The sequence below is a fragment of the Gossypium arboreum genome, chromosome 9 (assembly GCF_025698485.1).
Source record: "Gossypium arboreum isolate Shixiya-1 chromosome 9, ASM2569848v2, whole genome shotgun sequence".
In the NCBI taxonomy this organism is placed as follows: Eukaryota; Viridiplantae; Streptophyta; class Magnoliopsida; order Malvales; family Malvaceae; genus Gossypium; species Gossypium arboreum.
This window is the reverse complement of record NC_069078.1, coordinates 65,110,207-65,182,295: the sequence shown is the minus strand read 5'-3', so window position 1 is coordinate 65,182,295 and position 72,089 is coordinate 65,110,207. Positions and strand designations below refer to the sequence as shown.

The following is a 72,089-nucleotide window of genomic DNA, read 5'->3' as shown; positions in this document are numbered from 1 at the left end:
CTCAAAGTATCATTATCCCATCAGATGTTCCTATTTATCCTCCAGGTGGCTTATATCCGAATCCAGATCCTGTTCTTCCTTCTAGATCAGTTCCACCTATATTGGGTGCTGCACATGTGTCAGATCTTCAGGGATATGGTGATACAGGGAGTACCTGGCCCGTGTACTCATCTGCTCTTCCCCTTGTTTCGGGGTTTTCTGGTGCCTCCCGATCTGAAGAGTTGATAGTCAGAGTACTCTGCCCATTTGACAAGATTGGGCGTGTCATTGGAAGGGCAGGGAGTACTATCAAAAGTATAAGGCAGGCAAGTGGTGCTCGTATCGACGTTGATGATACAAAGGCTGATCGCGATGACTGTATTATAACTGTAATAGCTACAGAGGTATGCCCTTGATTCAATTTCTCTGGTCTGGATTCCTGCATAATTTTATCTGCAATTCATCAACTAGGTAGATATACTTGGTTTTCTCATGTGTTTAATGTGGCTTGACTTGACAGTCACCTGATGATTTAAAATCCATGGCTGTTGAAGCTGTTCTATTGCTGCAAGGGAAGATTAATGATGAAGATCATGAAACTGTAACTATGAGGCTCCTCGTTCCATCTAAAGTTATTGGTTGTATTATTGGAAAAGGTGGTTCTATTATAAATGAAATTCGGAAGAGAACTAAAGCTGATGTACGTATATCAAAAAAGGATAAGCCGAAGTGCGCTGATGCCAATGATGAGCTTGTTGAGGTTTGTTCTCTTCCTTTCTCTCTGAAGACATGTGATGTTTTTGTTTTCTTTCTATTGGAACAGGTTTCTATGCTAACTCTGTGTCTTTAGGTTGCTGGAGAAGTTAGTAGTGTTAGAGATGCACTTATACAGATTGTTCTAAGGCTCCGAGATGATGTTTTGAAAGAAAAAGATGGTGGTCATAACCCTTCTGTAGGTGCTGATGCTCTCTACTCGGGTGGTGCAAGTCTTTCAGTATCATCTCTCTTGTCTTCTGTTCCTCCAGTTGCTACTTTGGCTTTTGATCAAAGGGCTGAAAGTGGAAGTGACCTTGGTGTTCTTTCTTCAAGCAGCCTCTATGGATATGGAACCCTGCCAGTACGTAATTACGGAGATGTTGTTACTGCTACCATCATAACTATGGTTTTTTATCCTTATTTTTCATGCCCTGGTCAATGTTGGTGTCATCTTTATGCATCATACTTATAAATGTGATTCATTCCTGCAGTAAGCTGCTATAAAATTTTGTTTTATCAACCATTAATTTTCCCCCTAAAACAACTTTACTAGTTTAAAATATGGTCATTGAATTTGATCTGCTGAAGTTTTTTAAATAATTTTTGATTGATTTACCACTCAATCTAAGCATTTGAGCTATGTTGTTAAGACTTCTTTTATTGGGTCAGGGTGGTGAGTGGGGTGTTGAGTGTTATTTAATAGTTAGGGATAAATTACTATTTTCATTTTACCAACGAAAATTTGTTTCTCCGTCTCATTTGCATGCTTTGTCTCAGCTTCTCTTCCATTTATTGAATATGTGGTAGCTTTGAGCTGGGATGCAATTCCAGGGCAGTTTTTAATGGTTATTTGTCGTTAGTTATTGCCTATCTGTTTATGATACATTACTTCCTGTTTTCTTTGATTTCATGTTCCTTTTTTATTTTTTTATGCGATTTAGAATTTGTTTGTGCTTGTCTTGATTTTAGTTTCTTTCCTTAACATTTCTGTTTTCGTCTCTAATAGATGGGGGAAAACGGCTATGGGTCCATGCCCTCATATTCATCGAAGCTCTATGGAGGGTAGGTATATCATGCTTGTATGATATCATGCTTTAAGTCTTTCTTCCGACATTAATACCTTCAATTTGAATCTGTTTCTTCCATTTATGGATTTCATACAGCTTGCCTGCATCTTCAACTCTTGAAATATTGATCCCTTCAAATGCAGTCGGTAAAGTGATGGGCAAAGGAGGGCTCAATTTAGCCAACATAAGAAAGGTTGGTTTATTAGTTTATTGATGATTTTGCTGTAGAATAAGCCTAAAATTGAGATGAATGAAGATAAAAAATTGAATATTGACGACATGGTTTTTGGCTCTTTTCCGCCCCTTTTATAGCTATTGTTTTAACTATGATGCCTTAGGTAGTAAGTTGGGAGAATATTTTGTATCGTTTACTGAATTATTTTTATTAGTGCGAAAGGTGATTGAATGACATTCTCACACAGTCTTACTGTCTTTCAGTTATCCGGGGCAATGATTGAAATTTCTGAATCCAAATCCTCTCGAGGGGAACGTGTAGCTCTTATAACTGGCACTCCACAGCAGAAGCGTGAAGCTGAAAACTTGATTCAAGCATTTATAATGGCTACTTGAATCTTAAAGATCTTGGTAGTTGAAGGTGAATAGTTTAGAATCTTGGAATTTTCTTCCTCAGATGTTTCCTCAGTCATTCCCTTAGTTTTGCTTTTTGGAGATGACTTCCTATTCTAGTTTTCTTCAACCAAACTCCCTGTATTTCGTCCATAAGAATGCCTTTCAAGATCTTTCCGGAAGACTTGCTGCTGGTTTAGCATTCATGGGAGTTCGGTTCCCTCCTCGTTGCTTAAACTATTATTCTCCATCTGTGATATCTTAGCAACTTCTTAGGATCTTTCATTCCTTGGGAACTGTTACATCAGATCTTTTCTTAGTATGGCGTCCTTATTTCCATTACTTTTATACTCTGCGTTTAATGTTTACTCCTAGAAATAACAAATTCATAGTATGTTTGTTTATTATATGTCTACCTATCCCTCTCTTTCTCTCTGCTGCTCATATCGTCCTATTGATGGTACAATGTGATACTTCGATGAATATTCCCCCATCATCTTTTTCCGTGGTCTGTTTCTAGTGCTATATCAAAAGAAAAAGGGAAATGATCTACCGTAAATAAATAGCATATTGACTCTTCTGTGAAGAATGTTCTCGGTTTCTTTCTTTCTATTCATAATGTTGTGCCATGTTCCTGCTTCGTGAATCAGTCAATGCAAAAACTGAATACTGTGTTCTATCTCATACTAAAATTTTCGGAGCTTCTCTTGATACCTCAATTATCATTCATTGCTGCAAATTTTGCATCATGTCTGATGGAATTCTGCATAACTTCTACATCTTGGACTGTTTTCTGCTTGATAATGATTGCATGTAACTCATTCACTCTACTCTTTTGCTTCCCTGGATCTTGATTTGCCAAGTGAACTGAAATAATATCATTATCTTACTATTGGCTTACGATTTTCTGATCTTGAATGATCCCCAGTTGCGCAACTTTTCCTTGCAAACAGGAAATGCATGTTTCTTAAGGCACCTTCCTTTAGAAATCAAAAATCAGTTGAGCTTGTTGGCAAATTCCATTTATCATGTTGTCAGATGCCTATATTAATGGTTGCATAGCTCATGAACATCATTAATGATGCTTGCATCCTTCACAATGGCATCATTTCCTAGAATGGCATGCATACATCATCTCCACCATATTTACTCTTCTGGCTTTTGATATGAATGTTTTTTAATTGTTGAATTTTTTCTTTAGACATCACATTTCCCTTTCCATGGCATTTTCCTTTGCAGTGGCTTTCGATCTTTCTTTTGATATCGTTTACCTCTGATCAGTGCCCTCCTGCACCCCTTCCTTGCCATTGATAACATAGTGAAGCTGCTTTGTATAGGTTGCTCCCACTAGTCATTTTCTTGAAGTATCCGTCTCCATCACTCATATCCAACACTTATTCAAGATAAGGGTACAAGGATATAACCCTCCAAAGACATGGAAAAACATAGAAAAAAGTAATCACACCTGTTTCTGACATTTACACCAAAGTCTGAGTAACATAGCTTTTTGTTCTTAGACAATGAAACTATGAGGTGCATTGCTGTTCTTATTTCAGTAGTTTCAGCATTCCAGTGCTTTACACCGGCAACCTAGTCCCATTTCTTGAGTCTCATCCAGCAGCAGAATGAAACCTTTGGGGGCTTCTAGTGGCTGCCAACCAGTTTGTTATGTTGAAACTCTTAGCTGTTAGTACCATATCTCAAATGATTCTATGATGTTAGCATGCTATTGTATCTTTTGCTGCATAATTGTCTGCTATATTCCGGAACTTGGTTCTTTTCTTCTATATGATCTCCTACCTATGTTGCTCCGACTCTTTTTCTTTAAGTGCCTATATTTGACACTCGGGTATGGGGATATGACCTCTTAGGATTCTCCCAAGTACATGTAAAAGCTTAGAAAATTTTGACTATACTCGCGTAAGAGACATACTTATGACCTATTCACACCCCAGTCCAAGTAAAATAGTCTCCTATGGCAGCTTTTGTGTAGGAATAATCACTTATTCTTCTTTAGCTATCTTATATTTAGAATGAAAATCAAATATAATCGAGTACTGTTTTGTTGTGACTTTCTTTGGGTTGATCATTTGTTTTAGTGAGAACATATTCATTATGAACCCAGAATTTAGTTCAGTTGATTCATGCAGCTACCCCCTAAAGCGGTTGTATTTGACGGTGTCTGAAGTTAAAACCTCTTGTGTGCAACCTTTTCCTCTAGCCCTTGAGTGATATGGACTACTTTTTCGTGTATAATTGACTCATGTTTAAAGTGAGAATCTTAGGAGGTCTAGGGTTGACACCATTCTTGACCAAAAGGGCTGAGGGTATAGTTTCCGGTATCTATTTCAGGCATGTTTATAAACATGGCAAGATACATTTGTGGTACTTTTTACAGGTGACATTTGGAACCTCAGCTAGAATTTGTATGATTTGAATTAAAACTTTTTTTTTTTTTTAATGTTTTCCTGGACAATGTAAAAACTTGTGACGGACGTGCTGTGTTTGGTCTTCAATTTATTAAATATGCAGAGTATACATATAATGTTCTAATATTTTAATGTCTTCTAAATAAAAATATTTAAAAGAAATAATTTTGGATTTATTCGAAAAATTGAAATTCAATCCAATCGTTTTCAAATTATACACATCTTTTGTGTCGTTGTTTGGTTGAAATTTTTTATTTAAAAATATAGAAGTACTAAAATTTAAATATATGAAATGTATAGGATCTGTAACATATTTTAACCATTTTATTATTACATTAGCTTGTAATTTTATTTTATTATATTTTGGTGCCGCGCCCGCCCCTGTCAATTACATGCTTAAATGTTGCTTGTAATTTTGGCTTTAGAAATGCTTTATCTGGCAATAGCGACATATAATGAATTTTAAAACCTAAATCTTAAAATTAATGTTGACAATTATTTCTGTGATAGTATCTTTTTAGTTAAGTTCTTCATGAATCCAGTTGAATTATTATTTTTATTTCAAGAGAATCAATTAATTATTAATATATATTTAAGTATTCGATTGAATTGTTGTTTGAGCTTTAATTTAATCAGGGTAAAGTTAGAATTTATTTGGGGATTAAATTAATTTTTTATTTTACAATAGTAATTTCACAATTTTAAGCTTATATTTTTATAATTTCAAAAGATTAATTTTTATTATTTTGAGGGGACCAATGTGTAATTTTACCATTAATAATTTAAAATTTTATAAATTATAGAGGGGTCTAAATAGAACATTTTTTATTTTATGGGGATTGAGGCTCCTATCAGCTCCCAGATTCACTACTGAATTTAATTGGTAGTGTTGCTATTACAACAACTTTGAAGACATGGGTTAAGAGCTTTTTTTCTTTTGATTTAAGAATTGGAAAGTTATAAGTAAAAGTAAGCATTATACTAAAAATTTATTTGATGAATTAAGTTGATATAACTAATTAATTCAATATTAACTTGGTCCAGAAAAATATTAAAAAGAATAAAATTTAATAAATTAAGGTAATTTGTGTTTTATACATTAAAAATCTTAAAAGAATCTATATTGTGGGCCTTCAACATAAAACATCCAACTTTCTAAAATTTCAATTAGAACTTTGTTATTGTTCTTGTTATTTTATATAAATTTTCTATATAAAATTTATTTTTAACCGATATTATAGGTAATTACATTCAATTTTCTAAGTAAGTTGGTATAATAAATCAACCAAAAATTAATTTAACTAAAATTGATTAAAAATATCATTTTATTCAAAAATTAATAATTATTATTGTGAGTATTTTACTGTAAAAAACAATTGAATCATAGGACATTAAAATCTTCAACCTCTATCTTATGATTAAAATAAAGTTTTATTTGAGTCCTATATGATGGTCTGATGGTTAAGAGTGTTCACCGTCCTAGAACACCATCATAAGTGTGGCTTGGATTCAAGTAGTATTAATCTCGTTTGTTGTTCAATTTTGCCTGTTATTATATAAACTTTTTATAAATATATTTTTACATAATTTTTCTCTCATAGTGTATCATTCATCAATCAATTCTAATTCAATGATAAAATTTTAAAACCCATTATTTTTATAAAGCAACAAATATTATTTTGAAAGTATTTCTTGTATTTTATATAAAATCTAGAAAACAAATAAATGATGAGATTTGAACTCAAGACATCAAAATTTTCTTTATTTTAATTGTAACATTCAATTAAAGTAATGTTAGGTTTACATAAATTTTTTTATAAATTTATAATTTTATAGACTATTTATAAATATATTTTTACGTAAATTTCTTCGCTCTACCATAATTTAGTTATTCATAAAATAGATAAATAATACTAGAAATCCTATCACACGCATGTGCATGTGGAAAAATCATTGACTTAACACACGAATATATTTTTAAAAATAGCATATAATAAAAAAATGAAATGTATTGTTTGAAACTAATTAACCATAATTACACATGAAATTAACAACATAAATACATTAGATTAACAATACTAAATGCACTACAGTTACTTATCATGACATTGTCATCAATTGTGAATTAGTGTCAAGTTCACTTGTGAGACCAACTCAATTAACAACATTGTTAATATATACAGATGATGGGATAATAAATTGTACATATTAAAATAAAATGTATAAAATATATTTGTGAAAAATAAAATAGAATAAAATAAATAAAAATAAAGAACACATAAATTTTACGTGGAAACCCTTTCGGGAAAAAAACCACGGGCAGAGGAGAAGAAAATTCACTATGTCGAAAAATTTTTACTCAAATACAAGAGGAATAGACTATGTCTATTTATAGGCTTGCAAAGCCATATTCTAGTAGGATTGAAACACCTTATCCTAATCAATATAAAATAGATGGAGTTTAATAAGGTTTAAAAACCTTATTCTAAAATAAAATAAAAGAAGTTTAGTTCTATATGGATTTTACTTTTATTTTATTTTCCATCGTATTTTATTTAAATAAGAATTTGGGTCACTTAATTCTAACAATCTCCACCTTGACACAAATTCTCAATGAACAAGTTCTTCATCGCGAACTTTCAATAAACAAGTTCTTCACCTCTTCCAAAAACCCCTTAAGGGTTTAACTTCAACAATGAACACCAACCAAGTCTAAGCAATGCTCAAACTTGGTTATAGGAAGTGACTTAGTCATCATATCTGCAGGATTTTCATGAGTGCTAATTTTGCTCACAACAATATCACCACGAGCAATAATATCACGAACAAAATGATACCGAATATCAATGTGTTTTGTTCTCTCATGAAACATTTGATCTTTTGTAAGAAAGATGGCACTGACCGTCACACAAAATATCGTGCTGATTTGAAGGTCTTCATTGAGTTCACTAAATAGTCCTTCAACCAAATAGCTTCTTTACAAGCCTCAAGAATCGCCATGTACTCACTTTCAGTGGTAGACAAAGCGATCGTAGTTTGCAAAGTGGCTTTCCAACTAATTGCACAACCTCCGATTGTAAAGACGTAACTCGTGAGAGATCTTCTTCTATCAAGGTCTCCAAAGAAAATCAGCATCAACATACCCTATAACTCCATCTTTAGTTCTTCCAAACTGTAAGCAAACATTAGTAGTGCCTCGTAAGTATCTTAAAATCCATCGAATCGCTTTCCGGTGTTCTTTACCAGATTCGCCATGTATCCGCTAATCGCACCGATCGCATATGATAAATCGGACGTGAACAAACCATAGCATACATGAGAGATCCTATCTGACTGGAGTATGGAACATGTGACATGTACTCAATCTCATTATCGATTGAGGAGATAAGGCCGATGAAAGTCTGAAATGGTCGCTAAAGGAGTACTAACAGCTTAGCACTCTGCATATTGAACTCGCAAAGAACTTTCTCAATGTACCCTTCCGACTTAGGTACAATTTACTTGCTTTTCTATCTCTCGAGAATCTCCATACCAAGTATCTTCTTTGCTGGTCCTAAATCTTTCATCTCAAATTCTTCACTTAGTTGGGCTTTAACCTTTCTTATCTCTTTTTATCTTTTGTCGCTATCAACATGTCATCAACATAAAGAAGTAGATACACAAAAGAACCATCACTGCTTTTTCTTAAAGTAGACACAACTGTCAAAACTACTTCTTTTGAAATCATGAGAAGTCATAAAGGAATCAAACCTCTTGTACCACTTGTCTTGGTGACTGTTTCAAACCGTAAAGGGACTTTTTCAAAGAAGCAAACATAGTCCTCTTTTTCGAGACTATAAAACCCTCCGTTGTTGCATGTAAATATCTTCCTCAAGTTCTCCATGCAAAATGCGTTTTACATCTAACCGCTCAAGCTCCAAATCATGCATGGCCACAATACCAAGCAAAGCTCGAATCGAACTATGCTTAACAACCGGAGAGAACACATCTGTGAAGTCCACTCGAATTTGATCAGAACCCTTTGCAACAAGCCTTGCTTTATATCCGGTTCTTCAACTCCTGAGTCCTTCTTTCTTTTTAAACACCCATTTACAACGAATGCCTTTTTACCTTTAGGAAGTTTTACAAGATCCCATGTTCTGCTTTTTGTGGAGTGATTCCATCTCCTCTTGCATAGCAAACATCCACTTTTCTCGAGTCTTCACAACTAATCGCCTCGAATAATTAAATGGCTCTTGATTCGCATCTATATCTTCACCACATTTAAAGCATAAGCAACTAGATCAACCTCGGCATACTTCTTTGGAGGTTTAATTTCTCTTCTTGTCCTGTTTTTGGCGATAGAGTATTGCGGTGAAGAAGCAACTCTATTCTCAATTTTGTATCGGCTTGAGGAGTTGATTCTGTATTAACTGATGCTCCACCGCTTTTGGTTTTCTTTATTGGAAGAGTCTTTAAGAGATAAGTTAGGTAGCATAGCGCTTCATCAAAAACAACATCTCTGCTAATCACAACTTTTCTATTTTCGTGACACCATAACTTATAGCCTTTTACACCACTTTATGACCAAGAAAACGCATTTAATGGATCTCGGTTCCAATTTTCCATTATCAACATGAGCATACGCAGACACCCAAAAATCTTTAAATCGTAATAATTAGCGGGATTACCGCACCATACCTCTTGTGGAGTCTTTTTCTCAATGGCAACGGATGGAGATCGGTTGATCAAAAACATGCAGAGAGGTCGCTCGCCAAAATGACTTCGTAAGTTGGCATTTGACAACATACATCGAACCTTCTCCATGATCGCTTCGTTCATTCGCTCGCAACGCCGCTTTTGTCAGGAGTATGACGAATCGTCAAGTGTCTCATGATCCTTCGACTTGCACAATCTATTAAACTCATCGTAATGTAACTCTAAGCCATTGTCTGCATGCGGAGGTATTTTATCTGCTTTTCCGTCTGCTTTTCAATCATAATTTTCCAAGACTTAAATGTGGAAAACACATCGCTTTTCGCTTGTGAAGAACGCCCAAACTTTTCTCGAAAAATCATCAATAAAGGTTAGCATATAATTAGCTCCACCTCTCAAGGCACTCGACGGCCCCACGAGATCGAATGGATATACTCCAACGTTTCCTTCGTGTTATGGATTCCTCTAGTGAATCGAACTCTCTTTTGCTTCCCAAAACACAAGCTCACAGAAATTCGGTTTGCAAATTCCTTGCCCATTAAGAAGTCCTCTTTGCTTAATTCGCCATGCCATTCTCACTCATATGCCCTAGGCGATATGCCAAAGTTTAGTAATATCATCATCGACAAGGAAGAGGAAGCGACAATTGATCACCAAGAATAAGAGAACCTCAGAAACATATAACTTGGCAATCTTTCTTTGCCCTTTCATCACAACAAGGGACCCTTTGAAATCTTTAAAACCCCACTTTCACCGTGTATCTGCACTTTTGAATCAAGAGTACTCAACGAAATTAAATTTCTTTTCAATTCGAACATGCCGCACGTCACTAAGTGTTCGACAACTCCATCAAACATCTTAACTTTAATTGTTCCAACACCGCGATTTTACATGAAGCATTATTTCCCATCAAAACAACACCTTCAGACATCGTTTCATAAGTTGTAAACCAATCCCGATTGGGACTCATGTGGAAGGTGCAAACTGAATCAAGTATCCACTCGCTTACTTTAGAATCATTGATGAAGCAACTAGAAGTTCACCATCGCGTAGTCTTCTACAACATCACTTCACCGAATTTTCTCGGTGTTTTCCTTTTGATTCGCAGCCTCCCTTTTAATCTTATTTTGTAGCTTATAGCATTCAGATTTAATGTGCCCTTTCTTCTTGCGAAGTTGCAAGTTTTACCTCTGCTTGAAGATTTCGATCTACCCTTAGATTTACCACGAGGATTCCGTTCGTGTTCTACCACGATCATCATCAACATTCCGGTCTTGTCTCCCACGAACAATGAGACCCTCTCCCGAGAGTTGGGTTTAACCACAAGATGCTTCATCTTATCATACGAGGTTAAAGAATCATAAACCTCATCAACTGTGAGAGACTCGCGGCTATATAAAATCGTGTCTCTAAAGGTTGAATAAGACGGGGCAACGAACAAAGTAGAATCAACCCTAGATCTTCCTTATCATACCGAACCTCCATGGCCTCCAAGTTTGAGAGAATTTCTTTAAACACCGTTAAGTGTTCGTGTACGACGCACCTTCCTCCAAACGATGAGCATAAAGACGCCGCTTCATATGCAACTTGCTTGTTAGAGTTTTCGACATACATATTTGTTCTAGCCTCTTCCATAATGCAATGGCAGTTTTCTTTTCATCACATCCTGCAAAATTTCGTTGGACAAATGCGATGTAATTGTGTTAATGCCTTTCGATCCTTACGCTTCTTCTCTTCATCTGTTAATGTCGAAGGCATCTTATCTATCCTAGCAGGGGCATCCTCTAGATCCATCTGCAAGAATCGCTTGCATCTTAATTTGCCACAACGCAAATCTGTGTTGCGATCCAACAATGAATTTCATACTTCAAAGACGCCATTACCGTGATCGAGATGAATAACCCTAAGCTCGATACCAATTTGTGAAAAATAAAATAGAATAAAATAAATAAAATAAAGAACACATAAATTTTACGTGAAACCCTTTCGAAAAAAACCACGGGCAGAGGAGAAGAAAATTCACTATGTCGAAAAATTTTTACTCAAATACAAGAGGAATAGACTATGTCTATTTATAGGCTTGCAAAGCCATATTCTAGTAGGATTGAAACACCTTATCCTAATCAATATAAAATAGATGGAGTTTAATAAGGTTTAAAACCTTATTCTAAAATAAAATAAAAGAAGTTTAGTTCTATATGAATTTTACTTTTATTTTATTTTCCATCGTATTTTATTTAAATAAGAATTTGGGTCACTTAATTCTAACAATATTAAAATGAATTTTAGTTGAGTGATAAATTTAAGGGTTTATTAATTCAATTTATGTGTGTTCGATCCCATTATATATAAATTTTATTGGTTTTTGTTAAAATGACTCTTAAATAATAAAAAGATTTTGATTGAGCTAGTATTACCTATAAACCGGATGTCAACTCGGTATGAAATTACCAAAACTCATTATCTATACTAATAATAAAAACTTTAACTCGAGTTGGTATAATGAGTTAACTAGGTTAGGAAATTATGGAAATGTTAATTTCATAATTAAAATAAGTCATATTATTTGAAGGTATTTTAATCTTTTCGTTTTAACAAAACCAAGAAAAATATGCATGCAATGAAATTTAAACTCGTATAAATTGGATTAGTAAAACCTTAAATTTACCTCTTTACTAAAGCTTTATTTTGATTTTTTTAATAATGACATACATTTTTATGTGTTATTATAATTAATTAATTTTAAAACACATGTTTTATTATTTATTATATATTATTTTTAAACACACATCTATATTCTAAATATGTGATTTCCACATTTTATAGATAATATCACCGATTGAGTTGTTGTCATAAATTAACTCAACACTAATTCACTGTTTTATTTATAAATTTATTACATAAATTTTTTCATTCAGTGAATGTCATAATTTAATAATAAATTCTTAAGATTATGCCAAAGATTGGTTGTGGAGGCAATGAAGGATTGGTTGTGGAAGATCACGAAGACAATGAGTGAATCATTTTAAAAGACTAATACATTTAAATTTTGACTTTAAGAATCATCAAATTTCAACATTAGTGGAGTTGATTTGTAAACAATCTAACCTATTTAATGTGGTGTTAAAATATGTTTATAGTTTTGTAATTTTGAAAATTAAGAAATTAGTTCATGTATTTGTATTTTTAGGAATTTAATTTTTTTTACTTTTAAATTTCAAAATTCAGGTTCAATTATTATTATTGTTATTTTCTTAGTTAAATTTAGGTTAATTACAATGTTTTTTAATTATATGGCTACCAAATGAGTAATTTTTTATTTTAAAATGTCACAGCAACAAATTTAACAAAAAAAAAAACAACACTAGCAGTTAGACCTGGATTTTGAAATCTGAAAAGTAGAAGGACAAAATTCCTAAATTTTGAAAAGTACAAGGACTATAGGAACATTTCAACCTTAATAATGTGTTTGATTGAGTTGGTATCATCCATCAAACGAGTTTCAATTCAGTCATGAAATTACCAAAACCCCTTTACTTTTACAAAGCATCAAATATTATTCTAAGGGTATATTTGTCATTTCATATAAATTGTAATACCCCTACCCGTATTCATTGCCGAAATAGGGTACAAGGTATTACCAGAATTTCCGAATTAATTTTTTTTAACTCAATATAACCCCTTTATAGATATCTAACCTTCCTTACAATTTCAAACCAAAAACAATCCACATCAACCAATCCAATTCAATATATTTTCAAGATAGATTAACACATATAAATTCACGCATATTTATAAGATAACGTCATCATATACCAATACCATGTTTATTAACCATACCAATGGCTAACTTTACATTCATTTCACGTTAACATTTACTTTATTAGCTTATACATGCTATTGATTTCCAAAATAAAGTTTCTTGATATACAGAAATCTTGAAGTTGATAGTGTGATGTATGTAGCGACGTAAAATTTTGCCTTCGGTCGCTAACTTAGTGAAAACTCGAAAACTGAAGTTTGATTTTGAAATAAACAGGGAGTCGCCACCGATCCTTTTTCCTAGGTGTGATCGGACACCTATTAGATTTCTTTTTAAAACAAAAAGAAGGTCGAGTTTAGGTTTACGTCAAAAGCTAGATAAAAATTAGGGTTCGGGAGTCGGTTACGCGCGAGGAAGGTATCAACACCCTCGCGACGCCCAAAATTGGTATCTTATAAACACGTGTTGTCTTGATTTTCAAAATACGAGTTCAATGTAAGATTTAATCATGATCTAATTGAAAAGACGAGAACTTTTAATTTTTATGTTTTTGAGAAGGATATACCGTTTTAACACGAGTCAATTGATGTTCACCCAACATAGCGATGAAATCGATGACTTAATGTTAAATCGGTACATTGCCTTGATTATTGAAATAAATAAAAACATGAATAAAAATTTTAAAATAGTGAACAACGAAGTAATATATAAAAATGGGCGGGAAACGAAAGATAATAGCTGGAAATACATCAAGGCACATAATACATACGACAATAATATTAAAGACAATGACAATGCGCGCGATATTAAACGTAACAATAGTATCAAACACGAGAAAACAATGAATATACATACATAAAAATGATATTAAGAACATGTACGTCAAAACACACACACATATATATATAAATAGTGATAGTGTCGAAATATACTATATAATATTCAAATATATACATGATATATATAAAATACAACATTTAAAAGGTATATATATATATACATAAATAATAATGGTGTTAGGAATATACTATAAGAGTATAAAGATACATAACTAATAATATTAATGCATGTGCATAATAATATATATAAATATGGTATCAAAAGCATATATACATAATAGTAAATATATATATATACATATATAATAAAACAGATACTTAAGATTAATAATAATAATAAGGCTAATATAAAACATATACATGAAATACTATAAAAATATGTAACTAATAAGGAAAATAATAATAAATAAGAAAAATATATGATACATAAACATATATGATATATATATATTAGAAGTGATAAAATATTCATACGATACATAAATACGTATATATATATATATATAATAATGACGTTAGAAATACTTAATATATAATATTTGAAATATATGCATAATATAAAAATATATAATGTAATGTTAGAATATATACGTAATTTATACATATTAAAAAAATAATAAAAACTATTGACAATACTTCACAAATACATATGTATATACTAAAATATACATAATAATATGTATAATATTGAGAACACATGTTTATAATATATGATAAATATATATATAATATTAGAATATTTACATAATATATACATGTTAAAAAATAACTAATAATAATGTTTCACAAGTATATACATAAATATATTAAATACATATACCTATATGTACATAATAAAATATACACTACTACATATATAAAATATAATAAATATAATAAATATATAAAGATTATAATTAATAATAATAAATAACAGAAAATGAAAACAAGTAATTTGAAAATGAAGCAGCAAACTAAAAAAGGACTAAATCGAATTAAAAATAAAGTTTGGGGGGAAATCTGAAATAACAAAGAAAGGAAAATGACCGATTTTAACGCGCATAAATAGTGGGGGGACTAAAAAGGAAATAAACCCTTTCAATCAAAACGCGCAGCAGCATTGGGGGCCAAATTGAAAAGCGCAACAAATTGTGGGGCTAAATTGAAAATAAAAAAATCTGATTGTAAATGCTCGAAAAAGCGGAAAGGCTAAATGCGCAAATAGTCATTTTGTTTTAAAAAACACGCGGATCCTGCTCGGAGCGGGTCGGGGTTGACCCGACCCGGGACCAAAAAGACGTCGTTTTCATTAAATCGGGGGGGAACAAAACGGTGCGTTTTGGTCCCTATAAAAGCCAAAAAAATTTTAAAAAATTTCATTTGTAACAGCAGAAGAGAAAAAAAAAGAAAAAAAAAGAGAGAGGGATTTCCGGTGGGGGGAGAGCACCGGTCCGTCACCGGACCACCGTCGGCGCTGGCGCCGGCCACTGTGCACGGTGGCCGGAAAAGGTAGATTTTTTTCTTTTTCTTTTTATTTTTTATATGTTTTTAGTTTATATATTTGTGGGAAGATAAACCTAGAAACAAAACAAAGAAAAGAAAAAAAGAAAATCACCTCTGTTACTTCGATTTGCTTCGTTTTTTTGAGTGTCTGTTTTAGTGCTATTCTCTAGATTTAGTTGTGCTTTTTGTCTTCTCTGATATTTTGACTGTATTTTTACTATTCTGATTGCCCTTCATTCGGTGTTAATTTCTCCTTTTTATTTCTGAAAAAAATCGATTCATTTACAATCTTTTCATCCGGGTTTTATAACCCTTTACATTCATTTTTATATGGTTTCTGTCTTGTCTTCTTTTTGATTTCTTGCAGGTGCAGAGGGCGGTGGAGGTGACCTTGGGGCAGGTGGCAGAGGCAAGTGGCCGAAGGGTGGGTGGCTGAGTCAGCAGTAGCTTGGTTTAGGGAAATTAGGGTTTCATTTTCTGTTTTCTGATTTGTTGGGAATGGGCTAGGGTTAAAATGGGCTAATTGGGGTTCGGGTTTAGATTGGGTTTTAGGGTCTGGTGGGTATTGGGGTTTAAGTTATTTTAGGCTTTGGGCTAAGTATTTGGTTCTTGGGTTAGTGGTTATTGGGTTTTAGGGTTAGGGTATATTTGGGTTTGATTGTTGGGGTTTGGGTAAGGCTTAGTGGGTTGTTTTGTATCTGGGCCAAAATTGGCCTATAACAATGTGTCTTCGACCAAATCCGACCTCCGAACTCTTAACACTACAAAACAGGGAAAAAGGAAATAGGGTAAGCACTTTGTGCTTAGTAAGCTCATGTAACAAGAATTATACTTATCTAATATTTTCAATACAATGCAATAAACATTCAAATATCCATTCAATGCATTATTACCCTAACATGCACAAACTCAAGATTCAAGTTAGTTCAATAATTTCCATGTATCAACAATATATACCATGATTGATGAGCTCATCGATACCATAATTTCCATTCCCTTGTTATTTTTCCATATTTATCCCATTGAATTTCTCAGAATTTCGATGGATTTTTAGAGGTACACTTTTAGTGTACATTTCCGGGTCCGTCAATTCATATTCATGTGCGCACATTTCCATTTCAGAGAGCACACTCCCGCGAACCTCATTCTTATAGCGGGATTACCAGTCCAGGCTAAATCCCTTATAATATAAAATCATAGAGTATTGTCGGGATTACCAGTCCAGGCTAAATCCCCTGCAACGACAATTACTCAAATGAGCTTGGATCCAATTACTACCTAGGCTAAATTCAGACTGATTCGGACACCCGTCCGCTAAATCCATTTTACACATATTCTTCGGGAGGGCTATATCAGGATAGGATCACCCGTCCGGGCTAGATCCTTTTTACCGTCAATTCCTTTTCAGAGATCCATCGAAATTTTCTTTCATTCAATCGGGATTTCTTCCCCTTTTTATCAAATATATCAATGTTTCATCAATTTTCATACAATGAACATTCAAATTATATTCACATAAATAACATACATTTCAAACATTTAAGAATATAATTCAAGTTACATGAAGCATTTAAGAATATAATTCAAGTTACATGAATTTACCTCGATACTTGTTTGTAAACAAAAATCTACTAATCCCGAACTTTTTCCTTTCCTCTATCTAGCTTCGTATTTGAATCTTCTGGATTTGGTGCAAAAATTTTGGAATACCAGCTTAAAGAACCCCTCCTATGGCATTTTGGCTGATAAGAATGAAGAAAAATGAAGAGAAATCTAGATATTTCCTATTTAGTCCTATCTTTATTTAGTTAATTATGCAATATTCCAATTTTGCCCTTAAATCATCAATTTTCCTGCTGATTTCATTCCCTTGCCGTCCAGCCCAAATAAATTTTGGGTCTAATTTCCTTTTAAATCCTTTCTCATTAGACACTTAACTATTTAATCATTCTAGCAACTTTTACACCTTTTACAATTTAGTCCTTTTTATTTAATTGGCTACCCAAACATTAAAATTTCCTAACGAAATTTTAATACCAAATCACTAACATTTCATAAATATTTATAAAAATATTTTTGACTCGGTTTTATGAGATCGAGATCTCGATACTTTGTTTTTACCTAATTTCTTCAATAATTTCTTTTTCTAACTAACCACTAAATCGGTAAAATTTTTTATCGATATTTTCATACGATTTTCCTATTATATAAATATTCATGCAAAAATATTAAAATAAATTTCTCTTTAAATCGGATTTGTGGTTACGAAACCACTGTTCCGATAACCTTAAATTTAGGCCATTACATAAATCTAGAATGATAATTACTTACGATGGGATTTGAACCCAAAACATTGTGATCTTTACCATTCCATCCAAATCCACATGGGTAAACTACAACTAAAGTCATTAAACTATTGGCAAGTTACGTTTTGGTTGCTCAACTTCAAAAAGTTACACAAAAGTCACTAAACTATTTGAAACTCTTTATTTAAGTCACTGGGTTGTTAAGTTTTTATTTTAAAGTCTTGCTAGCAAGCTCCAAGCGATGATGTGACCATCATACCCATCAACGAATAAAAGAACATACCTTAGATCCAAGTTGATCTAACGGTCAGTTTCAAAGATCAGAGAAGAAAGTTGTTTGGATATTAGTTCGTAGATTCGTAATGTTCAAAGTTATTTCATAAAAAAAATTAACTATAGAATAGAAAGGGAATGAAAGCTTTCAATTGGTGCAGGTAGTTGGAATAGAAAAGGCCATGCAACAGCGATTTTAATAGCCTAATGACTTAAACGAAAATTTTCGAATAGTTCAATGATCATTTTGTAACTTTGTAAAGTTGAGTAACCAAAACATAAACTTACTAATAGTTTAATAACCTTAGTTGCGATTTACCCAATCAACTATTATATTATATTTATAAATTTGTTACCTAAATTATTTCATTGTCGTAATCTAGTTTGATATATAAATTATTTCATTGTCGTAATCTAGTTTGATATTTAAACTCTTGAGTTCGAATTTAGCAAATGAAACAAACGTATACAACAAAAGTTTTGAACAACCCGATTTTTAGTGGTATCAAAAAATGTAATTTTGGAACCCATTTCCGTAAATCGAGCCCATAAATATCAAATATGAATATTTACAAGGATAATATAAAAATAGATTGAAGATTGGTTGAGTAATTTTGTCGAATTAGCAGTAAATTAAGGCCTAGAGACTAAATTGTAAAAGTCCAATCACTATAGAGTTTTAATTGATAAAAAATCTTAAGGACCTAAATAGCAATTAGCCAAAGGTCTAAAATGGTAATTAAACCATCTTTAAATGAAAGTTGGTGGATGATGTGAAAGTTTCCATTAAACTTGATTATTGATGGATTAAATTAATTAAAACATGATTAAATTAATTAAGTTAAGTAATTAAAGATTAATGTAATTAAAGATTAATTATAGTATAAAAGGCAAATGTTAGTGGATATAAACCTAGAAAAGCTAAGGAAAAAAAAACCATTTTTGAAGCTTTCACATTCGACCACTAATTAGTAAGCGAATTCAAGTCATTTTTTTGTAAATTTTATAGATTTGGGGTCATGAGAGCTTGGTTAAGCTAGCCCAAGTACCAATTTGATAAAATTTTAAAGTTTTAGGGAGTTTCCATTGTTGATTACTTGAAGAATTAGACTTGAAATTGATAGATTTTAAGTTTAGGCTAAAAAAAATGACTAGATTGTAAAGTTAATTTAGCTTGTTTATTAACTTTGTTCCATTAAGGACCAAATTGAATAAAAGAAAAACCTATTATGAAATTAGCTAGAAATAGAAAGTATAGGGTCCCTAATGAGAATATATGAAACCAGATTTTAATTTGAAACTAGAAATTGAAAGTTATGTTTATCCTAAACTTAGTGACTAAATTGAATAAAATGTAAAATATGAGGGGAAATAAAAAAATATATTTATATAGGATCATGCATATCACGACATAGTATGAAATGTTTGATATTGATTTGGTTAAATAAAACAATTGTATAGATCAAGATTTGGATCAAAATGCAGCTAACAGGAGAAATGCTAAAATTACGAATTAGTCCCTGAAGAATCCACTCGTTTTGGTGTTTAGAATATGTAAGTTCGCATAGGCTTGTATGATATGTATACTTGTATTTAATTTGATACATAAATGTATATATATGTTTTAGTGTATAGTGATATACTAATAGTTTGATACATATGGTTAGAACGAATTTGAATTGAAACATGTGAATAACTACAGGATATAAATGTATGAAAATGATTGATTACAGGAATGATACTGAAATATATGCAATTGATTCCCATGTGAACATAGTAAAAGCTCAGGATACGATTGGCATGCCAATAAGGTCATATGCGCGCTTGATCAAAGATTATTATAGATTATAACGAGATCTAGTATTTGTTGTAGATTCTTGAGTAACATAATGAGATCTAGCATTGTTGCAGATTCTCGGATTATAATGAGATCTAACCTTTTTTGTGGATTTTCGGGTAATATATGACATGGGTTTGGCCCGGATGGGTAACCTGATGTAATTCAGCTCAGATGAGAAACTTAATTCACCTATGTATCCAAGTCCGTTTTACTAGAGTTTCATCGGGCAATATATTATAATAATGAAATGGTAAAGCTTGAAAATGTGTAGAGTATGGAATAGTATGTGCTTATAATTTCTATGTATTTCATTTATATTATTTCAACCACATATTTTCTCAAGTCTTACAATTTAGTACTTGTTATCATAAAAAATTCCATATTTTCCATAATTTCACTTATTCAATGTTTTGTGCATTTTTCATCATCACATAACACATCTATTATGCTTTTACTATAATTTGCTACTTCACATGTTAAATTATTTCAAACATTTTTACTAGCTTACTACATATTTTACTAAGTTCACATTTTAATCCTCAAATAATAATGAAAATCAAGGGTACTTACCTCTTTTCTATAAAAAAACCACTTGCTCTTTTCTTTTCCTTATCACTTAATTCACTTTTTCAACTTTTTTCTTCATCAATATGTCAAAAATATAATACTTTTCCATGAGTAATCTTTACTTTAGCATCATCTTTATACTTTTTTAACACTATTAAACTTGAAAAGAACATTAAACTTTAACATCCATACATTGTTCTCTTGAAACTAAGCTTTAACTTGATTTTCTCTCTCCTCCAACTTCTATTTTCTTGAATCTAAATTGATATTCTTGCTCTCCATAGTCTCCTTATGATTTTTCTCTCTAATTGGTTAAGGAAATTCTTTTGATTTCTAGGTGAAATAGTAGATTTTTTGTGGAAGGACCAAATTATAAAAAAAGCAAAACTTTCTTTCTTTCTCTCTTCATAGACGTTGGAAGCCTTGGATGAAAAATGAAGAATTTTTTTCATCTTTCTTTCTTTTTATATTAGCCTTAATTATATAAAATATTCAAAAATATCTTATTAAAATATTAATAAAATAATGTTATCTAATTAATTAATTTAAAATACCATTAACATAATCATTACATTCTAAAATTCTCTCTTTTACTAATTGATCATTTTTCCTTTTATGATCTATCAAAATTCCATCATTGAATCATCACTTAATTTAGTCCCTCATAATTCTCCACTTACTCATCTTGGTCCCTGCATGCCAATTCCATGTCATAATAAATTGGGCTATTTTCACTATTTTTCCTTTAACTTTTTCATTTTTACACTTCAATCCCTGAAATTTTAAATATTTACACTTGACTCACAAACCTTTCTTATATTTATGATCTAGTCATTACTTTAAATTAATGTATCTTAACATACCTCTTAATTAAATTTTTCTTTGACATTACCCAACTTTCTCCTTTTGTCACTTTTATTTCCTTATTTCACTTCATCAATGACAAATTCTCGATTTTTCACTACTTTCATAATGTAACAAATTTTAGGGTGTTACACAAATATTATGGCATGTATATAAGGGTACCTAGGTGTGTAAATGGTCATTCTTGAGTTGATAGCTATATGGTAAATATGGTGATGGTTGAACTTGAATGTTTAAGATGACATATAGTCAAATGATGCATGATTTGGTCAAGTTTATGCTATTAAGGATGATGATCTTAAACTTGTATGGTTTGGCATGTTAAAGGTTGCAAGTAAGCTAGTTGGAATGGCTAAATTGATGAATGGCTTGAGAAATGGTATATTTGAATGTTAAGTATGAGATATAATTGAATGTATACTTTGTTTGATTCATGTTAGGGCCATTTAAGTGCTTGGATCCTAAATTTTTCAAGTATGGTATGTTTGAATTGGAAAATGTAACAAATTGGTATAACTATTTGCTAAAGGAATGAATTTTCTTAAATGATAAATGTTGGTTTAATGTTATCTTGAATGTTTGATTTCACTTGTTCATAGACTTGAATTAGTATGGATTGATATGGATTGTCAAAAGTGGTGTGAATAAGTGTTGGATTGAAAGCATGAATTTTGCATCAAATGTACTCTTTGCCAAAACAAGGGTAGCGTGGCGACCTTGAGTCCCCGACGTCGTGACATAGATCGACAGTGAGTGACATTGCAATGTCAAGATGCTTGAAGTCGCGATGTAACTCACTGATTGACGATGTCACGATGTGGAAGTCATTATGTCATGACGTCGGTCCAAAACTTTGTAAACTTCACAATTTGGTCTTAATTCAACATTGGGTTAGCAAAAGAGCTTTTGTAAGCTCTTATAGAACCCATAAATAATTATATAGCATAAAATGAATGTGAAATAAACTTAATTGCATGTGTAAATGATTGTATGTTGTGTATGTGACTATATTTGCTCTAGTAACCATACTGGCATCCCATAGCTTAGACTTCGCGACCGGGTTGGGTGTTATAAGTTTTCCCATGATTTAGAGTCTGAACTAAACCGACTTAGAAATAATTGGCAAATGTGATTTTCAAATATTGTGTAGTTTTTATTGGAAAGTAAAATATACATAACCAAGTATTAGCCGAGTGGTATGATGATAGAGTATTATACTTTTAATTTTAGTGGTATGATAAATTTTTATAACACATTATTTAAAATTTGAAATAGTCATAGTGTAAGGTAAAAGATTTTTTTTTTGAAAAAAAATTATAAAGGGATCAACATTGAGGGAGAAATAAATTGGTTAAAATATGTCATAAATCATTGTACTCTTCATAAATTTGAAATTTAGTCCCTGTCACATCCAGAAAACCGGGTTAGAAGAAATTAGGTTAGTGAAACCAAGAGAGGTCACGCCCTGTTTTGGATTAAGGTTGTGAAAATTATGACAAGTAATTTCATGTGGTTTAATGGTTATGTGCCTTGTATGTGTGTGTAAGGCCCTAAGTTCAAATTCGATCTTTTGAAATTTTGTTAATTTTTAGCTCAATTCTTATCCCTGGTTTTTTGACTTAAATCTTATTTTTGTGCAAGTTATGATAGAATGAGCTTGTTGGTTTAGTGGTAAGCCTTTAGCTTATCCTTTGGTCTCGTGTTTTAGTCCTCGTGTGTACAAAGTGGAAATTGTTTTTGTTTGGAACCATGAGGGAATCTGGTGGGTGGTTAATTAATGGGATTTAGTGGGATGTGGGTAGTTATGAAATCATCCCAAATTATCTCTCCCACTTCTCGTTCTCACGTTCTTCTCTCCCCCGCTTCTCCATTTTTCTTCTTTCTTTTGTTTTCTTTTTTCCTTATTCTTTGATTTTTGTTTGCTGCCGGTCTGTTTTCTTTTGTGTTCATGTGTGATATTCGCACTTCGATTGTAGTTCAAGTGTGGTGTAAGTTCATTAAATTATTTTTCTGTTATTTTAGCTTTAAATTGCTCTTGAGCAAGAATTGAGTTGTTGGTGTTTTAATGCTATGTTGTGATAAGTGTTCTCATGGGTTTATTTTTAGGCGAAGGGTGAGAGAATCAACTTCCTCCAGCAGAATAGTTCTCGTTTTTGGTGTTGTTTTTTAGTAGTAAGTATACGAATTTCGTTTTAGGGACTGAATTATTGGTAAAAGAATGCCAATTTGGATGGATTTTTGACAAGTAGTTGGTTCAATTTGATAATTGAATGTAGGTATCGTAAGTTCCTAGCTGTGTGATCAATCGATTTCGCTATCAAGTGTGTGATCTGCCTCAAAAAACTTATCAAAAATTTGGAAAAATCGTAGAATAGGGTTATTTCTCGAAACTGCCTAGCATCACACAACCATGTGACAGGCCGTGTGCATCACATGGCCATGTGGTAGGCCGTATGCCGTGTGTGATTTTGTAGCCCGTGTTGATAGGCCATGTGGGCCCATTTTTAAAAATTTTCCACTTAGGCCCGTTTGACCTAGAAATGCGTAATTGACCTTCCGTAAGGACCATTTGGCTTAAATAAGACTCAAAACGTGACATCTGCTAAGATATGTTTGTATGTGCTTTGGTTAAGGTAGGTGAAAAACTTATGTATGACTTGTGTTTTGATAACTCTGAAAGTATAATTACGTGTAAATACGTGTATGGCACCTGTAAGTAAAAATAACTGTTAGTATAAGCAATATGATATGCTATGATATGTATAAGTTATGTGTTGTGTTATGCTCCGTATAATATCTGTTTACGTATGCATGCCATGCAACCTATGTGATATGTATGTATGTTAACATGATTTTGCATATGTATTGGGGAGGGCTCTAATTTGATGAAGGAAGTGTTTTCTGGCAGTAATACTGCATTCCGCAATATATGTTTGGCAGCTCAGCTACACCATTATGAGTGGCACACACCACAACCTAGTGTGATTGGATGGATGGACTCTTGTAGTCCTAACTGGTGTGATTGTGTAACACCCCTAACCCGTATCCGTCGTCGAAATAGGGTCGAGGCATTACCGGATAATACACATCATTCAAATACATTAATGCATTCATTATTATAAACTATTCACAGCATTCGCACTGTCCCTTATAAGGTTCTACGAAACCTTAAAACATGTTTAAGAGTGGTTTGGGACTAACCGATTACAAATAAAAATTTCCAAACACTTAGAAAAATTTCATGAAATCATAGGTCACATGCCTGTGTGAACCAGCCATATGCCTCACACGTCCATCAGACACGTCCGTGGCACAGGCTGTATGAAAACAGGGCATACATACTTACTTGTACCACACGGCCGAGGACACGTCCGTGTGTCAGGCCGTGTGAAATCTAAGGGAGGTTATTGACTTGGGTCACACGGCTGACCACATGCCTATGTGCCATCTCGTGTGCCATACACGGCCAGTAGACATGCCCCTGTGTCTAAATCGTGTCAAAACTTTAGAGTATACTGACTTTAATTCGAATGGTACTCCAAGGGACACACAACCGTGTATATGACCGTGTGTCACACACGGCTGAGACACACGCCCGTGTCCCTACCCATGTGGAAAAAAATAGGCTATTTGCAAAGCCAATTTGCCACCCTATTTCATGTTCACCTAGCCATCAAAATGGTAACATTTCATGACATATATGGGCAGCCAAAACATACCAAATCACATATAATTCATATCATCTATCATCAACCATTTCAGTTACTTAATTTCACATTCAAAACATACTAAATCATTATGTCATAATCTTCACAACTTATCTAATTTCCAAATGTATCAACTCATCAACATATCCTATATCTCAAGTCACATAATTTACCATATTAAAATCTCAAATCAAACCACAATATACCAATTTTCAAGCATTAGTACATCAATTACCAACTTATCAAATAAACAACCATTTGGCAAACATGCCAAAACAAGCCAACATTTGGAAAATTATATACATCACATGTACCATTATCAAACATATAATTCAAGCCAACTTAAATGGCTATGTATCAACATTTACAAGCCAAATCACATGGCTAAATTCACAATTCAAAACATATCAAGATGACTGTAATACCCCGAAAATTTTTACAGTAAGATATTATCCTTGATATAGTAAAATAAGAAAATAAAGTGATAAAATGGAAATTTTGAGTTATGTCAATATTGGGAAGTATATTATGATATATTAATTCAAGAAAGGACTAAATTGTAAAAGAGAGAAAAGTTTTGTTGCACAAGAGTAAATACTCAAAATTTGAGGGGTTAAAGTGTAAAATAAAAAATTTGAAGGACCAATAGTGTAAATATTTTAAGGGTGGAATGATCTAGAAACTAAGGAAAAGGGATGAATTAGGACCAAATTGAATAGGTGAAGAACTATGAGGGACTAAATTGCAGTTTTACCAAATTAAATGATGACTCAAGGATGGAATTTTAAAAGATAATAAAGGGAAAAATGGTCAATTGGAAGAGAGAGAAATCTAGAAAGTAATAATGATGCTAGAGATATTTTGATATTTTATAATTATTTAATTAGATAAATATTATTTTATTAATATTTTAGTAAGATATTTTATTATTTTATTAGTATATAAAGAAAGAAAGATGAGGAATTCTCATCCATTTTTCCCATGCAAAACCAACGTGAGAAGAACAAGAAAGAAGAAAAGAAGTTTTCATTTCTTTACAATTTGGTCTTTTTACCAAAAATTCACCATTTCCACCCAAAAATCAAAAGAATTTTCATAGCTACCAAAAGAGTAAAATGTTAAGGAGACTATGGGAAGTTAGAATATCAAGTTGGATTCAAGAAATGGAAACTGAAGGAGAGAGAAAATCAAGATGAATACTGAAATCAATAGAACAAGGTAAGAACATCATGATTTCAATATATTTTTAAGTTTGATATTATTGAAAAAGCATGGGATTAATGTTAATGTAGAGTTTCCTTACATATGGTCCTATGTTCTTGATATGTTATTGAAGAGAAAATAAGAGAAAGTGATGAGAAATAGTGTAGAAAAAGAAAATAAGAGTGTTATAAAAATGGTAATTAATATCTTGCACTAAAATAGTTTTGGACAGCAGCAATAGTCTAACTTTGAAAAATCACCAAAAATTGTAGAAATCGAATTATAGGATGAATAAAATATTAAATTAAAAATTATTGAGTCTAGTTTCTTATAGAAGAAATTATGTAAGCAATGAAATTGTAAATCATGAGATATAATAAATTTTTTGAGACAAGGTCAGAATGATTTCGAGTTCCCCTGTTCTCACTTTGGAAAATCATAAAAAATTGGATAAAAATAATTATGGGCTTAAATTTATATGTTTAGAATATTTAATGAGTATATTTTCAATATAAATAAACAGGAACATCATTAAAATTCTTTACGATGAGATAATTAATTTTTAGTAAAGAAGGGTCAGAACTGTCAAACAGCAAAACAGGGGTAACTTTAAAGAATAAACTGTACTTATTGGCTAAACCAAAAATTCTGAAAATTTTATGGTAAGAAGATATATGAGTATAATTTCAGGGAAAATTATCAGATATTAATTTGGAGTTCTATAGATCCAGATATAAATAATTTAGTGACTATGACATAGATGGACAGCTTGAATATTCATAAAAGTAAATAATAAAAATTATAGATAATGTTACTTACAAGTGTGTTATATACATTAAGGCTGTGGAATGGAGAGGAGGAGGAGAAAAATATATATGAATATTCAGCTAGCATGGCTAATTTGCATGTTTTAGGCTTAGGGACTAAATTGAATAAAAGTAAAACTTCAGGAGGTAATTTTGTAAAAATGTCAAAAATGACCAAATTGAAGGGAATGAATTGTTTTATCATTTAAATTAATAAATTGAATGAAATTATCAATTTAAGATTGGGTGAAAATTGGAAAAATGGTAAATTACCAAAATGCCCCTGAATCTTAATATTTTTGTAATTTCGCAAGGTAAGTTCATGTAACTTGAATTATATTCTTAAATGCTTGAAATGTATGTTATTGATGTGAATATGATTTGAATGTTTATTGTATGAAAATTGATGAAACATTGATATATTTGATAAAAAGGGAAAGAAATCCTGGTTAAATGAAAGGAAAATTCGATGGATCTCTGAAAAGGAATTGACCATAAAAAAAGATCTAGCCCGAATGGGTGATCCTATCCTGATATAACCCTCCTGAAGAATATGTGTAAAATAGATTTAGCCCGGACGGGTAATCCAAATTAGGGTCTGAATTTAGCCTGGACTGGTAATTCAGATCCAAGCTCATCAGAGTAATTGTCGTTGCAGAGGATTTAACCTGGACCGGTAATCCCGACAATACTCTATGAGTTTATATTATAGGGAATTTAGCCTGGACTGGTAATCCCGCTGTAAGGATGAGGTTCGCGGGAGTGTGCTCTTTGAAATGAAATGTATAAGACCATGGTTGAAAGATACCATGGCAACGTGATATGAAATGTGTAAGACCATGGTTGAAAGATACCATGGCAACGTGATATGAAATGTGTAAGACCATGGTTGAAAGATACCATGGCAACGTGACATGAAAAGAATAAGACCATGGTTGAAAGATACCATGGCAACATGACAGAAAATGAGTAAGACCATAGTTGAAAGACACTATGGCATCATGTCAAAGATAAATAAGACCGTGGATGGGAGACACTATGACATCTGTTGAACAATTGATATTCAGGTAATATGTATCAGATGACGAATGGTTATATGAAATGGTTATATGAAATGGTTGTGTAAAATGTTTACAAGAACTGGTCATATAGAAATATATGTGCAAAATAGTTGTATGAAATAATTATGAAGATAGATAAACGAAACAAGTACATGGAATATAATTTATGTTAAGTTTGATATAAGCTATTACCTAATAAATATACATAAAATATATGAAAATGATGGAGCATGAAATATTGATATAATGAAATGAATGATATATACTTATGAAGAAACGGTAAGAGAATGATATGTTTCATGACATGTACATATATGATTATCTTTGATATGTTGATACAAGAAAATTATGTAGGTAAAGACAATTATTAAACTCAAGTGTGACATGTCGAGAAAATAAGTATATCAATTTTGAATTTATATGAAATATGTACTAGTATACTACAATATCGCTGTTTGATGCTTATACAAGTGTCAAGCTGTTGATTGAATGGTAATATATTTATTTATATGATACATTGAATCGGTAAGTATTTAATTGAATTTTTTTTCTTAAGTGATCTGCAAATTTTAGTAATGCCCCGAAACCCTGTTTCAACGTCAGATACGAGTTAAGGGTGTTACAATGACACTAGCCTAGACATGCCATATACCAAAAATGCTAACGAGATGTTTGATAGTGTGATGACGTTTCCCAACGATTCCCGAGTTTGAGCTAGCTTCGATGATCTATAAAACATGGAAAGAACACACACAGTAAGCTTTAAAAGCTTAGTAAGTCATATACAAATAAAATCATCATACGAATCACAGTATTTCTATCATTAAACCAAGTACAAGTAAATACATTTAGATACACAAACCTTTCTCCATTAATACATATTCATTTCCTCATATAAACTCATCAATTACATCATTTTCCAATAATCTTATAAATCTCGTATGTACCTGAGTCGTTTAACTCATTAACACATTCTTTATCGACTTGTCTTTGCCCGTTGAACGATTCAAAATCGTTAAGGATGCTCGAAAATCACGTAAGCTCATACAATGCCATATCCCAGATATGGTCTTACATGTTACCACATATCGATGCCACTGTCCCATACAGGGTCTTACACGAAATTAATTAACGATAACAATGTCCCAGACATGGTCTTACACGTAATCTCAATACAATGCCAATGTCCCAGACATGGTCTTACATGTGATCATATCTCGATAACCTAATGTCATGACATTTGTATCCTATATTATTTCTAAGGTTCGTACGGGACTTTCGGATGTCGAAACTCTATCGATTTTTTCTCGTAAGTACTCATTCAACATTTATAATAATTCAATGGCAATTAAACACATATAATTCAATTTAAAGACATTTATTTGCATATGAACTTACTGCGTAGTCGAAATAAACGGACGGAACGACTACTCGATAACTTTTGATTTCCCCTGATCCAAATCTGATTTCCTCTTTTCTTGATCTAAATTAATACAAATTTCACTAATTTAATCACAAATTTAATCAAATCAATCCAAAAATACATAATTAGGCCTTTTTACACTTTGACCCTTATAATTTCACACTTTGATATTTTAGTCCTTATTTCACAAAACACAAAATATACATAATTTCCTTATACACATGCTTGGCCGAATATTCCCTTAGTTCATATTAGCCCATATATTTCATTTATTTTACATTTTGACCCCTTTATTTACACTTTTCTCAATTTAATCCCTAATTGACATTTTTACTCAAAATCACTTTACAAAACATGTAAAACTTTTAACAATTATTCATTTTCCATCATAAAACATTCAAAATCTCAAGAACTCATCAATGGAACTTCAAAAAATCATCAAAAATTTTTGAAATTAGGGTACGGGCTAGCTAGTACATGAAGCAACGATCACAAAAACGTAAAAATCATCAAAAATCGAGCAAAGAACGTACCTCAATCAAAGATTATGCTAGCCGAATATCAAAGCCCTAAAATGGATTCTTCTTCACTTCATAATCGGTTAGAAAAGATGATAAAATGGCCACCTTAATGTTTCTTTTAATTAATATTAACTTAAATTTCAAATTACCAAATTAACCTTTATTAATAACATGAAAATTTACTAATTCTTGTCCATAATGGTTCACTCAAGCTATTAATGGTCTAATATCAACATAATGACCTTTCATTTAATGCCTCATAACAAATAGACACTTTTAACTAATAGAATGCAACTTTTGCATTTTATGCGATTTAGTCCTTTAGTCAAATTAACCACTTAAACAATAAAATTTTCACACGAAACTTTCACACATAACAATTAACATACTATAAACACCAAAATAATATTAAAATAATTTTACGACTTCGGATTTGTGGTTCCAAAACCACTGATCCGATTTAGCTAAAACTGGGCTGTTACAGATTGGTTGGACGGAGTTAGTGTGTAGCGGATTGAGGTAGGATCTATATCTACATTTGTTCTGGTATGATATGATATATGTGTTTCTAAAAATTTGACAATCTAGTCTGATATATGTTTATGAAAATATGATATTTCAATCTGAAATATGTTCTGGAAATATGACGTAATGTTCTTATATATGTTTCTAGTAATACAACATTCTAATATGATATTTGTACATTATAAGTAAAATTTTGTGATGACATTTACATATGTGCTTGTTAAATAAAATTCTGCTTATGGGCCGAGTTACACACAGGGCGTCTAATTCACTCGTTTGTTTGATACGTTTTAGGTGAACTTTCGACATAGGATCGGACGGCATGCAAGAGCTAGGATTGGTTTTCATATAAAATGGTCTATTTTGGTTAGTTAATATAGATTTCCAGACTACGTTTTCATATTTGGTTTTGTTTTGGTTTTGCTTTATTCGTTGGTATTTAATATTTTCGAGCATAAAACTGCAAATCACACAAGTTAACAAATTAGATTTCGGTTTTCAAAACTAAAACAAGCTAAGGATTTTCCACTGCAAATTTGAAATTGGTTTTATAAAACTTTGATTTTCGATTTTGTATCAAGCCACGTTTTGGAAAGTAAAGATTTCAACGTATTATTGTAACCCTCTAGATTCGGCCATAACGTCTAGGACGGGTTTGGGGTGTTATAGTCCCTGTACTTTTATTTCTAAGAATTTAATCTCTACACTTTTCATATTTCAAAATTTAGATTCAATTGTTAACATAGTTAAAATTATTTTGTTAAATTCAAGTTCATCTTAATGCCACTTTTTAGTTACATTGCTATTAAATGAGTATTTTTTAATTTTAAAATGTCACATCAATAAATTTAACAAAAAAAAGTTAACAATTTGACCTTAATTTTAAAATTGAAAAATAGAGGAATTAAATTCTAAAATAAAAATATAAAAATTCAATACAAATTTATGAAAAGTATAAGAACCTAAGACATATTTTAACCTAATAAAATTTCATCATTGACTTTTAAAATCGTAACTTAATAAAAAATTTTACCTAGTTAAATAAATAAAGATATGTTGTGACAATCATGTCTTTAATTTTGAAAAGAAATCATAGACTAGTCAAGTTCAAAGATATCCTAGTAATTTTTTTTAATTTTTTCTAAAGTCAAAAAATTCCATTCAATATTAAGAATAGTGATGAAATATATTACATATTTAAGAAAAGAAATTAAATTCAAATATTAGAGATAATATTATGGAGAGAAATAATCAAAACTTAAAAATATTTTATATAATATAGAAAATATTTCCAAATAAAATTTTAATATTATTTAAGTATTATATTATTTATATATATTTATAATAAATAAAAGGTGAATTGGACCTTATGGAATGGAAGGAGGAAAAATTAAATTAACGGGAAAATTTCCTATTGTAAAATTGTATTTCAAAATTGAATATTCAAAATTTGTTTATTGAATTTTCAATACCAAAATTAATCTTCTTTTTTTTTTAATTCAATAGATTGGATAAAGGAGTTTAGGCATTTATAGGATTAGTAATGAAATTTTTATCTCCAGATTTCAAATGTAAACTATAAATTAGACTAAATTTGACTTAGTATATAAACATTTTAAGTTATTCGGTAGAAATTATTCAACATTGTAAATTATAAGTAAGAATTGGTTGGTTGGATTAGAAATTGATTGGTATACCTGTTTGGATTAAGGGAAAAATAGTTAATTTATAAATTTATACAATTCAAAATAAAAATATTAGTTGAATGGACGATTAAACTGAGTTTTATAATTTTTAATATATATTTTAAATTTTTATAAAACTTTAATAATTTATTTAATAAAAATCGAACCGCCAATTAAACAAATCAAATCACAAAGATGAATTATTCCGGAAACATCTAAATTCTTTAAATCCCAAAATCTGTTAGGCCAGTCCTACCTTCCCTTATTTATTTATTTTGATTTCTCAAGTTACCTTCCTTTATTTATATATTATATAAAACTAGCTCTTAAGGGTGCCATAGGAGTTAATAACGGTATTTTAGGTAGTACAGAAAATCAATGTGGATAATTTAGACATTAGGACTTAACAAGGGTTATTTAGAAATTTTACAAAAAAGTTAATTAATTAAATTTTAAATTTCAATTAAATTTTAATATTTTTATTTTATTTAATTTATAAATAAATAAATAAATAATTATTTTTAGTTGATTATGTATAGGTTATCTTGGTCATGCAAGCAAAAACAAAAAAAAGTTTATTTATAAATTTTAATTTTTATTATGTTTATTATTTGTTTTTATGTATAAATAAATTTATTTTATATAATTAATTATTTTATTTTTAATTAATTACGTATAGATGAAAGAAGAAAATCAACTACATTTTGATTTCAAAATTACTCAGATTTGCTTTAATTTTTTTTATTTGAAGTTACTTTGTGTAACTTTTAATTTCATAGAAGTTACAAAATAGTTATAGAATTATGATTTTCTCATCAAAATAGTTATAGAGCTAATATTTTTTGACTTAATGATAAATTTGGCTACTAATATTTACATGTTTTGTTAAAATAGACTTAATTGTATTTTTAGCCTATTTTTTTTTCAAATTGTCTTTCTTTTAACAAATTTGATGAAAGTACATTAAAAATTTAATTTGATGATGTGAAATTTCATATGTAGAATATTTTTAAAGAGATATAATTTATTACTTAGATAACCCAGTAAAATAATTGTAATAGCCAATTTTAGTCCATGTCTATAAAACAAATAAACCAAAAATAAGTAAAAATCCAAATATTTATTAACAGTCCATTTACACATTAAAATGACCCAAATGAAAAAATACCCAAAACCCAATAACATACCCAAACCTATCCTACCCAATTTACAAGGCCTAAATTAAACCCTAGCCTAACTACACAAAACATTACAGCAAACCCTAGCCACCAAAGTTTTCAGCAGCCGCTACCCCCTCAGCCTTGGCCACCACGCGCGCCGCCTCGCCTCCTCGCGAGCCAACCACCACTCACCCACGCCTCAGACACCTGCAAAACGAAGGTTCACATGCAAGATAGAGGCAAATAATGGAGAAAATGACAAAAAGATAGGATTTAATCGTTTTGTAAACGGCTTTAAAAGCCACGATTTCATCTTTGTAGTTTTTTTTGACAAACATCAGAAAATAGAAATAACAAAAAAGAAAAACTTCAGAAGGTGATTTTCATCTTTATTTTCGTTTTAGATTCTTTCTTTGTTCCTTTTTATTTTATTTTTTCTTTATTTTTGCATAAATATTTAGGTGATAATAATAAAAGAGAGAAAAGAGGGGGGGTTCACCGGAGACACCTCGCGACCGCATCATCAGGGAACTCTTCTCCGTCGCCAAGGTCGAGCTCAAAAGGGGGCTGAGAGTCTCCTCCCTTCGGTACCTACAGGTGTTGGTATCGTGGCTTTCAAGGGTGCTCCAAACGGGGGCTAAAAAAGGGCCCATTTTGACGCATCGCCGGCTACCAGATACGATGGTGGTGCGGCGTTCAGATGGCAGCGATGATGGCCGTGCGCGACCCGACCCGCTCCAGGGGGTCCGCGCATTTCCTTTAAGTGGAAAAATATCCACTTTGGTCCCTCCACCTTTTCTGTCCCATTATTTAGTCTCATTTTGCTTTCTTCTTTTTTTAAATCTCACCCTATTATTTTATTCTATTTCCAATTCGATCCTTGGCCTGGACGGTTGAAGTGCAGCGCATTAGGACTTGGAATATTACTCCATTTTGTCCTCGCGAATTTAAGCGCGTTTTGATTTAGTCCCTGGTGGCCTTCTCTTTTATTTGTAATTGGTACCCTGAATTCTGGTCTATTTTCAATCATGTCCTGAATCCTTTTATTTCATTTATTTATTTATTTATTTTAAAATGTTTTATTATGTGTTATTTTAAATATTTTACATGCTGTTTACGTTTATATTATTTATGTACATGATTTATTTTAACTGTTTTAACATACTAATTATTTAAAATTGTATAATTATCTATTGTAAATTGTTTTTATACATTATGTGTACTAAACTATTTTGTTATATTATATATTTCGATTCTTTTCACATGTCATCTATATAGTTTATTTCAAATTGTTTTTATACATATTATTTTAAAAAAACTGTTTTGTATATTATTTCTTTAAAGCTCCTTTTATTTTAAACTTTTATCTATATTTTTTAAAAATTGACTTATATATATTGTTTATTTTAAAATTGTTTTACATACCTTATTTTGGACCCTATTTATTTATTTTAAAATGTTTTGTTATTATTATTTACTTCAATTCTTTCTATACATTGTTTCATACTTTTGTATATATATATATATATATATATGTATTATCTATTTTAAAAGATCTGCATATGTATGTATCATTCTTTCTTTCAAAAAACGCTTTTGTATATTGTCGATTTTTACTTTCTTTTTTTACATTATTTATTTTATATTCATTCATGGTCATTTAAAATTCATCTTGCAATTGTTATTTTAGTTTACTTTTAATTATTATTTTTTTTTTGTATCATTTAATTCATTTGTTCTTGATTAATGATTAGTTTTTAAGAGTGCATATTGTGATATCATTGCTATTGCATGTACATTAATTTGCTTACTCTTGTTCATATTATTGCCATTCGCTTGTGAAATATTTTATGCATGTATCATTGTTCCATGTCGCACTATACTTTTATTTCATATTATCGCCCCATGAATCAAGCCTCTTAACATTCATCCAATAAATCGTTTTATCTTAACCCAAACAAATAACGTACGTCGTTTAAATATCGTATTCGCTATTATTCAAAAACAAAAATTTCAAAATAAGGCAATGTTTCGCGTTTTGGAACATCGAGAAATTGCGTCCTAACTTACGGGGTTTCGATTTTCTCGTTGGTTCTAAATAGCCAAATATCCTTTTGAGTTTTAAAATACACGGAATTCCAATTAAAATTAAAGATAAACTTGCGCTCGGGAGTTCATGGTATTGTGTCCTAACTTACGGGATGTGATACTCCGATATCTCGAAACAAAGAAATCTTTAGCAATCGTTTTTAAAATCGACATTAACAAAAAAGGATCGTATTTTAAATCCGTTCCCGATTTTCAACTTTCAACATTGAGGCTTTAACTAATGAGGCTTTAACTAATCAATTTGGTACCAATTTATCCTTCCTAGCACGTAACTGACTCCCAAACTTACTCTTTCGAGTTTCGTAGACCAAAAATACCGTTTTAGTAAACTAAAATGTTTTATTAAAACAAAGGTGATCCGATCAAACCTAATAAAGATCGGTGACAACTCCCGTTTTAATCTTCGCTTTCAAACAAAGGCGATTCCCGTTTTCAAAAAAAATAGTTTCGACAATAATTACATGTAGAAAATATTAAAATAAAATATTCATGGAGTTAAAAAAGTAGCAATTAATTTAAAGAAAATGAACATAATTATCTAAAAAAATTCAAAATGGATGCACACACTCAAGATTTTCGGTTTGATTTATTAATTATACTTTTGAAACTTCTCAAGAAACAAAATATGCATTCATTTTGAAATATTTTTTAGATAGTTAAGTTTATTTTCTTTAAATTAAGTATTATTTTTAAATTTAATGTATGATTTATTTATTTTATCATTTTTACATGTAATTATCTTATTAGATTACTTAAATAATAAATTATATCTCATTAAATATATTTCACATCGTTCTTATTAATTTTTTAACGATACTTTCATCAAATTTGTTAAAAAACAGTTTAAAAAAATTGATGACCAAAAGTTAAAAATATAATTATAACTATTTTGACAAAACATATAAATGCTAATAACCAAATTTATTATTATGTCTATTTTTCCATTACATTTATCCCATGGAAAAAATAAGGACAAAGTGACGTTTAAAATGTTGACAAATTTTCTGACGAAACTTTCACCACAAAAAAGTTCAATCACTAAATATTCCAACAATACCGATATAATAAGAATTATACTACTACAATGATAGCTTTTCAATATTTTATAATTTATTTAAAATTTTACAAGTCCCAACATGTGCATGCTACCATATATCGGTTGTTCCTTCATTCATATATATATATTTATTTACTTAAAAATAAAAATATTTACTCTTAAAATCTCTATTTAACTTTTTTGTATTATTCAACTGGTTACGAGCACAAAGTCTAAACAACTTTTTACTTTTCAACAAACATAAAGTTTCTTACCTTTTTAATGATTAATAGTGAATTTACATACGTGGATTTATCGAGTTTGAGTGTGGCACTCGAATTTTTACTTTTTAAATTTAAATATAAAATATTGTTATATCGTCATAGAGATTATTTATTTAATGTATATTTATATACTCTCTAATTATAACAATTTTTATGTTAAATAGTTTAATATAAAACTATTGATGTATGAATTGGCTGAGAATTATATTTTAAATATAATTTTTATTTTTATTTATTTTAAAAGATCAATTTTTGAGTAAATATATATTATTGTTATCATATTATACCGATTTTGGATGAAAATGTAAAAAAAATAGTTTTAACAAATAGAAATCATAAAAAACTACATTAAAAAATGAAAAGGAAAGAATACAAAGGAGAAGTAAAAGATAATAAAAAAGTTAAAAGAACATAAAAGAAAAATTAAATTGTTCAAAAATTATAAAGACCAATTGTAAAATTTAACCTAAATTTTTGTTTGAAATGATAATTTAACGTGTTAATTTAACTTACTGCTACACTATTGACAACAATTAATAGCTTAGTGACTAAAATGTTACAACATGATAATATAAGTGACTAAAATATAATATTTTAAACGTAAATAACTAAAATATAATTTGAGACAAACAAAATAACTATTTTATAGTTTACCTAATTTTAAAATATATTAATATTGACAAAAATACTAACCTTAAATTTTAAACAATATATATAAAATATTTCATATTAAGCTGTCTTTCTTTAGCTCCATTCCTAATTTCCTATTTATTTTCTTTTTATTTTATTGTAAAAAATCATATCAATTAATTTAGAATTTGAACACGTGGTTATATTCCTTCTATAGAACTATACCAAACATTGGGTATTATTTTAGAAAAGTCTTTATCTTTTAATAATTTGTTATTTTCCCAATAAATATCAAATAATTTTATATTTTTTATCAATAAATTATTAACTCAAACCCAGACAAAAACCATGGACTAGATCCACTCTCTGTTTACAATCTAATCTCCCACCTTGAATTCCGTGCAAAATCAAAATCCCTAATTTCTTACCTTTTTTTTTTTTTTTTTCGATTTCTTCGATTTCATGGGCACCGTATCTGATCCCATGGCTACCAAATTTGATTTCTTTCGTTCCATGCTATAAATTTGTTTCATTTATATTAGGATTTTGATTTTTTTTTCTTTAAAAAAATGGTGGCTAAATCTCGGGTATGGCAGCCATGCAAGAAGAAGAGGTATTTTATCAATAGCAAGCTTTAGGAAGTGGGGGAATATAGGGAAAAAAGTTAAATAATAATAAAAAGGATTTGGAGAGACAACGATGGCGACTCGCAGTAGCGGTTCGAGTCGGACGTGTGTGGGGAAATATGAGTTAGGGAGAACGTTGGGAGAAGGAACTTTCGCGAAGGTGAAATTCGCAAGGCATTTAGAGACGGGAGAGAATGTAGCAATTAAGATTCTTGATAAAGAGAAAGTTTTGAAACATAAGATGATTGCTCAGGTACTCTTTTTTTTAAAAAAAAATAATTCCAGTAATAAATCTCTTTATTTGAAATTGAATGTTATTAGATTAATTAGGGTTTAGGGATTTCTAGATAATTTAACAAAATCACTCTTTATCAGTTACTTAGAATGATTTTTGTAATTTTCATTTTGATTGGTGATTTCTTATTTGTTTGATTTTTTATCCTTATTTCTTTTTTTTTTCTTGTGACTGAATTATGAATTGTGAGGAATATGATGATTTAGTGATTGGTTGATTGAGGAACGGACAATGCATTAAAAACAAAACAATGGAGCTTTTAATTCAAAAAAGGAAAAAAAAAAAACCAGAGTCAACTTAATATGTGCCCAGTGTTTTATATTTTTGAACTATTAAAAAAACTGGTTGATTGTTTAAAATTCTGCACGTTTCGTAGAGTTTTTGCGGAATAGAAATTAGCTTGCAAAAGAAGGTATAATTCAACTTAGTCAATACAAGATAATTTAGTTTATTTCTTTTCTTCTTTTCTTTATCGGGTTCTATTCCCCTCAATGCTATGTTACTCAACTCTATGGTGAGTTTCAGATATGGGTATGAGTCCGACATGGGTTTGCTAAACTTTTTCTAAGTTCCTTTGTTTAAGTGGAGGATCAATCCCCCATACTCATTTCTGAATATTTGTTGAGCACATGTGTGGTATGCTTTATTTTAAGGAAAATGAAGAGTCCGGATAACATGTCCTCCAGTTTGGTGGCAATTATACATGTTTTATTTGTGAGCTTGACTTAATCCTGAATTGAGATTAACTTATTTGAATTTCTCTCATTTGGTTTCTTAATGTTTTACCCAAAAAGAAGAAAACTATTCTTCAAAATAGTATTAAGCGATGGATTTTTTTTACCTTATGAATCTTATTTATGTTTTACCTTATGCATGCTACATTTTTTCTTTTCTCTTTTCCTTTGCAGATTAAACGAGAAATTTCAACAATGAAACTCATCATACACCCAAATGTCATCCGCTTATATGAGGTTTGGCACGAAGTTTTACTAGTTTAGTTACTTTGTTGATGTCCATGCATTTCTTCCTTGCTTCTCGTTTGCTCTCTTTCAAATCTGACTTGCATTTTGTCAGAAGAAGACTCCACTTGGCTAAAATTATTTTAAGTATGGTAAGGCTATATTTCTTGGTAACTTCTAGCAATATTCTTGATACAGGTGATGGCTAGCAAGACGAAAATATACATTGTTCTGGAACTTGTGACTGGTGGTGAACTTTTTGACAAAATTGTAAGAAATTTGTGTTTACTCTTGGAATGTAAAAGTGCTTCAGGAATCAAATCTCAGTTGTGTATCAACGTTTTAGTACTATATATTAATCTGGTTTTCATTGTCTTGATATCTTCCTCTGCCAGGCAAGCAAAGGGAGGTTGAAAGAAGATGAAGCTAGAAAGTATTTTCAGCAGCTTATTAATGCTGTGGATTACTGCCATAGCAGGGGTGTTTACCATCGAGACCTCAAGGTACGGTATATATTTTGTGTTGATTAGCTTCTTGCCCATAAACGTTAAATATATAAATTTCTTGGATAAACATAACTGTGTTGTGTAACTTACAGCCTGAGAATTTGCTGCTAGATGGTAATGGAGTTCTTAAAGTTTCGGATTTTGGTTTGAGTGCTTTACCTCAGCAAGTTCGAGTGAGTTTGTCTTATAAAATCTCTCTCTCTCTCTCTCAATGATAATCTTTACCCAAGATCTTGTATTCATTATGGAGTGCTTTTATGACTGCTTGCTCTGTCCTATTCCCTTTTTCACTTTAGTGAAAGATGACTTTGTCCCCACTTTGTATGTGTGTGGTTTTAGTCTTGCTTGGGTGCTTGAATTTTGTTGGTATCAGAATCCCATAATTTCATAATATTTGGCCTACCACATTGGTGGTGGGCTACTTATTGGGCAACTTTTCATAATATGCTGATAAAATATTTCAGAAGTGATTACCTTACCCTTTTCATATAGGAGGATGGATTACTTCACACAACATGTGGAACACCAAACTATGTTGCTCCAGAGGTACACTGCTTTTGTTGCAAAAGAGATTCTTCTTCTTTATGATCCATTAGCTTTTCTTTATTGTTTTTGTGATATCTATTTTCAGGTGATCGACAATAAAGGCTATGATGGAGCTAAGGCAGATTTGTGGTCATGTGGTGTGATTCTCTTTGTCTTAATGGCTGGTTATTTGCCTTTTGAGGACTCCAATTTAGTCTCTCTGTATAAAAAGGTGTTTGTTCTGTCTGTTTCCATTTTTTAAAATTCTTTTTTCCTTGTACTTCAGAATTAACACATTTGCGTATCAACTGTAATGTGTTATTAGCTTATTACGTCATCATTTGCATATGTTACGTATCAAAGAATCAAATGTGTTCATATTCTGGAAATCATCAAATTTCTCCTAATAAAGATTAATCTGGATCCTATTGTTAGCCATTCTCCAATCTCCATTTCTTCAATCAACAGTGTTATTTAAATGTTTAAATTAAGAGATTATAATCTTAGTTATTGGTGATTGCATTGTGGTAGTTGTAACTTGTAGCAGGTAGGACAGTACCAAGGGAAATGTCGATCAGAAAATAAATATGCACGAAAGAACGATGCTTGTCATGTTTGTATCTATGTATAAAAATGCTCTCATGCTGCTGATCGGTTAATTTGTAGTTAACCTTTTGTGTCTTTTAAATTTAAAGTTCTTTCTCTAAATGGGTTTCTAATGTGACTGCAGATATCTAAGGCTGACTTCAGCTGTCCTCCATGGTTCTCCTCAAATGCCAAGAAATTAATTAAGAGAATCCTAGACCCTAATCCTTTGACAGTAAATTCTTGTCTCTTCCCCTTTGCTTGTGCATTCTTTAGTTCTTCCTATTTTTTTTTTTCCTGATGGTATTTTTTGAAATACAATTTGTGCCTGAAGCTAGCTGGGGTTGTTTTAGTTGTTTGGTTTTGGATACAGTTTTCACTCTATTATTTGTGAATAAACCAGAGGATAACCATTGCCGAGCTTCATCAGAATGAGTGGTTTAAGAAAGGTTATATACCAACTAGGTTTGAGCAAGTTGATGCTACTCTTGATGATGTGGATGCCATTTTCGATGAATCAGGGGTAAGAATTGTGTTTTTCGTTTTTGGGAAGTGGTTTCGTGGTGTTGTTGGAATCGGATGAGTCAGTGCACATGATTTTGCTAGTAGGATTCTCGAAACCTTGTTGTCGAACGGCGAGAAGAAGGGCCTGTACTACCTGCTACCATGAATGCCTTTGATCTTATCTCAACATCTCAGGGTCTCAACCTCAGTAGTCTGTTTGAGAAGCAAATGGTATGTAATAGCCATTTATATCCGACTTATTTTGTGATAATATTTTGATTTACCTCGTGTAGTGAAGGTCCCTTGGTTGGTAGTGACATTAAAAAATTCCTCAAATAATTTTCTTCAACTTGAGAGTTGTCCGTAAATGATTTTAACCATTTTAAAGCATGCAGTACATATTTATCTGTCATTTTCTTTGTCTATTGCTCCTTTCTAGCTTCTACTGAAAATTTAGTTCTGGAGGATGCATCTTGTTATATTCACTATTTGTTTATTGCTCCTTTCTCTATTTGTTATATTCACTAATAAAAAAGGTGTTGAATATCTGATTGGATATGCAATGTAATTGCATAATTTGGGTATGTCTTGGAATGTCATTTGTCATCTTGTTATGTAACCTTAAAAGATAATGGTTGCAATTTCTTCCGATTGCAGGGCCTTGTTAAAAGGGAAACAAGATTTACATCAAAACGTCCTGCTAATGAGATAATCTCGCAAATAGAGAGAGCTGCTATGCCCTTGGGTTTTGATGTGAAGAAAAATAACCACAAGGTTTGATCTCTTGCCAATCTCTGCATTTTTTACTACTAATCTTCCCAAGAAATTTAGATGTACAAATTTGTGGTCAATGTTTAAATGAAAAGAATTAGCATTCTTCTTGCTTCCTTATCAGATTTTATCATTTCTTAATAACTTTGTTACCTTTTCAGTGTTAGCCATGGTCCTATATTTGATGGACACTGATTGAACTAGATTCAGTTGTGATTGGTGCTTGTTACCAACTTCATTTGGTAATGATTGTTTTGATGCCAAGTTCTTTCTCATTGGATCTGCATTAAGCACTTAAGATCTATGTTACTTGGATGGTTAAAATATGCTATAAGTCCTTGTACTCTTTTGTAAATTTGGAATTTATTCCCTAGACTTTTTTTTTCTTGCAATTAGCCCCTCTACTTTTCTGATTTCAAAATTCAAGTCCAATGATTAACGCCATTAAACTTTTTTCTGTTAAATTTGATGGTGTAACATTTTGAAATAAAAAAAACACTCACTTGGTAGCTATGTAATTAAAAAAATTTGTAGTAATGAACCTGAATTTGACAAAACAATTTTTACTGTATTAACATTGGACCTACATTTTTAAATATGAAAAGTAGAGGAACTGAATTCTTTAAAATAGAAGTAGGACTAAATTTCCATATATTTTACCTACTTGGATTCGAGTGAGTGTTGTATACGGTTATGTGTTTGACACGGATATGGCTTGATTTTTTCCATATATTTGGAGGATCCTTGGAAGCCATATATCCATACCCTTGTGTCGGAGCAACATAGCTTCAGATTTCTTTGTGCCTTGTTGGCTGAGAAAGAAAGATTCATATGTAAACAAATTAATATGACATATAATCTCTTCATATCATCGGAAGTTAAGTCATTCTCTATTTCTGATGAATTCCCTTTCTTTTTACCCATTCTCAGATGAAGCTTCGTGGAGAGAAAACTGGACGCAAGGGTCATTTAGCTGTTACAACAGAGGTACCTCTGAGTGTAGTTTAAGTTTCACCTTAATTTAAAGTTGTTTAAACATGGTTGTTGATAATTGGGTTCCGTATCTCCCCCGACATTGCTTTTTTTTTTTTTTTTTCCTTTTCCAGGTTTTTCAGGTCGCTCCTTCCCTTTGCATGGTTGAACTTCGAAAATCTGGAGGGGATACCCTGGAATTTCACAAGGTATACACCAAATGTTAATGTGCTGCCGTATTATATACTTACGAAAATCCTCTCCAATTGAATATAAATTCTAGTTCTTTAGGTAGTTAGTGCCTATGTTACTTGGACTTAGGGATGAGAGTTGAATACGGGTATATGTCGATAAGATTTTCCATGTATTTGGAGGATATTATTCTGATATAGATGTTTTCATTGGAAAACAATATCAACGGAGGAATAGGAATTAGAATTCTACATTTATTTAATTTCTTTGGGAGTTTTAGTTTTACTAGGTTTTTTATTTCCTTATAAACTTTAAATTAGGAATTCTATTAGGACTTTAAATTAGGAATTAGATTAGGATTTTCCTTTGTAATTAACAGCCTATAAAAAGGCTGCCAATATGAAATAAAAGGTGGGTTTATTTTTTATCACAAACGATAGTTTGGGAAGGGGGTTCAGTCAAAGACGAATCTGCCTTTGAGTAACCATAGGTTGAAGCAAGGATACTTTCTCGTCTAGACCTGTGACTAGATCTTACGCCAAGGCGCATAACAACTTGGTATCAGAGCCAGTTGTCATGGTTGACGAAAAAACTTTGACAGCCAAGCTGGAGGCATTTATGGAACAAATGTTGCACAATGCTAAGGATCTAGTAATGTGGGTAAAAGTACTATGGAGGCCCCTGTACTAGGAGTCAGATTGCATTTTGCCTCTCTACTCAAAAAATAAGTAAATTAGCCCTTGTACGTTAAATCAAAGAGCAAAATGTTCTTTTCTGTTACAATTTTCATCCATTTTTATTGTTAAAAACTGGCGTGATTGATGGAATAGCCAAACAATAACAGTGGCGTGCCACATGGACCTCATGCTGAAGTATGAGGATCAGTTTTTAACACTAGAAATTGATAGAATTTTTAACAAAAGGATCAGTTTGCTTTTTGATGTAACATATAAAAATTAATTGGTCCATTTTTTCAATAAAGAGGGCAAAATGCAATCCGACTCCAAGTATAGGGGCTTCCATGGTACTTTTACCCACCAATGTCTGAATGTGTGTTGGATATGGGTACATAAAGCAAAATGCGTAATATAGGTTAACACCCGTGGTTGAAGACCATGGTCACTTTTATCATGCTAAGCATGTCAATTGGTGTTCCATTGATTGCAATTACCCTCGAGTTCTATATTGTTTTCTTTTCCCTTGTTCTTTTTCCCCCTCTTGGCTTTAAATTACCATGTATTCACCATCAAATTTCTTAATCTTGATTCTACAGTTCTATAATAATCTCTCCACTGGACTAAAAGATATTATTTGGGATACGACCTCTGAAGGAAAATCGGGCGAAAACAGTGGTAAGTATAAAGAATCATATTTTGGTGTAATTGTTGGCCATATGTTTGTACCGCTTCTGTGTAGGACACTGGTACTTTAGGAAAATGAAAGGAGTAGCATAGAATACGTGAATCTCTTTCGAATTGTTAATTACTCGTTCTATCTGAATTCTTCACTTTTTTTCCTTAAGCACTCTATGTTATATACTTGTTTTCCCCGCATATTCAAAGATGAATACGAGGGTATGTTCTTTCAAATATGTATCTGTTGAGTGGATTTTGACCTTTTGGGGCTGTCAAACCTCCTCAACATGTCAGTATTTTTCCCGGGTTTAGTCGGGACTTTGTCTCCCGACTTTGTGGAGAGCTCAAGTGCCTTGAGAGACGGTGAACTCAGTTTCTCGTTGGGATGGACCATTTTTTTTTTTTTGGGGGGGGGGGTTCAAGCCCTACAAATGGCAAATGTCCACTATTTCCATTGTAGTTGGCCACTTGTCCTGCATGGTCTATCTTGACGAGGCACTCCTGCTCTGTGAAACCATTGCCTCTCAAGGAACTCGAGCTTTCCCTTGAGCCAGAAGATAATCTCAGCTTGACTCGGGGACAATACTGACCTGTTGAGAGGGTCCAATGGCCTCAAGAGGTCAAAATCCCCTCAACAATATCTTTAGGACTAAACATATACTTGCATCCGTTACTTCAATACTCGAGTCCTGGTAATACATAGGAAATGATCATCTCTCATTGTTTATCTTAAACGAATTGCAGCTGCGGCAGGCTCCTCGTAACCGACCCGACGACAGGTGTTTCCCAAAATGCGCATTGGTTGCTATTCAAAGGGGAATTCTTTTTATTTATTTTTATTTTTGTGTTGGTTTGTTGAATGCTTGTAATAAAGCTGTGTATTCAATACATAAACCCCAATGTAGATACTTACATACATTAATGTTTTGAAAATTGTATAATATAATTTGTTTTTCTTTTCTTTTTTATAGTATATACTTTCACTTGGGATAAACACACACTTATATCAATTAAATTAAAAACAATGGTAGAAAATGAATTTTTATTAAATCAAATAACAAATTGATTGGTTAAATTGTTTTTAAATCAAATTATGATTATAATTCCTCAATTATGTTTGAATGTAAGATTTAATATTTATATTTAAAATGATATAATTTGATATTTTCATTCAATTGTAATATAATCTGATTTGTGAAAATTAAATAAAATTAAATTCATATGCACATTATCTTGCCAGAATGATTATTAATATATCAATTTATTTAAACAGTTGTTGGGATAAAATATTGGATAGAATCAATTTGCACAAATTAAATATATTTTTCATTCTTTTTGGTTCATGGGGTTGGTGATTATAGGATTAGGTGGCAGTATATAAAATCATGAGCTTATACGTGGCAGATATGCCGCTTGTCTGTTACTTTGATTCAAATCACAGCCACCTCGTTTGATACACCCCAAAGGTAATACCACAAATTTTCATTAATGCCCCACAAAAACACACGTGACTAAAGTTTTATATAAAATTGGAGAATTAAATTTTAAATACGAAAAGACCTAACCATATTTTAATTTTTAAAATATTTAATCTTATTATCTTAACCAAATTTTATTTCATTTTACATACAACTTTAAAACATATATTTTTCATTTAAATGTGGGTTTACAATAATTTAATTTAATATATATTTTAATTTTTTAAAAAGAAGTTTATGTTTGAATATACATTAATGAGTCTCATAAAATTTAAATTCAAAACCAGATTTTAGATTCAAATTTAAATTAATTATTTATTATCAAATTTCTTTAATCAAATTATAAATTACATTGTTAATTAATTATTGATATAGAGAGATATGATTTTCATTTAAACATTAATTTAATTGGGAAAGAACTAAAAGTCCATTTTATATTTTTATATAAACGTTATAAAAATTATTTAAATTAAGAGAAATATCCACACAGAGTGAGACTTGAACCTAATATATTATTGTCTCCAACCATCATTTCTTTACATCATTTTTCTATAAATATATGTTTTATATAAGTTTTTACCATCAATTAGATTCTAATTCAATTGAGAAATTATTTCAAATATTTATTTTTACGAAGTAATTACTATTATTTTAATTAAAATCATATTTAATTTATATATATATATATATATATATTTATAAATACTCTACCATATATAATTATACAAATTCACTTTCCCCATCTACTATAAACCCAGTATAAAATCCCAATCCATTGAGGGACAAACCCCCTTAGTTCATATCATATTCATCTTTCTCTTATCAAAGCAAAGCAAAAAAAACACCCAAAAACCTTGCTCCAATGGCAATTGAATCCCAACACATGAATCAAAATTTGCCTCCTCAATTAATCATGAATAGGTAAATGCTTCAAAAATAACCCATCTCCTTTCTTCTTCTTCTTTTGTCCTCTATTTTAAAAAAATGGGTTTTATTTATTTATTTTTTCTCTCCTTTTTGAGCAGATATTTTATGAAAACAAATGAAGGAATGTACAAAGATAATTTGATGGATTCTTGTGTTCCTTTGCAACAAGCTTCATTTGCAAAGCTTTTTGATCCAATTTTAGCCTCAAATTCAATTGATGATATGGGAATGAGGAGAGGACCCAAAGATTCATTCATCAATAATGCCTTTGGTTCATCAATGGATCACATCCAACTACATCAACTTGATGGATTCATTGCTCAACATGTAAGTTTTTTCAACGAAGAAAATAAGAGTGATTTAATTATCGTTTTAGTCCCTCTACTTGTTGAAATTTGGATTTGATCTTTGGTTATTTACTTACTCTTATAATGCTAAGCTGATAATACCTAAGTATACATGTAAGTTTTTTCAACAAGTTTCAATGAAGAGAAAACAAAGAGGAGGTTTAATTGTGGTTTTAGTCCCTCTACTTGCTCAAATTTGGATTTTATCTCTTTAATTTAGTATAATTTGTTATTTACTTACTTTTAAAATAAAATGTTATTAATAGGTCTAAGCTGATAATATCTAAGTTGTTGATTTTTTTTGAATAAGTTGTTGAGTTTTTTTTTTTAAAAAAAAAAACAGTTGATATGTGGATGAAGCTAAAATTTTTACTAAGAGGGTAGAATTGAATTATAAATTTTGAAAGAGTTAAAATACAATTTTATCAATGTATTAACTTAAAATTTTACAATTTTATAGGATTTAAACTATAAATTTACCATTGAACTAACATTAAATTTTGAAACATTAGCTAATCAATCATATCTTGTCGTACTGGAAACAATATTCTATATTAGATTTCTTATTGCTTTTGTTGTCAAATTGCCGGGTGACCATCACGGCTTCTCTCTTCTCGATAATCCATACATCCTTTATCAGTGTATGGACAGCTATCTCTCGAGCACAGGTTTAGGTTCTGGTGTGAAAAGAAAAAAAGTTTGTGACATTGAGATGGGCCCACGAAAGCTAAGATAAAATTGGAAATATCCTTTCTCTCATACTACTCTTTCGATACATAACCTAATATTTTGAAAAAAAAAAAGAAATCAAAAAAAATATCATATCGAATTCGAACTGCATTTTTGGGATGAGGCAAAATTGAAATATAAATTTTGGATGCCAAAATGCATTTTATTTTCATTATATTAATTTAAAATTTTGCAAATTCTAAAGGGGATAAACTAGAAATTTACCATTTTAGACCTCTGCAGATCACGTAACTATAGGATAGATGAGCAAATTATGTCAAACTAAAAGGATTAAATCTTTTAAATTCTAGCATAGTAAAGGGACTAAAATAAAAATAAATTATTGAATTTGCAGGCTGAAAAAGTGAGATTTGAAGTTGAAGAACAAAGGGAGAATCAATGGAGAACATTGATCACATTAATCCAAGAAAGGGTTTTAAAGCAATTAAAGGCAAAAGATGAAGAGATTCAAAGAATGGGGAAAATAAATTGGGTTCTTCAACAAAGGGTGAAATGCCTATGCGTCGAGAGCCAACGGTGGCGAGATTTGGCGCGAACAAACGAAGCGGCGGCCAATTCATTACGAACCGACTTGGAACGAGTCCTGGCGCACGCCGGCGAGGAACTGCGCCGTGGGATGAGCGCGGCAGCTGATGACGGCGGGGAGTCTAGTTGTTGTGGAAGCAGCGATGAAGGATGGCGCGAGGTGGTGGTGCCACCGTCGGGGGCGGCGGTGATGAGAAAGTGTAAGAAGTGTGGGGAGGGAGAGGCGAGTGTGGTGTTGCTGCCATGCAGACATCTTTGTGTTTGTAGGATATGTGGAACTGCCATGGTTGGAACTTGCCCCGTCTGTCATTTTATTACCAATGCTAGTGTTCATGTTAACTTGTCATGAAACTAAATTTTTACTAATATAATCACGTGAGTTTAAATTTTTTGGACTAAAAATTAACATTGAATGAATTTCTTCCAATTCCGTCTAAGGTTAATGGATTACTAAATATCGAAAAGCCAAAGATTAAATAGTAAGAATGTTGATATTTCTTAAGAAAGACTCGAATTTTAAGTATCATAAAAATAAAAACAAACACAATTCTTTCTCTTATTTGAGATATATTCCGCATCCACCACCATGTTATACAAATTTTGTAATAATTATATTTATAAAAATTATATTAAATGCAAATACATTTTATGTTTTGTTTTAATGATTTTTATAATTTTATATAAAATATAAAAGACAAAAACACATTTAAAATAATATTTATTACTTTGTAAAAAGAAGAGTTTTTAGTCATTTCTCAACTAAGCACATTATATATAGTATAAAAGATGGGTTAATTCCACTATGGTCCTTAAATTATGATCCAGATTTTAAATTAGTGACTGAACTTTAAAACACTTTAATTATATCCTCAAATTATCATTATTATATCAATTGGGTCTTGTCGTTAGCTTCAAAGATTAAATATTAGCTCAGATTTGACATTGAAAATATTTTAAACATGTTTTACTTTTTAAATATGTCTATACTTATTATATAAACAACTTGGATCTCATGTGTTACTATAAAAGAGAAATATTTTTAAATTTCAATGACACTATTTTTATTTAAACATATCATATTTAAACTGTTATATGTTAAGTGTAGACATGCTTAAGATTTGATCAACGTGTTTTAAATAAACACATTAAATTTGAGCATTTATGTTTAAGTGTTATGCTTATAGAATTGATATGATTGATAGAACATATTGAAATTTAAAACTTGATTTAAAATTGGCGTAAGTATAAATTTAGCTCCTAACATTACTTAATTTTTCATTTTGACCCTTATTCTTTTTAGATCACTTTGTCCTTAACCTTGAAAATTCAATTAAATTGCTTTATTTCAGACAAAAAAATAATTTAAATCGTTGAAATTATGATGACATTGACGTGACACCTTACGTGGTAATCTGCATATACTTAATTGTTAATGTGAATAAGTTTTTTGAATTTTTTTGGAATTTGTTAAACTTTTAAATACTTTAATTAATTTTTGAATTTTTATGAATTATATGTGGACGGTCACATGAGTGGCCACATCAATACTGTTAAAATTTTAATAATTCAGTCAGTTTTTTTGTCCAAAAGAAAACAAATTGACTAAAATTTGAAGGTCAAGAGCCAAAACAATAAAAAAAGGAAAAAAGACTAAATTGACAAAAACATATAAACATTAGGGACCAATTTTACCATTATACCTTTAAAATTTGAACCTTGAGGACATTTTTTATAATTAACCAAATATTATCTATGAAAAGTCACATCACCCAATCAATGTCTTAGGGTGGTAATGGAGGGTGGGAGAGATGCATATTGGTGTATTGTCCCATTTACTAAAAAAGATAGATGCTTTCACAACTTTGACATAAAAGAGAATAAGGCTCATCTCTCTCTCTGTTTTATTTATTTATTTACTTATTTTTTGTTTTTGGACAAATATGGCCACATATGTCAACAACAAAGTGACATTATAGGCTATCAAGACAACCCCATTAGTTCATCATCTCACATGTTTTGCCAGCCCTATGTTACTATCAAACAAGTATGAACATGACACATTAACCACCCTATATGATTTTGTTTTTTTTCTTTTTTTTTTCTTTTATATATATATATATTTATATCTGTTTTATGGTTCATATTTGGGGTTTATGGTTGTCTCTTCCAATAATGTCGTCTATAAGATTTGAACTTGTGACTTCCTTTAGAAATACAATGTATCTTACTATTGTACCCAATACTTGTTACTTTGCTTTTGTTCCACCAAGAAACCCATGAAATATGAAAGCAAGTTGTGATATATAGTGATATAAAGAGAATCATGTGTCGATTGTTAAGACCACAAAAAAATATATAAAAACCCGTTAGGTTAAATTATCAAGAATAAATAAATAAATAAAAAGAATTAGATAAGGAAGTGTATTTGAATTCATTGATATCTTGAAATTTTCAAATTTTATGGTTTTGATTTTTAAATCAATATATAAGTATTTTAGAGAAAGTAAATATTTATTTTTTAAAGATGAGATGTCGAGTATGTATAATTTAAGAATTATAATCCGATATATAACTTTTGTATGCTAACTTTAATTTCTAATCAATCCATCATCAATTCAAAATTAATTACGGCATATTTAACAATTAAAACCTAATAAACCTTAACTAAATTAAACCATTTTAATTTAGACTAACTTTTATTATAGTAAATAATAAATGTAATTAAATTTATTATATATATAAAGTTGATATTTGCAAACTTTCGTAACTCAATGCATATCCCTCTATTTGGGAAATTTGAGGGTTGCCATTGGTTTACACATGCATATGGATTTGGAGAATATATATACATATGTATATATATATATATATATATATATATGTATGTATATATCAGTGGGAGTAGAATTGAAGCTAGTTCCATGGTTGAGTCAATCAAAACCTAACAAGGATGAAACTGAAAGAGGGGATCAATAAAAGTAGTATTAAAGTGTAAAAATATATTAGTAGTCCATGATTCATTCTTACTCATAATATGAAAAATTTTTATCATTTTTAAAAATAATTAATGTGTATATAGAGAAATATGAAAGACTAAATTTGAATAAATATAATAACATACAAAGATCTAACACGACTCCTACTCAGTTTGCCCAGCAAATATTTTTGTTAACAAAGATTTTTATGATCATTTTATTAATAATAAAGTGATTTGTGAATGAAACTTTAGTTATATCAGTAATGTTGAGGTTTTAAAACTTTTAAACATCTAATTATGAATCCAACTCATTTTCAAATTAAAAATTTATAAATGATAAACATAAAGGTTAACATATCATATTCCCCTAACCTATAAATAACCTTTTGGGTCATTTTCATTTCCATCAATGGGGGTTTTGAAGATTACAACATCAATGTGTTTTAGTGCAAAATCAACTCAACACCCATCTTGGTTAGGTTGATTTTATGTCATGTCTTTTTAAAGTTTCTTTTTCAAACATTAAAGTACTTTGTGACAAACATAACTTAACTACCCAACATTAATGGTTATATAGTGGATGTCTTTTTTTCTCATTATATATATAGAGAGGATAAACATAAGAGATTGTGATACTCCATTGATGTTGTTCAAGTGGGTGCACATTACATATATATCAAACTTGACTCTTGTATATGGAAGATTAAAAATTCTATTCTATTCGTCCAATTTCATTTAGATCAGGTTGAGTTGGAAATTTTATAATTAGAGTTTGTTTGGATTGAATTTTATCAATAAGTTTATTTTATTTAAATTTAATTATAAAGATATTTTAAAAAAATAAAATGGGAATTTTCAAGGTTCTAATTGAAAAGTTAGAAAAAATGTACAGACTTGAATGTTGGTGAAGAATCAAGATTATTATGGAATTAATGTGTTATTTGATAAATTAAAAAATTAAATGTTGAAAAATTAAATAACTAATTTTTAATATCGAATTTAATAGTTACTGAATTTGAATTATAAAAATTGTTTGGTATAGTACTAAAAAATCAAGTGTGAATGTAAACATTAATTTTTGGAAACTATTCATTTTTATTTTTATCCTTAATTCTATTGTATTTTTTCTAATAAAATTTAATTTTTGAATTATATATTTTAATTTTAATATAAAAACACCTAATTAAATTAAAGTATTAAATAAAAATTAAGTATTGTATTTTGTATTTTAATCTTTACTCAAACTATTGTTTATCTCTTTTTTAGGTTTTATTTTATTTTATTTTTATTTTTAAATTTAAAAGTTACGTGACAATATTTTAATTTTTTAAAAATTATTTTAAATTATGTTACATGAGATTTTACATGTCATTTAATGATTTAATTAACAATCTTAATAATAGAAGGACATGATTAATATAATATTAATAATTTAAAGATATTAGTAGAATGTTTTGAAGTTTCAAGACAAATTTAAAATAAATGTCATAATTCAAGGATCTATCATGCAATTAACTCTTACTTTTTTAAGATTGGAACTAAATACGTCCCTGTGACTTCAAAACCTTTTGCTACATTAAGCAATCGATTTTTATTTTGTATAAAAACTATTTATAGCTATTGAATCCATATTTGTTCGTACATATTTCAAACCATTCTTTTTTACTCTATATTTTTCCCCTTTTTTAAATTTATTATATACACATTTTACACAAATTATAACCTCTCAACCCGGCCTGGACGTTAGATCCGAATTCGAAAAATTAAATTGACCACTGAAATTGCCCAATAAGCTAGCGAAGTTTATAAAATAGTCGTTTTAACACATTTGCTTATCTTTAGAGAAAACTTAGTCTATTTTTAAAAAAAATTAGCGTTTTACCTCCCATCTCACGGGATAATACAGTTAATCCAAAACCGGTTGATTTATAAATTATCTATTCGTTTAAAAAGTCATTATTCAACAATGCAGTGAAAAAAATGATAAAAACATAGTTTTAATGAAACCATGCTTCATGTATTATAACATAAAATGAAAACTCGTGTTTTAATAGCCTATAAATACCATGCATGCCCTAAATAAATTTGAAACTAAGTCTTGTGCCACAGTTTAAATACAGGGTTACCATTCTTAAATAACAGGAACTATAAATAATAATGGGTAAAAATAAAAATATTAATAAAACTTCAATCCGAGCCGAGCCCTCTGATTTAGCGATTCCATTTCCTAACCTGGTGGGTTATCTGTAAAAATGTAAAGTGAAGATGAGTGAGCTATGAAACTCAGTGTGAGTTTGTTCATAAGAAAACTGAAACAAAACCGTAGGCAAAGCACAAAGGTTAGCAATTCTAATAATAATCACAATCATAAAGCACTTTAGACTAACGATTTATCATATAGCCACTTCACTACATTATTTCAGAAAACACAATTTCAAATGCATATGCTAATGTATGGCAATACAAGTTCAATTTATTAGAAAAGGCCTACCCAACTCCGTTACACACCTCACTTATGAGTTCCCCAAAACTCATCTATCATATCACTTCGGGTTGTGGATGAACCACCGTTGATTTTCAAATAACTGCCATTTTTTGTGGATACACAACGTAATTGCAGATAAAAGTTGTCACTAGGTTTGTAAAAATTGTAGGAAAAAAACTAGGATTTTTAGATAAAAACATTTGCAGCTGAGCTTCCATTTGATTCGAGATCGAACCAAAATTTGCAGTTACTATAATTTATTGTGAGCGCACAACATATTTGCAGATTAAATAAACTGCCACTAGGTTTGTGGACAAGCCACAACTTGTTAGCAGATTAAACTGTCACTCTTCCTCCGTACAAATTATCCCACCCCATGCAATCCTATATGGCATACCTTATAACATAATAATGCAAAAATCTGTAGCTATGCTTAACACTTATTCCTTTCAACACTAGAAATAGACATGCTCCTCATGTATTCAGCGGGGCGACAATAGTGTTAACACTCACAATTTATCAATAACACTTAGTAGTAGGCATGATTAATATCACATATTTATTCATATCACCGTAGTGGTTCAGTAATCAATATCAATAAACATATTATAACAATAACAATTCAGACATATAAATTGTGAATTTCTGTATAAACACTAATGCAAAGATCAATTAAATGCACAAAAACATTTAGGAACAATTCAAGGATCAAGCAGAGACTAAAGTGAACAAAACATAAATTTCTTGGCAAAACTGTAAAACAGGGGGCACATGGTCGTGTGGAAGGGTTACACAGTTGTATGGTTAGGCCATGCAGCAGACTGTGGCCTTGTAGAAATTTGCAAAATTTACAAACTAGCCTAGGGTTTTAAAGGGGACATTTCTATGTGAGAGGTCATTTGGCCTTATTTCGAGGCACGATTTGCCCCAATTCGCTTGTAAAAGAACACACACTTTTAATTGAGATCTTGAACAACGTCCCTTATGTTCAAACCTGGTCTATTGCACTTGCAAGAATTGTGAAAGATTGACTACTTGATTTGAAAGATTAATGCCGAATAGAAGTTTTACGAAATTTAGGGTCTAAACGTTAGATCTAGATGTAGTTAGGGAAAATAGACTAAATAGTTAGGATTTTCAAACTTTGAGGTTGCATGGTAATTTCCCTTTATTTTGTCGAAATAAAATTGAAAGAGGGTGGCTTGAACATGGTTCAATAAGGGGAAGGAGCAAATATTTAACCATTAAACTACTACCCATTTCTTAATAAATTTTACTCCAAATAATATTTATTTTTGTGTGATTTTTCATCCTAATTTGCTGAAAATAAAAAGTAAAGAAATAAGAGAGGAGTGACTTGAACTTAAAAGCTCTAAGAGATATACTTATCCATCAAATCCATTCATTTACTTAGGTAATTATTTCAACTAACCCTCTATACTTTGGTGCGTGACATAAATAATATTTTAAAATATATAAATGATTTATAGAATTGCATTTTAACATTTTATATTAACAAAATATTTTGCAAAAAATATAACATATCATCCAATAATAATAAAAATATTAAATTTATTCGTCTAATATATATATTTTTATCAAATAGAGTGCCTCATATTAAGACGAACAAGAAAAAAATTGAAAATCAATCCAAATCAAGTATTTAAATAGTTTATGGAATGCAAGTTTAAAATTGCGATACTTGAAATTGAATCAATTCTATTTTTTATTTAATATATAATTAATTTAATTTTTATTATATACAAATAAATATTTTATATTTAAAATAGTAAAAGTAATTTAAAATTTATTGTTTTTAAAAATATTTATAGAAAAGACATTAAAATTTATCAAATAATATTTAAAAGCCATAAAACAAAATTTATTTTGCTAAAATTCAAAATTAAAAATTAATCTGAAAAAATTGAAAATCGAATCAAACTGAAATAAATTGAATTATGATGAAAAACTTAACCAATTGATATCACTCCTACGTCATACATAGCATGAGTTTAGAATTAGGGTGAGTTTGGATGGGCGGTGCGTGTACCTGCGGTTAGTGTAAAAATAACGGTGGCAGTGAGATTGGATATTGTAGTGATACTGTAGCGTGAGATAAAAAGTAAGCTAAACGCACCGCACCGCACCGCCGCCCCAAACCCATCCTTAGTTATATTAGTAAAGCTAAAGCATTTGCATTGCTAGTAGAGGCCGTGATAGAGGGATAGATAGGGACTTGACCCGTAATGGTAAAATTTTATTTTGCCCTTTTTAAAATTTAAAATTTAGTTTTTTGGTCCTTCAAAATTTTATAATTTAATTTTATAAAATATAAAATTTTATGTAAATAAAATAATAAAATCATATTTTAACTCGGTGAATAATTTATAATTCAAATCTAACCTTTTCAAAAAAATATTTTCAATTTCTCCCCTAATGGCCGAAATAGTGAAATAAAAGTCGTGAGACCCATCATAGTAAGTGGGCTGGATCAACAGAAATTTGTCTGAAAACCCTAAATAAAATGGTCAATCTCTGAGCTCTATTTTCATTTACACAAATTTTTTAAGATATGCATCTATAATTCGGGTATAAATATTGGGTTCAATTAACATAAAAATCAAACTTTATGTACCATATTACAAGTTTAATCAAATTGACGTACAAATTTTAGGTTATCACTAAATTTTTTATTCAACGGTCTTAGACTTTAGAAGCATTTATGGACTGGGTCGGGTTGGATCGGGTCTGGTCGGGTCGGGTCAGGTCGAGTCTAGTTCGAGTCGAATTTATGTACGAGACAATATCATGTATAATTGCCTAAGTTTAAAATTAATTTTTCCCAAATTCACTTGTATTTGGTTAACTCAAATTTATTTAGAAGTACTCATATATTTTTAATTTATAAAAATAGTTATTTTTATTTCATATTTAATAATTATATTATATCTTTTACTGTTATTGTATATTTTTATTTTATTAATTTTTTAACTTTAATCACATTATAGATTCTTATCATATCTAGGGTAAAACCATAAAATTCTTTTAGGGCGGGCGAAATTAAATTATAATTTTTACGATAGCAAAAATATAATTTCACAATTTTAATAACTTATATCTTTATAATTTTAAAAGATAAAATCAAATTTTATATTTTTAAGGGACTAAAATATAATTTTATTTTTACTAATTTAAAATAAAATTTTAAATGACCTAAATGAATTTTTTTATTTTAAAAGGGTCATGGCAAAGGCCATGACCCTTAGTTTCACCCATGATCATATATGTTCTTTTTTATACACCCCAACCCTTAAGTAGAAAGATAATACATTTCGACGCATTTGAACCAACATTCTCATGTACTAGTAACAATATTAATATTAATCAAATTAAGACTTTTTCGACTATTTTCATATCATATAGATTATTTATATATATATATTATAAACTTGAAAAACAGCAAAGCTGGGTAATATTAAAGCCTGGCCTGGTCCATATTTCAAGCTGTGGATGGAGAAAATGAAGCTTTCAAGTCTTGTCATAAAGTTGATAAAAGTTGATGTTTTGTTTTTGGTTTCCGAGACGCAAATAATTCAGAAATGTTCGTCTGTCATGTCCTTTTGTTTTTTTGAAGCCAACACTTTTAAGTTCCAATCCAAATCCACTAGTGTTTGTGCCTGAATCTAAGGCTTCACAAACTTCATTTTTCATACCTTTCCCTTTGCTTTCTAGTACACAGCAATGGATTTTTGGGATTATTTATACACAGAGGAGTTTGGGGTGTGTCACGACGGTTCATTCGGTCCATAATCAGGATGAACGTGGTGTTGTGTGGCAGTCAAAGATAATGTTAGGGTCTAGTATAGCTTGAGGCAGGGACAAATCTAGAATATTTTTTTTAGAACCAGAATTAAGTAATAACTCTTTTTAGATCAAAATATAATTTTATAATGTATTAATTTATCTTTAATCATTTTTAATGGATTAAACATAGTTTTATTTATTTTGGGAGGGGTAAAGTGTAATTTTACTAAAAATTAATTTTTAATTTAATCATTTTATAGGAACTTAAATAGCAATTTTTCATTTTTATCTCCCTCAAATTCGCCCCTGATTTGAGGTGATTGGGTTTTTGGCGAGAAGGTTCTCAGTAGTTGGTCCCTTAGCCTCTCTCATTGGGCCTTATCTTTTATATGCAGGCTTTTTTTATCTCAAAGCAATATGTTTTGTGTTATGATTAGGTTTATGTGAGCTGGTAGTCCGTATTAACAAGTCCAAGAAGGGTGGAGCTATGCAGGGGAAAAGCCAGGGGGCTGGCATCGGCCCCGGCCCCCTTAAAATGTAAAATTATAATTTGGTCTTTAAAATTTTTTAAAAAATTTTAATTAATAAAGGTAAAATTATATTTTGGCCCTCTAAAATTATAAAAATTCGATTTAATCCTTTACAAATTATAAAAATATAAACTATAAACAATTAAAATTTCATTCGACCCTCCTTAAAAAAATTTTCTAGCTTCGCCCTTGGAGCTATGACATGTATAAAACTCTTTGGATTGGATAAAGTTATTTGTGCTTGGGGCCCACTTGATGTGGATAGAGATTTTATTAGGAATCTTTTCAAGTGAGGTATGCTCTCACTTGTCAAGCGTTGTTTTGTAAGGTGCTTCCAAGTAAAGAGTTATGTAGGGCATTGAACATGGTGTTTAAAATGCGATGAATTCCCAATGTGTCTAACGAAGAGATATAGCAAAACTTAAGATTTAGGGTTTAAAATTTTTTTCGTTAATACTTCACAACCATAATCGCATTAGTTGTGCTGGATTCAAAAACCAAACCAAGCTATTAATCAACCATAAGATAAAGTTTCAAACAAGTGAAATGAAAAATAAAAGTACGGTAGATAGTAGCGAGTAGTGTATGGTTTAGTCCAATTTTTCTACGCATCTCATGGAACATCTTAGCCATTCAGCTCAGGTCCAATCTTGAAAAGGTCGTTTTATTTTCTATTATTACTTACTAGAAATATGCACAAGTAAAATTGGGTTGAATTCAGATGAAGCCTTTATTATCAAGGTACATAGTTATTTGCACTTAGCTCGACTCAAAATATAAATCTCAAATTTATTCTAAACCGATTATATTTATGCCGAGTTCATTTAAATATGTATATAATATTTTTATTTTTATAACTATGTTTTTACTTAAATACTTATTAATTTTATATATTTTATTAACTTTTAAAAGCAATTAACATGACATACATTTTAACATATTCATGAACATTTAATTTATCAATTATTTTTAATATAATTCATCGAATTGAATAGAATTTGTTCATAATTCATTAAAAGAATATTCCCTTATCAAATAAGAAGAGGATAGTTAAGAATATTTAATTAACATGCTTAGCATAATGGTTCTAGATTAATCATTTTAAGCAATTCCTTTTATTAGAATTGCAATGGGAGCATATTTATTTTTACCCACTTTCTTTTTATTGTTTCCTTTTACTTTATTTTTATTTAAAAGTTATAATGACATATTTGGAATCTACTGAAGTAATCATATTCTTAACGTGCTCTAGGTTGTCTTCATTATTTATTCATTTGTTTATTTTATTTTAATTGTAATAATTTGATTTTTATTTTAGTTATTCTTCATATCCGTTTTACTGTCCGTGCTTAAAGTTTGTAATTACTATTCCAACAACGTTATCTTCAAAATTCCAATATAGGTACTTTTCTTCAGAATATAATGTGTCTTACAACTGCATTCAATACTTGTTGGTATACATATTTGGTACATTGACAATATACTTCTTTTTATTCCATAAGTAGCCACATGTCTCTCTCTTTTCTTTTTCCTTTTTTTAATATTTAACTATATTCTTATAAAACACTTGTCAACTCTTAACATTACTTATGGAGTTTAAAATATCATTGGTAATGTACCAAATATTTTCTCCTATTTTAATCATTTTAATTTTTTAATATGGATTAATATTTGACACACTAACAATGTACATATTTAACTTCACAATTTTCATTTGACTCATTTCTTTTATATATTTATTTTTATTATACTCTATAAGACACTTGTCATCATTCCAATCCTATTCATGAAATTTAAAATTTTACTCACAATATACTAAATATTTTTCCTTTTAATATTACCTAAACGCACACGACCATATTTCATTCCTGCTTATGAAGTTTTTGTTTTGATACAATACAAATTAAAACACACTCACTATACTACTATACAGATAAATTTGTTGATGGAACTTTAATCTTAGACATGACTCACTTCAATTAATGTATCTGTTGCTTGAGTTGGCTCCACTAAATAATTTTCCTAACTTTATTACTTATCTTTTAGCATTGAAATTGATTTGCTTCATAAAACAAGGGGGCATCCACATAATTAAACAAAAGATTGGGTTACAAACTAAAATAATAATAAATAATTTTTCTTGAACTTTCTCTTTACCTAGATGAGAATCTTTGGTTTGTACATATATGCTAATAAAAAGGAAAAGGGGGAAAATAAAGGTGCATGCATCTATATCATAATCCATGTGATTTTGGGACACTAAAACCTTTACAAACACAAGTGTTGGTATTTTAACCCTTATATTGTGGAGAAGTCAAAGATATTCAATAGTAAACAAAACATAATTTTCTAATATCTATAAAACTAGGGTCTTAGGACCCTATCAATCAAGTCTATGGATGGTTTTAAAATTTGGGTTAATTTGTCATTTACTACATGAGTTTGGTTTAATGTTCAATTTGGTATTGATAATTTTTACTTTTTTGTAATTTGATACTTTTAGTTTTTTATTAACCCAGTTAAGTACTTGAATTTAACTTGACTATCCAATTTAGTACTTAATTTTTTTTTGTTGCAATTAAGTATCTATGCTTATTTTTATTAAAGTATAAGTGTCAAACATTCATTAGGCCACATGATATTGTTCGATTTAGATACCAAATTAAATATTAAAGCTAAATTCATGTATCAAATTGAGACAAAAAATTAAGTATTAAATTAAAAAAATTAAACATTGATACCAAACTCGAATACCGAATGACATATTAGTTTTAAAAATAATTAAAATTATTGATACGTGTTGAATTGAATAATTAAATAAAATTGTTTTTTTATTTATTTGTTGAAGTCATTTTACTTGAGAGTGTAAAAAAATAAACCTGTCCCATTGGTGTCGGTAGAGGCAAGGGATCTAAGAAACCAGCAAAGACAATATAGTAAAAAAAGGTTTATTTTGTTTAAGTCTTTTTATAATGCCAAAATTTAAAATTTAACCTTTTTTACTTTAATTTGAAAAAATTAAATATTCTTTATTAATGTTATTTGTAGGTCCAGATAATATTGTCATTTGCTATCATCAAAGTGGTGGTGATGTGGATTTTTTTCTAAAAAATCATAAGAATTCATTGACTTGTTAAACATGATAAATTGAATTTTCATGTGTGTCTAATTGTGTAATTAAATAATAATAAATCCACGTATTTGTTTTTAACCACAACAACTAACCATGTTAACAAATATTGATTTGAATTTACTGGAAATATTATAATAAAATAAAAATCTAAACTATGTCAAATTAAAATAAATTAAATTAAATCTCAGATTTTAGCTCAAATTTAATAAAAATAGAACTTACGAATATATTAAGTAAATTTTTAATTTTTATAATTATATATAATACTAAACATGGGAGTTAGGCGAGATGATAAGGGTATCTCCCACTTTAACTAATAGTCGAGATTCTCACCTTGAATATAGAGTAGCTTTAAAACTTGTGGCCAGCATCTATCCTCTTAATGAGCTTACAGAATGTGGAAAATTAGTTACTGGCTCACTCTGATAAATGCTTTGAGAAAAAAACTAAGTGTTCGATCGAATCTGGTGAAAAAATTTCGAATTGACGAGTCCTATTTTATTCGAGTTAAATTAAAAAAATTATTTTTTTTTGAATTGAGTCAAATCGAGTGAAATTATTCTAGTTAAATTAAAATATTAAACATGTCAAATTAAAATCTTGTTACAAAGGTAACTAATTCTATGTTAGAGCACTTTAACATCATGTATATTTGAAAGTTTTAAAAATAAAATAATAAAAAAATATTTTAGCATGATAAACTTGAATAATTAATTAACTTATTTAGGTCCAAAATTATTATTCTAGAAAATTTTTAATTTTTAACTTTCTTTATATATTTTAAAATTTTTTGAATATTTTATAATTTTTAAAAATATAAATTTTGATTTTTTAAATATTTTAAATTTTGAAAATTATTTTGATTATTTTATATTTTTATTGAGAGAGACTAATTTGCTTATTTTCAAATTTTACAGGAGCAAAAGAGTATTTACATTAATTTATTATTCAAATTATTAGAGTTATTCAATTATAAACTTCAACTTGATTTGAACTTGAAACTCGAATAATTCAAATTCAAGACTTTTTAATTTTCGAATTAAATCAAATTTTATCCACATTTAATTATATATAAAAAACACAAATATTTAAATTAGTTAAATGTCAAATAAGTTAGATTTCACTAAGCAAGAAATTCTTTTTGCAATTTTTTTCTATGTAAATTTTAGCTGGATTTAGATAAAATTTTATTATGAAAATATCATTTAATAGCTAATTTATCAATAATCTATAAAAGTTTTATAATAAAATAATTATCTGTTGAAGAAATTTTATAATTATTGAAGTTTCATTGTTTAAGAAATTATAACATTTTCAAAAAATCTAAAAAGTTTGATGAACCAAAAAATTTATATATATTGCAGGTTTTAAATAAAAATATTAAAATTGACCTCAGCACTTCCCTGGGTGGATACATATTGACAAAGTCAAATTATATAATTAAAGAAACCTAAAAATTACTATTTTTAACTATCACTTTTATTAATTTATATTTAATTTTCAATGACAAAGTGAAGTGGCACAAAATATTGTTTTTTATTTATTTAAAAATATTTATTCTTTTCAAATTGCAAATAATTAAGTTTGAGGATAAGTCAAACAGATTCCCTTAAATTTTTTTAAAAATTCATATTTATTATTTTTATTTTATTTAATTACTGTAGCTATAGCTGCCCACTTTTTGTTTGTTTCAAGCTGTCCTTCAATTATTGGTGCAAACTTATTACTAATTAAATATCAATAATAATAATTTATTTAATTTTCTAATTTCACAAAAAATTTATTTTAACTATTCATTTAATTTAATTTAAAATTTTTTAAAATTTAATTAAATGTTAACATGTTATCAATACATATATCAGATCAATAAAGTTAATATATCTTAATTTTTTCATCAATTTTAAAATAATTGAACAAAAATATAAACTTAAAAATTAAAAATATAAAAATTAAATAAAAATAAAATAAACTTTTTTTTTATAAATTTTGACAGTCTCGTGAGTATGCCAATCTTAAACAAATCTGAAATAGAAAAACCACCAAACGTATACTAAAATAATAAATGCTTAATAATTCAGTGTTTATTTCGATAAATAATAAATGACGGTAAAGTACTGCCAAAATTGAATTTTATATTATTTTATTCACTTAATATTATCATCACATTTTACAAATTATTATAAAAGTATTGTATTTAAAAATATTTAGATTATATTTTCCTCTCCAAAAGTGATATTGTTATATTAGATAACGGATTCACTATACATTTGATACATATGACATTTAAAACCACCATATTTTTCTATTTTTTAAAAACAATATTTTTATAGAGTTTTTACGTTGAATTTAAAAAAATAGAAGTACTGAAAAATATTTAAAAAGTTATGATTTTAGATTATTTAGAGAAGAATGGTAGACTTTCTCCTCCAAAAGTGATCCCGCCATGTAGATGGCATGTTCGTTTTGTGTGCTATACGTGTCATATTTAAAATTTTAAAATAATAATATTAATTTATCACTTGTCAACTTTACATTAAACCATTACTTGACATAGTAATTTCACCAAAATTGACATTCTATTTTTTTCCTAAAAATCTATAAAGTGTGATTATTTCAATTAAAAATATATAAATAATATAGATGATAAATATATAATTAATTTTGTTTTAAATTATTTTTCTTCTAATATAATAAGAAAAGAAAAGAAAAGAAAAATTGATGACAGTTGATAATTGACAACAGCGTCTATCCCCTCATGGAGATGACGTCATGGGTGACGTCAGTGGAACCCAGCTCCAATTGACCACGTCATCTTCTAAGTCATCCACACCACTTCATCGCTCCTTCGAAAGCGAAATATAGAAATTTCCGCGTAATTATTATTATTAATTATTTTCCAAAATTGCATTATTTTTATTTATTATAATAGGATTAATTTCACCATGTGTCCCTAAACTATCATCTAGATTATAAATTGATCCTTAAACTTCAAAATATTCTAACTAAATCCTGAAAGTATCAATATTATATTAATCAGGTTTTTTCTTCAGTCTAGCCATCAATTTTCATATTAAACGTCGATTTAGAATGTACATGAATATTTTGAACACGTGGATTAAATTGTGAACATGTGTTTACTTATTGCATGAACAACTTAAATCTAACATATCAAAAAAAAAATAGTATAATAACATTTAGGAGGACTACTTTTTAAAAAAGAAATAGTAGATCAAAATTTTTTATGCAGTAGGTACAAATATATTTATAATTTGATTCATATCTTTTAAATATATTTGTTGTATTTGAGTTAGCATTTAACGCTTAAGCTAATGGCTAAGGTTGACAAAAAAGTCTGACTGATACAATACAAGTACTTTGAGGACTTAATTAGAATATTTTGAAATTCAAAGGCTATTTTAAAATTAGATCATTATTTGAAACTATTTGACCCAATAATCTTTGGGTCAAATTCGTTATTAATCTTTGTATTATGTGTACTTTAATTTAATTACTTTTAATAATATATTTTTAAATTTTACAATTTCAATCGTGACTCAAATATGTAGCGTTAAATCAGTTTAGCTAAAATTTTCTATTAATTTTATCGTAAAATTATTGATTTGGTTGATACTCTTAAAATTAGTTCATACTTTTCAAAATTTAAAATTTTAATTCTAACAAAAATGTTTGTAGTTAAATTTATAATTAATTTTTTGTAATAAATATATAAAAATAGAAAGTTGACATTATTTATTTAATAATATATTTTCTATGTAAGGTTCTGAAGAAAAAATTACGGATACTATTTGATCACAAAAAATACATAAACTAAATCCACAGGGACTAATAGAAAAATTTAACCAAAACCTTATTTGTTCTTTTCCTCTTCCATTGACTCCCTTCCTTTTCCCCTCAAGTCTTCTCTCTCCATGTTCTCTTAACATTTATCACAAAAAAAAAAAAAGCAACCAAAATTAAAAAAAAAAAATCAAATTCTATCTTTGATCTTTGCCAAGTTCCTCTTTTTCTTGCAATTTATAAAGTAATTTCTCTAAATAATTTCTTGGTTTTCTTTTTTTTTTCCAGGATCTGATTCGTAATCTTTCTTTAAAATCCTTGTCTTTTTTATAAAAAAAAAATATTTTTCCTTTCTTTTTCCTTATTATGTTGATCAAAAGGTCCTGGAAATTCAAGCAAGTTCATCTTTTAATCCCGTAGTATAATCATTTTCAATCATGTGATTCTTTACAAAATAGTAATACCAACAAAAAATCCAATCTGGGTTCTTCAAATTTCCATATAAAGATCAATAGTAATTTATTTTATTTACTTTTGTTTTTATCTTTAAATGGCTAATTTATCTGAACCATCATCATCTTTAAGCTTCAGTTCATCATCTCATCTCTCAAATGGTTCAATCACTCATGAAACCAGTGCTGCTGCTGCTACCCTCGAGGTTATAAGCTTGACCAAGCTTAGTTCCAGCTTAGAACACCTCGTTTCCGACAATTCACCTCCGTTTAGCGACGCCGACGTAGTGGTTGAAGGTGTTTCGGTAGGTGTTCATAGATGCATATTAGCTGTTCGAAGTAAGTTCTTTAAGGAGCTTTTTGACAAAAAGAATAATAATAATGGGTGTGTTGAAAAAGAAGGGAAACCCAGTTATAACATGAATGAGTTCTTGCCTTATGGTAAGATTGGGCTTGAAGCTTTTCAAGTTTTCTTGAGTTATTTATATACTGGGAAGCTTAAAGCGTCTCCCATGGAGGTTTCCACTTGTGTTGATACACACTGTGCACATGATGCTTGTCGACCCGCCATCGATTTTGCTGTGGAATTGATGTATGCTTCTTCTATATTTCAAATACCTGAGATGGTTTCACTTTTTCAGGTCAGTAAAGGGGGTTTTTCTAGTTCATTTTTTTAGCAAATTTGTGTATAAATTGCAGTAAATATATGTTTAGATGCGTGAAATTTTTTGATATGTTGAATGCTTTAACAGATTATTGCCTGTGGGTTCTTAATAGAAAGGGTTAAATTACTTGAGGAGTCCTTATACTATAGGTTGGAAAGCTAATTAGTCCCTCTAATTTAGCCCATTTACTATAAATGATGACTTATCATGTTTTAAAGTATTGAAATTTAGCACTTTTATGTTAGTTGCACTAGATGTCTTAAAATACAACTCAGGCTATGTTTTAATTGAGTCCTTGAAGTATCAATATCGTGTCCACTAGCTACTTCCGTAAGCCTCGTCACAAACTTGGGTGTTAGATGTTAGTTTAAATATGTTATGGAGTATATTTAAAGCACATGAATGAACAACTTAGATTCAATGTTTTAGAAGAAAAAAAAACTTTTTAAAACTGTAGTCATCATCTTTTTTATCCAAGCTACGCATGCGTGTTTACAATTTGCTTCATGTAGTTCAAAATACTCCTCAAATCCAAACCGGCAATTAAGGTGTAAACCAATGGTTAGGCTGATGGAAGGACCTGATTGGTATAATACTGACTCTTTGAGACTTGATTAGAAAGTTTTGGAGTTTAGAGACCAATTTAGAATTTGAGTTGTAGTTTAGAGACTGTTGCTGCAATTAACCCTTTCTAAGTGCACATTGTGAGGATGTTTGACCTAATAGGAAGCTATTAAGTTCATATAGTAACTGAAATGGAGAATCATGGATGAATTTTGGCAAACTTTTAGCTTGATTAGGCCAAATGAATGTATATTGATTTTCTATCTGTGTATATATTTGCAGCGACGGCTTCTTAATTTCGTGGATAAGGCTCTAGTAGAAGACATGATTCCGATCCTTGTGGTTGCTTTCCATTGTCAATGCAGTCAGCTTGTTTCTCAATGTGTTGAAAGAGTGACAAGGTCGGATCTTGATAGCATCTCCATCGAGAAAGAGCTTCCTTATGAAGTTGCGGAGAGCATTCGGTTACTTCGCTGCAAGCCTCCTACTGAAGCTGAAGACAGTGAGGCAGTGGTTGTTCCTTTGAGAGAGAAACAAATTCGGAGAATACAAAAAGCTTTAGACTCCGACGATGTTGAGCTTGTTAAACTGCTTTTAACCGAGTCCGATGTAACTTTGGATGATGCCACTGCCCTCCATTACGCTGCAGCGTATTGTGATCCCAAGGTTGTTTCTGAGATTCTTGCCCTACGTCTGGCTGATGTCAATCGGCGAAACTCTCGTGGTTATACAGTTCTTCACATAGCTGCAATGCGTAAAGAACCGTCGGTGATAATGTCACTTTTAGCAAAAGGGGCATCTGCTTCGGAGTTGACGTTGGATGGACGAAGTGCTTTTAACATCTGCCAGAGATTGACGAGGCCGAAGGATTATCATGCGAAAACGGAGCAAGGGAAGGAAACAAATAAAGATCGGATATGCATCGATGTTTTGGAGAGAGAAATGAGGAGAAATCCTATGGCCGGAGATGTTTCAGTTACTTCCCATACAATGGCTGATGATATGCACATGCGACTTCTATACCTAGAGAACCGAGGTATTAGTCTACGTCGGGATCTCCCGAGGCTCTTTATCTCTTCTATTGTGCATGCTCCTTGATAATTTGGTTTAAGATATAGTTTTTGCTCGTTTGAAATCATCGGGTTACAGATCAAGAATGCATTTGATTCATTACGAGTCCATATTCTTAGAAGGTTAGCTCTAAGTATTGTCGTCTATTGCAGTGGCATTTGCAAGGTTACTTTTCCCGAGTGAAGCGAAACTTGCCATGGACATCGCACATGCAGAGAGAACCTCCGAGTTTTCTGGTCTCTCATCAAAAGGTTCAAATGGGAACTTAAGTCAAGTTGACTTGAACGAGACGCCTGTAATGCAGAAGAAACGACTTCTTGCGAGGATGGAAGCCCTTATGAAAACAGGTGATCGAAATACCCTTACATGTGGATCTTCCATTGCCATGTTCGGTTTAAATCATGCGATTCTTAATCAATATGCTTGTTTTTACACAGTGGAAATGGGTCGGCGTTATTTCCCGCATTGCTCGGAAGTGCTAGATAAGTTCATGGAAGACGACCTTCCCGATTTGTTTTACCTCGAGCGGGGCAGCCTCGAGGAGCAAAAGTTAAAGAGATCGCGTTTCAGGGAGCTGAAGGAGGATGTGCAGAAAGCATTTAATAAAGACAAAGCCGAGTTTAACCGCAACGGCTTAACTTCGTCGTCGTCGTCTTCTTTAAAAGATGGCGGTCGGTATAAGCTCCAAAAATTATGAAGAAGTCTGGGTTTTTTTTTTTTTATATATTTTGTGAAATTAATGTTTTTAATTGTTTAACAAACCATTAAAATGTCTATAGAGATGGTTTTTTTAAATGTATTCTTGGTAGGCTTTGCTTGATAGGGTGAAAGGAAAATTATAAGGATGAAAACTTGAAAGGTAGAAAACTAAAAGGATGGAAAACATAATTTTTCCTATGCTTGGTAGGAAAGACAAAAGGTTGGAAAGATGGAAAAATATATAATTTTGAAATAAAATATATTTTTCTCATTCTCTTTATTTCAACCAAGCATAGTCCAATTTTCTTTTATTTTCACTTTTTCATTCCTCCTTTTATTTTTTTATATTTTCATCCAATCAAGCACAAATTTGATCATGGTATTAATATCACAAGTATTTAAGTACTAAATTTTATTTAAATTTATTTATATTTGTAAATGATTAATTGAAGCTCTTTTAATTTTATTTATTTTTATAAACTTTTATTATTACTTTAACCTTTGAATTTGACAACTATATCTGTTTTGGTCCCTAGACTTTGATTTTACAAAGATTTATTATGTGACTAGTGATTCTAGAATAGGCTCGGATTAGACGGATTGAGAACTGCTCGATATAGCATACCAAACAAAGAAATTGAATCGATTGACTTGAAAACTGTTTGAAATTGGTAAAAATCGAAAATTGAGACAAAAATCAACAATTGAATAGATTGAACCGATTAAATAAAATTTTTATTTTTAAGTTTGGATAAAAAATAAACTTAGTTGTCAAGATCAAATGCCAAAATAGACTAAAAACATGTACCGAAATAAACTTAATTGCCAAGTTCAAGGATAAGAAATTAGATTACTCTTTTATTTTATTTTTTTAGTTTTTATGGAATCTGAAGGCTTTTATTTAATATCAAATTTAGTAATTTTATTTATTAAATTTTAAATATATGCAACATATTTTTAAATATTTACATTATATTGTATATATAATTTTCCGCCTATAAATTTAATATAAATTTAGCTAACGTTGGATCTAGCTTTTTGCTTAAAATCTTCTCAAATATTGGACAATTTTTCAAGTTTGAATGGATAACTCGACCTTTAAACAAATCTAAAGGCATCAAGCACTTTTTTTTTTTTATGATAGATCACCAAAGCAATATACATGACCAAAAATATCTTCGAGGATCATACCATTCCGAAACAACATCAACAGCTAAGTATTTGAATGATACTAATTCGCTCGTATCCCTTTACTTATGTCCATATATAGTTTCATCAAAAATGTTAAACACATCATAAAGGGATCCATTTACATCGGTGTAAAGCTTAATAGTGTTACACCTTTTTGTAATTTTTTACACAATTAATATTTTCACAATCCCAAGGTCATATTTCATGCCCCATTTATGTAAATCATGCATTCCAAGTCTGGCATAAATTAAAAATTTATAACTACTAATTTCATATAAAAAAATTCACCCATTAGATTTATAATAATATCAGATCAATACAAAAATTTACATGTATGATAAGTACAAATTATTAATAAATTTACACGTATGATAAATTACAGAAGAATGTAAAACCACTTAAGTGTTATACCAAAGTAAGTGAATCACTTCCCTCGGAAATATCTTAAACCCTAACATGCTCAAGCTCGAAATGACTTGAAAACCTTGAAAAGTGATCAAATATAGCAATAAAAGGAAGAAGTCATAAAATTTCCAACATTTGAACCATTAGACTTATTGTGAAAATTAAATAAATTAAGTTTAAAATCAAGAATTAAAACAAAAACTCAATGAATCCTCTTATTAGAACACCAAATATATATATATATATATATGTATGTGTATATATATTATATATACCCTATAATGAGAAGAAATTAACTTACGCTGTGTTCAATGAATTCTTTAGACTATCCCATTTGGCTGGACCTTCAGGATGGACTAATACGAAATACTTGACAAATCGAGCATCCGAACACGCAAGTATGGTGCTCAATGACAACATCGACTTGGCCGCTCCTCTCTCCCTTAGCCAAGCATACATCGAAAACCTTTGATTAATTCTTTCCATGTCGTAACATAAATATGCAGGGAATGCCACCACGGATTCGAGCGGGTACCCTAACCAGTTTGTTAAGCAATCGATTTTCTTCTCAAGCAAGTGCTTCGACTGGTTAAGCACCATCGGAGCCTGTTTGATTACGTTCTTGACAACGTTGCTGTCCAAACCTGCATTTACCAAACAATCGAATCTCTCCTGAAGTTGATCCCCTCTGCCTCGGAACTGCTTCAATGCTTTCAACATCTCGTCTGAGTTTTCCAAATAGCCTAATCTTGATAAGAAAGCTGTTTTCTCAAGGAATGTACTTGGATCTTTCGAAGCTACCTGGATACTGCTTTGAATCTTGGATTTTGAAGCCACATCAAACCATTTCAACGGATCCTCCTTTATAATTTGGCATAATTCATCTCTCTTAACGTTTAACTCTCTACAGACCGTTTTAGGTCCTTTCAATGAATAAGAACCCATTAGTTCCATGCGTGTAGATACAATGTGCACAATATCTTCGGTTTGCATCGCAATATCAAACAAGAAATCCAATGCCTTAAAAAAGTTTTTGGTGCACTTAACCGACAAGATATGCGGATTCTGCATAAACAAGGAATATACCTCGTTCATCTTGAGACCTAATTTGAGTAACCGGCCAAATAGTACATAAACCTTCTTCCCCGAACCTTGAAACAACAATGCTGGATTTGTTTTAAGCAAATTATGTAACTGCTCATCAGTATAACCCACTCTATCGAGAAAATCGAGTGTGTCGAGCATTCTACCCCAATCATATATGCCCTTACCCGATACAAACCCTCCAATCTCATCCTTCTCCATTCCTAATTCTTTAAACCACTCGAGAACCGCAGCAAATTCCGCATCAACACCACCGACCAAAAGAGACGGGCAACAACTAACAAGCTTTATAATTATTGGTTTGCTGAGACCCAAAT

At 30.2% G+C, this 72,089-nt stretch overlaps 5 protein-coding genes across 6 annotated transcripts in view; 4 read left to right on the top strand and 1 right to left on the bottom strand.

The window, feature by feature from the left end:
- The window catches only part of LOC108456945 (KH domain-containing protein At4g18375), a 6,724-nt gene extending 1,800 nt beyond the window's left edge, over positions 1-4,924 (top strand). Inside the window, exons 3-8 of the mRNA XM_017755709.2 lie at positions 1-383; positions 500-739; positions 830-1,096; positions 1,742-1,797; positions 1,899-1,995; positions 2,241-4,924. The exon at positions 1-383 is cut by the window's left edge and continues 118 nt beyond it. Of these exons, the coding sequence (XP_017611198.1) occupies positions 1-383; positions 500-739; positions 830-1,096; positions 1,742-1,797; positions 1,899-1,995; positions 2,241-2,372 (1,175 nt within the window). The 3' untranslated portion in view covers positions 2,373-4,924. The remainder of the gene's footprint in view (positions 384-499; positions 740-829; positions 1,097-1,741; positions 1,798-1,898; positions 1,996-2,240) is intronic.
- A 32,889-nt stretch (positions 4,925-37,813) lies between these two features.
- On the top strand, positions 37,814-45,813 carry LOC108456956 (CBL-interacting serine/threonine-protein kinase 23-like). Of its 2 annotated transcripts, XM_017755729.2 has the most exons (15): positions 37,817-38,456; positions 39,407-39,469; positions 39,656-39,727; positions 39,853-39,960; positions 40,056-40,136; positions 40,456-40,509; positions 40,595-40,720; positions 41,219-41,308; positions 41,477-41,596; positions 41,683-41,808; positions 42,235-42,351; positions 43,279-43,335; positions 43,455-43,529; positions 44,786-44,864; positions 45,612-45,813. In XM_017755729.2, the coding sequence occupies exons 1-15, from the start codon at positions 38,277-38,279 to the stop codon at positions 45,629-45,631; spliced, it is 1,368 nt and encodes a 455-aa protein (XP_017611218.1). In that variant the 5' UTR covers positions 37,817-38,276; the 3' UTR covers positions 45,632-45,813. The 2 variants fall into 2 exon arrangements, 1 of the variants encoding a protein (XP_017611218.1); XR_008271132.1 differs by lacking the exons at positions 44,786-44,864; positions 45,612-45,813 and adding an exon at positions 42,510-42,590 and having other exon boundaries at positions 37,814-38,456; positions 43,455-43,525.
- Positions 45,814-47,091: 1,278 nt separating this feature from the next.
- LOC108455788 (E3 ubiquitin-protein ligase BOI-like) lies at positions 47,092-49,296 on the top strand. Its single transcript, XM_017754333.2, has 3 exons — positions 47,092-47,266; positions 47,371-47,599; positions 48,704-49,296. The coding sequence occupies exons 1-3, from the start codon at positions 47,208-47,210 to the stop codon at positions 49,241-49,243; spliced, it is 828 nt and encodes a 275-aa protein (XP_017609822.1). The 5' UTR covers positions 47,092-47,207; the 3' UTR covers positions 49,244-49,296.
- A 16,430-nt stretch (positions 49,297-65,726) lies between these two features.
- On the top strand, positions 65,727-69,168 carry LOC108456904 (BTB/POZ domain and ankyrin repeat-containing protein NPR1-like). The gene is made up of 4 exons (XM_017755640.2): positions 65,727-66,714; positions 67,585-68,338; positions 68,526-68,720; positions 68,811-69,168. The coding sequence occupies exons 1-4, from the start codon at positions 66,172-66,174 to the stop codon at positions 69,068-69,070; spliced, it is 1,752 nt and encodes a 583-aa protein (XP_017611129.1). The 5' UTR covers positions 65,727-66,171; the 3' UTR covers positions 69,071-69,168.
- Positions 69,169-70,531: 1,363 nt separating this feature from the next.
- Positions 70,532-72,089, bottom strand: part of LOC108456903 (transcription termination factor MTEF18, mitochondrial-like) — a 2,513-nt gene continuing 955 nt past the window's right edge. The window contains exons 1-2 of the mRNA XM_017755639.2: positions 70,970-72,089; positions 70,532-70,747 (exon numbers count right to left, since the gene is read on the bottom strand). The exon at positions 70,970-72,089 is cut by the window's right edge and continues 955 nt beyond it. Of these exons, the coding sequence (XP_017611128.2) occupies positions 70,708-70,747; positions 70,970-72,089 (1,160 nt within the window). The 3' untranslated portion in view covers positions 70,532-70,707. The remainder of the gene's footprint in view (positions 70,748-70,969) is intronic.

Excerpts from the sequence above, each read along its gene's own strand:
- LOC108456956 (XM_017755729.2), top strand. The coding sequence starts at position 38,277 with ATGGCGACTCGCAGTAGCGGTTCGAGTCGGACGTGTGTGGGGAAATAT. Across the intron at positions 39,728-39,852 it reads GTGAACTTTTTGACAAAATT|GCAAGCAAAGGGAGGTTGAA; the intron begins GTAAGAAATTTG and ends TTCCTCTGCCAG. Across the intron at positions 40,721-41,218 it reads TAGTCTCTCTGTATAAAAAG|ATATCTAAGGCTGACTTCAG; the intron begins GTGTTTGTTCTG and ends ATGTGACTGCAG.
- LOC108455788 (XM_017754333.2), top strand. The coding sequence starts at position 47,208 with ATGGCAATTGAATCCCAACACATGAATCAAAATTTGCCTCCTCAATTA. Across the intron at positions 47,267-47,370 it reads CCTCAATTAATCATGAATAG|ATATTTTATGAAAACAAATG; the intron begins GTAAATGCTTCA and ends CTTTTTGAGCAG. Across the intron at positions 47,600-48,703 it reads ATGGATTCATTGCTCAACAT|GCTGAAAAAGTGAGATTTGA; the intron begins GTAAGTTTTTTC and ends TTGAATTTGCAG.
- LOC108456904 (XM_017755640.2), top strand. The coding sequence starts at position 66,172 with ATGGCTAATTTATCTGAACCATCATCATCTTTAAGCTTCAGTTCATCA. Across the intron at positions 66,715-67,584 it reads AGATGGTTTCACTTTTTCAG|CGACGGCTTCTTAATTTCGT; the intron begins GTCAGTAAAGGG and ends ATATATTTGCAG. Across the intron at positions 68,721-68,810 it reads GGAAGCCCTTATGAAAACAG|TGGAAATGGGTCGGCGTTAT; the intron begins GTGATCGAAATA and ends GTTTTTACACAG.